Source organism: Momordica charantia, unplaced genomic scaffold (genome assembly GCF_013281855.1).
Source record: "Momordica charantia cultivar OHB3-1 unplaced genomic scaffold, Mcharantia_2.0 BLBB01000034.1, whole genome shotgun sequence".
Taxonomy (NCBI): Eukaryota; Viridiplantae; Streptophyta; class Magnoliopsida; order Cucurbitales; family Cucurbitaceae; genus Momordica; species Momordica charantia.
Window position 1 is genome coordinate 1 of NW_028275190.1, and position 54033 is coordinate 54033.

General features: G+C 34.0%; 6 protein-coding genes, 1 long non-coding RNA gene and 2 pseudogenes across 8 annotated transcripts; 4 read left to right on the forward strand and 5 right to left on the reverse strand.

Annotated features, from left to right (window-relative positions):
• Positions 1–1515: 1515 nt before the first annotated feature.
• On the reverse strand, positions 1516–2454 carry LOC148207890 (uncharacterized). The gene has a single exon (XM_088118219.1). The coding sequence runs from the start codon at positions 2425–2427 to the stop codon at positions 1516–1518; it is 912 nt and encodes a 303-aa protein (XP_087974345.1). The 5' UTR covers positions 2428–2454.
• A 3274-nt stretch (positions 2455–5728) lies between these two features.
• Positions 5729–9947, forward strand: LOC148207891 (uracil phosphoribosyltransferase-like). 2 transcript variants are annotated; one of them, XM_088118216.1, is made up of 12 exons: positions 5729–5930; positions 6020–6160; positions 6300–6378; positions 6727–6785; positions 7392–7469; positions 7690–7771; positions 8020–8068; positions 8332–8393; positions 8920–8987; positions 9326–9381; positions 9465–9512; positions 9600–9947. In XM_088118216.1, exons 1-12 carry the CDS (start codon positions 5793–5795, stop codon positions 9649–9651), a joined length of 912 nt encoding a protein of 303 aa, XP_087974342.1. In that variant the 5' UTR covers positions 5729–5792; the 3' UTR covers positions 9652–9947. The 2 variants fall into 2 exon arrangements, with proteins under 2 accessions (XP_087974342.1, XP_087974343.1); XM_088118217.1 differs by having other exon boundaries at positions 5731–5930; positions 6020–6112.
• Positions 9948–10400: 453 nt separating this feature from the next.
• On the forward strand, positions 10401–13208 carry LOC111019433 (uncharacterized; annotated as a pseudogene).
• Positions 13209–20185: 6977 nt separating this feature from the next.
• On the forward strand, positions 20186–22780 carry LOC148207892 (protein NRT1/ PTR FAMILY 2.8 pseudogene; annotated as a pseudogene).
• A 2542-nt stretch (positions 22781–25322) lies between these two features.
• LOC148207893 (protein MIZU-KUSSEI 1-like) lies at positions 25323–26947 on the forward strand. Its single transcript, XM_088118220.1, has one exon. It carries the CDS (start codon positions 25423–25425, stop codon positions 26176–26178), a length of 756 nt encoding a protein of 251 aa, XP_087974346.1. The 5' UTR covers positions 25323–25422; the 3' UTR covers positions 26179–26947.
• A 1510-nt stretch (positions 26948–28457) lies between these two features.
• LOC148207894 (uncharacterized) lies at positions 28458–30416 on the reverse strand. The gene is made up of 2 exons (XR_015787600.1): positions 30121–30416; positions 28458–29198 (listed from the first exon to the last, which is right to left on the reverse strand). It is a non-coding gene; the product is annotated as an uncharacterized LOC148207894 (long non-coding RNA).
• A 1373-nt stretch (positions 30417–31789) lies between these two features.
• On the reverse strand, positions 31790–34687 carry LOC111019453 (proteasome subunit alpha type-4). Its single transcript, XM_022295847.2, has 2 exons — positions 34530–34687; positions 31790–32786 (listed from the first exon to the last, which is right to left on the reverse strand). Exon 2 carries the CDS (start codon positions 32773–32775, stop codon positions 32023–32025), a length of 753 nt encoding a protein of 250 aa, XP_022151539.1. The 5' UTR covers positions 32776–32786; positions 34530–34687; the 3' UTR covers positions 31790–32022.
• Positions 34688–35753: 1066 nt separating this feature from the next.
• LOC111019495 (uncharacterized) lies at positions 35754–38412 on the reverse strand. Its single transcript, XM_022295903.2, has 7 exons — positions 37991–38412; positions 37497–37673; positions 37245–37391; positions 36912–37013; positions 36752–36822; positions 36573–36640; positions 35754–36336 (listed from the first exon to the last, which is right to left on the reverse strand). Exons 1-7 carry the CDS (start codon positions 38231–38233, stop codon positions 36095–36097), a joined length of 1050 nt encoding a protein of 349 aa, XP_022151595.1. The 5' UTR covers positions 38234–38412; the 3' UTR covers positions 35754–36094.
• Positions 38413–43669: 5257 nt separating this feature from the next.
• Positions 43670–47558, reverse strand: LOC148207895 (BEL1-like homeodomain protein 9; the record flags this gene model as incomplete). Its single annotated transcript, XM_088118218.1, is given in 6 exon segments — positions 43670–44452; positions 45016–45076; positions 45260–45323; positions 45326–45587; positions 47302–47373; positions 47376–47558. Coding segments are annotated over 6 exon segments (1089 nt in total), but the record flags the coding sequence as incomplete, so codon positions are not given.
• Positions 47559–54033: the final 6475 nt, after the last annotated feature.

The following is a 54033-nucleotide window of genomic DNA, read 5'->3' on the forward strand; positions in this document are numbered from 1 at the left end:
ATGTTTAATTTCTATGTCCATATACTTTTGAAACCTAAATTTTTATTAGTCCGTCTCTGATTTTTTATTCTTAATATAATTGTGTTAAAATGTGATCGATAGTTGACATAAGGAAAAATTATTAGTATTACGGAAGTATATATGGACATTCTTTCTTTACGTGGACTGTCACGCTTTATTAAAAATAGTGTTGGTATTTATAAAGATAGGATGACTGTGTGAAACTTTACTACTAAAGTTTTTCCTACTCCTGTATGAGTTTGGCATTGAGCTGGTGGTTCTATGTATGGTTAGATTTAATAGTTTATTTTAAAAATATGGAATACTTTGTGAAACATTCTGAAATGTAATGTTGTTTGTTGAATACATAATTTCAGTTTTGTATGTATATTTTTTCAATGTAATCCTTTTCTTAATCCATGCCTTAATTACTTAATTAATTCTTTTTATTTCAATGCAATCCTTTGTAAATAATTTAGCTTGTATCTGGATGACGTCATTTTTAACGCTTATTAGTGTTTTTTTTTTATAATGCTATTAGTGTTGAACAAATGGATTATAATTTCTTTTAAAGAAAGTGATTTATTTCTTTTTGGCTATGCTGGCATGTACGTTGAACAAACGATTTTAATTATTTATTTGTATACTCATCTATTTGAAAGTGCATCCATATTCATATTCCTTGTAACTAAATATATATATATAATAGGTGATACTACATGACTCCATGTATTTTCCATTACGTTATTCTCAATAGACTTGTAACTCATAATATTATTATTAGAATCTACTAAATATATATATCATAAATTTTGTCTTATTATTTTGGATTTAATTATTTTTATTTAGGTCATCTTTTTTACATGGTAAGTGAGGAAGTTACAAGATCCAAACGGATAACTTAAATAGCTTGGACCTCAAAGAATATTCTTGAAGTCTTGAATTCAAGCCACATGGAACCCAATTAAAAATATAACCCCGGGTGGAGGGGCAATAACCTGAGGTTTTTACCAATAAAAAAAATAAGATAGATTTTGAACATTATATTAGTATCTACATGCATGTAAAATAGAACACGGTTTTTTTTTTTTCTTTTTTTTTTTATTCAAACAACAAGTGAGGTTGCAATATTTAAACTTCCATCTTTTAGTCGAAAGAGATATTAAAAAAAAAAAATTAGTTGAGCAGAACTTTATAATGGTACATATCAAATAAAATTTTTTAGTATATTAAGTATTCCAAAGTTGTGGTAAATTTTATCTAGAATGTGATGAGTCGCTTTCACAATTTATGGCAGGAATTATATACGAACTAATAATTAACAAAAGCTAAAATAAATTAGAACCATATTCTTCTATTTGCGGAAAGAGAGAAAGAGAAGGAAATTTGAATTATGGGTGCTTTTGGTCATTAATGAACACAATGAGAAGGAACTGAGGAAATTAAAAGAAAGAACAACAGTAAGCAGGCATGGGAAATTTCAATAATTTAAACACATAAAAGCCATGATAAGGATTAAAGATGATTAATCGGACCCGAATAGAACTCAGTAATAGCACCTGCCGCTAAATTCTCCACCAGAGAAAACATGGAGCTCCCAAACATTAATCCCCCAATGGACAGCGGTGTATGGCCATGGCCACCATGATGTGGTTGATGAGTACTTGGAACATGTCCATAATAAATCGGCGATGGAGGAGGAGCGAAATGGTAATAATATGGAAATCCCCAAGGAGAAGCATGGGCGTGAGGAGAATAGCCGCCGCCTCCATATCCAAAACCAAAACCATTCAGATTCATAGAATTAGGATCATAATTACCATAACCATACGGCCCAAAAAACCCACCGGGAAAATGAGGTGGCGGCGCATGTTTTATCCCGCGTGAGCCGGCCGGCGGGACGGGTAACGTGTCACTCCGGTACGGCTTCAGAAGGCATTGTGGATGGATATTGGTGTTGACTACACAAACGTCGCAGCCGTAGACCCAGAGAGAAGAGCAATCGAGTCCGCAAACAGCGCAATTTCCAGACGGCACTTTCTTGAGCTTCAGCTTATGGGTGTGGTCTATGACGTGGCGGACCTCCTCGGGGAGCTGGGTGCAGAGTGGGTGCACGTCGAAGCCGCAGTCCTGGCACCGGTACAGCATGCCGCCGATGGGTCCGCGGCAGACGTCGCAGATCCGACGCTCCGTACTAGGCGCCAGAGTCAGGGGGTGGCTGTGGAGGAATGATGAGATCAATTCGTCCGGGCAATTGGCGCAGTACACGTGGATGTCGACGGGGCAGGCGTGGCACTGAAATCGGGCGCCGAAACCCGAGGTGTTACAGGCGTGGCAGGTGTAATCCCGGCCGTCGGAGTGATGCGTCAGTGGGTGGTTTGGATGGGCTTGGGAGAAATGGGGCGAGAGTAGAGTTGACGGTGCCATGGTTATGAGTATGAGTTATTTGATTAGTGGGTTCCTTGAGATTTTAAAGGCTAAATCTCGTTGACTTGGTAAAGACCAAGACTTTGGTCTTTTATTTTACTTTCATTTATTGATAGAGCACAAGCCTTAAGGCAAGTACTTGTCATTCTTTTAGTATTGATAGCAAGGGCTGCTAAACCCTAGACGCGTCTTTTACTAGCTTGGTCTTCTTTCCATGACTCATAAGCGGAGTTATGTCGGGTCTAGATAAGGATGACTTCTCCATCCCCATCTCCCGTTTCATTAGTTATTTTTGAGAAATCTTGCACAAAATTTTGTGGGGAGCGGGATATAGATTTTTCATTGGAAACTCGGGAGGATCGGTTCTGTGTGGGAAATGTTTCTCGTTTATTTTCTTGAGGATCGGTTCAGTGTGGGATAAGGAATTTCAAATTGAAAGTTATTAATTAAAGGTAAATCTCCTTTGAAAAAGAAAATTGTTATTTCCTAACGTTTCATAATTCATAATACAAATTTTTTTATTTTTGATTTTTTGAAAATGATACCGCTTCGTATTGAGAAGTATGTGAGAAATATTAAAAAAAAACTAAATAAAAGTGCTTCAAGAAATGGTGGTAATTACAAAAGAGAGGAGATTTTTATGTCCAAGAAGAGGCTAAATTATAGAATCATCCCAAAGATGAGTGTAAAATTGCAATGTATTATATTAGAGAAAATGTAGTTGTTACACTCCAACCAAACACTCCAAAGAAGAGCTTCCATGACATTGCTTCAAATCATTCATAATACAAATTATCAAAAAATCATAATACAACAAATCAATTCACAATTTAAAATTGTCATAAGTCTCAAATGTAATTAACACACTAGCAATATCTTGTAAACAAAAAATAATTCTAGAATAGCAGCCTCGTTAGGGTTTTTTTTAGTATGGGCGGGAACAGGGATGAATAATGTATATTTGTCATCTCCATCTTTCTTAGGTGATATAGACAAAATATCCTCCAATCTGTCATGCGATGAGTCTATTCCTTACTTGATTTAGAACATATCATACGATAAAAGATAACATTCTATAAATAAGTTGCCAACATGAATATATAGTTTAGAGGTAATTGATATGTGCTCCTTCTCTTGCGAGGTTCAATCATCCATATCAATAATATATATATATATATATATATATATATAATTTGGTTAATTTTTTTATTCATAAAATTAAAAAATTCTCAATCACTCACGGGCTGGTGTGCTTTCTCCATTGATTTTCTTCGATACTCTATTCTATTCTCTTATCTTGAGTTCTTTATTTTTAGATAAAAAAAATAATTGTGACATTTATTGGTCACATGTGGACCCAAGATAATTGTGACATTTATTTTAAAGAAGTGTGACTAAATCTATATTATATATCTTGGGCAATAAGTTTTTCTGACCTGGTTGGGTTCTGGAAATTACGATAGTAGGTCTCAATTAATTGATGGAGACGAGACAATGTAATTATAACAAAATTGTAAAGTGGAAATTGAGCCGTGTCCCACTACAATTAGTACTTTCTTGTCAATTCGCCATTTTTTCCTTTTTTTTTTTAACTTGAGAAATTGTCAATTCTCCTTGATTGTTCTCTCATTGAATTATAACCAACATGTTAAATGTCGATGTCCATAGAAATGTCGAGGTATTATTTTCATAAAAATATGGATAAAATGTTGATGTCGATGAATATTTCTATAAAAGTTAGAAAAATTAAAAAATCGTAAAAAATATTTAAATTAACAAATAAACATTTTCTCATTTCTAAATGAGTTATAAATAACTAATATTAATATTATGTATATATTAGTGACATTTTGTTGATATTTTTCATATTTTGTCGATTTTCTTGTACTATGATGGAAATGTTCATTTATCCCTCATGTCGATGTCGAACCCATGAAAACATGGATATGTCAATAGAAATGCGGTGGGTATTCTTAATTTTTTTTGTAGCAGAAAGTTTTCAATATGTAGGAGGTGGTCGAATCTCGTCTTATATCTTATTGTATTTAGCTTATGTATTCATTTTTTTATTATTAATTTACTTTGTTTTTTTCTAACAGCATTTACCAATTTCTCATTTTTTATATATCTCCATCGTTTATAGTCGAAAAGAATAGTCACAAAAGAGGTTTTTCAATAGAAATGTCGACGTGTTGAAACCTCTCCACACCAAGAAATTTTATTTTCTCCTGATCATGAAGATTAAAAAAAAAGAGAGAGAGAAACAAATCAGTTGGAGACTTAAATTTCAGTGTCTGGCTAACGAGGAGAAATTTATGTTCACCCCCACTTCTATGTAAGCTTTTGAAAAATTAAAAATTTACCTCGAAAATTTTAAGAGCTACACAAGAGGTTAATAAACCTCCATCACTCTCCTCTTATCTAGAGTTACATTCGTTTTCTCCCTCAAATGTCAATTCACATACTTACCTATGAGGTATTTTCTATTCACCACAACTCACTCTGTTTCTACTAGAACAAAGAATAAGAAGAAAATAGAAAAATAAAATAAAATAAAATCTCGACCATGGGTCAATATACCGACTGAAATCCAGAATCAAAAGAAGAAATAACATTTTTAAAAAAATGGTGAATTAACTCTTTTTACGATTGTTGATAATAGAAGACTTATAAATTAACTTAACTTTCCATATTCAAACTCTTAACTGCACATACATTTATTAGTGCATTTAAATTTCCATTCATCCCTAACTAAATTTCCACCCATTGCCCTTTAAATTTATACTTAAAATGTCCATAAAATGTTGATGTCGATGAATATTTTTATAAAAGATTATAAAAATAAAAAAATTCATAAGAAATATTTAAATTAACCAATAAAAATTTTACACTTTTTAGGTAAGTTAACAATTATTAATATTATATCTAGTGATATTTATAGATATTTTTTCATATTTCGTCGATTTTTTTGCAATAATATGAAAAGGTAGATTTACAGGTCAAACACATAGACATACGAAAATATAGATGGAAATGTCGAGATACTGACAAATATGGTTGAAAGTAAAAGAAATAATTGATAGGAGATTTATGTCAATTATCTTCCGCTATATTTGTAATATTAAAATTTAAAACAAGTGATTTACTATACCAAAAAGAAAATCCGAAATTTTTCCGAACGACAGGCCCGAGGCATGTGGTAAATAATTGGGCCTTAGAATCATTTTCGGCCCAACGAAAAAGTATTGGGTCCAGCCCACGACTGTAACTGTTACAACGAAGCAAATTATTATTCCTAAAAGCGGAGCGAAGAATCTGAGTGAGTGTGTCTCTCCGCTAAGATCGCGCGAATCTTTACTCCACGAATGGGTTCGTGCCGCATAAATCTTCCTCACCGGTGTTCTCCCGGAACACCGCGCTTTGGCCCCACTTCTCCCCTCCAAAACCCTAATTCTCCTCAATTACTCCCTCTCTTTCCATCTTCTGCCTTCAATTCCTATAAGGTATTCGTAATCTCTCTCTTTCCTTTTTTGCTCCCGCCGCTTCTCCCAATCTTTTACTCATTTATGTCCAATGTTTGTTTTACCAATAGTTATCATATTCCAGAATCCGGCGCCGAAGCTTTGTTGCCATGAAAGCTCACATGGCCACCGAGCCGAAGCCAGTTTCAGACGATAGAATGCTTGTTAGTGCTTGCTCTTATCTTAATTTACGTTTTGGCGGTTTGCTCAATGTGAGGCTTTGTATGATGAAATGTATTGATCAAATTCTGCTGATTAGAATGCTGTAGAATGTGGCACTGATTGGATTTTAGGAGATCGGAACGATATACTTTTATTTGAATTGATTATGTGGAGTCGGTGGATTTACAGGTTTATGTTCCACCTCATCCGTTGATCAAGCACTGGGTTTCAGTTTTGAGGAATGAACAAACTCCTTGTCCCATTTTTAGTGAGTATTCCTGCAATTCTGGAAGATATCTTGTCGTATTGTTTAATGTATCTTAATAGCGAATGTGCCCCGGAGGTTGGATTTAATTTCCCTTCTTCTTAGAGCGTTTGTTTTAGTAAGGCTTAGTCATAATTGGGAGTAGTAAGCATCGGATTCCTTTCTCATTTATGAGGACAGCAATGAGAAAGCCTCCTCCTGAGGTGAAGTTTTCAATTGAAAAACTGTAGGATGATCAAGTTAGTTGAGTTGTGTATTGTGGACTATGAGGGCTATTTTATCTATTGAACCTTTTTTTTTGCCGATGCCATCAAGAATCTGTGTTGGAGATTTACGCTTTATTTATTGCAGAAAATGCTATGGCAGAGCTGGGGAGGTTACTTATTTATGAAGCTTCAAGGGACTGGTTGGTTAGTTCTGATACTACTTCGACTATTGTATTCAAGCTTCTGTTTATCAAGTGAAATCATGAACTAAATGCTTAGACAAATGCAAATAATTGACTTACGATTGTTTACTAAAATCTGAGAGTTCACTTTTGGCATGTCTTTAATAAGAAAGTTGAATCACATCAATGTTTTAACATGAATTAAGATAATTGTGCAGGAACGTTCAAGAGGAGAGCATCTTTTACCTTAAAATATAGTATAAACTAGAAGTAAAAAAAGAAACATGCTTTACACCTAGAAGGTACAAGCTTCAGAATTTGTAAATTGTAATATGATGTTTCTTCATGCCAATTTCTTCTATCTGAGAACTATCCTTTGCTCCATCATGTGTCTTGTTGACCCCGGAAGCTGATTTTTCCCTCCTTTGGATGCATCCTTACTTGTGATGTTCCTGAAAATTGTAATGAACACCAACTCTTCAGCAATTTGTATAATTTGCTGTGAAATATTTCTACTGTTTTCAGTTTGATATTATGGTTGTATGTGTCTTATTGAATAAATATGTCATTCGGTTGTTTAGTTTTTATTTGTAATCCATTTACACATCTGTGTTTCTATCTATATCAGCCTACTGTAACAGGGGAGATACAGTCACCCATGGGTGTTGCCTCAGTTGAGTTTATTGATCCAAGAGAGCCTGTGGCGGTTAGATTCTTTTACCCATTCTTCTCCTGGCTTCGGACATTTTTATTAATGTCTTTCAGTTTGTTGCTGTTTCAAACCACCTCAAAAAATATAATAGAATAATTACAAGGATAACAACACTATTAAGAAATAAATAAAAGATACAGTTTTGCTATTTTATTTTGGTGGGAATGTCTTAAATAATAAGCTAGAAAGTTCATTTTACTTTTATCTTTTTCAGGTAATTCCTATCCTCAGAGCTGGTCTAGCTCTTGCAGAACACGCATCATCTGTGTTGCCTGCAACAAAACTGTACCATCTTGGTAAGGGAAGTTACACGCATTGAAGTTCTCTACAGTAAACTGTACCATCTGTGTACGTTGATTCTAAATATTAACGAAAGCTGATTTCTTATGTGTTATATATATATATGTAAAATTTTGGATATGGTCAAGGATTTACTAGCATTCACGTTGTTGGACTAATTCATAGCACAATCAATACATACGCTTTTTTTCCCTAAAAACTTATGTTGTAACTTTGTTTAACTATCTTCTTCTTTCAAATTCAGGGATAAGCAGGGATGAGGAGACTCTTCAACCAACTATATATCTTAATAAGTAAGATTTCTTAGTCACATAACATATAACTTTCTTATTGGCACTTATTTTTTCTGGGGTTTCCATGCTTTTCTTCATGTATAGTCAAGATTTTACTTCTTTCTGTCATCTCTGTTTTATAACCGTGATGCAAAGCTTTTTCAACTTTCCCCCGTTGTTTCACTAATAAAATTCTGGATGAATAATGAAGATTTTCATTTCATACGAGTAGTTAATACTTAATATTTAACTCTTCACGAATTCATGTTCTGTGGCTTTGGCAGGTTACCTGAAAATTTTGCAGAAGGTTCTCGAATCTTTGTGGTCGATCCTATGCTTGCAACAGGTTTAGTATTCTACTATTTAATGGAAATCCTTTTGTTTCCTTTCAATAACCATAGGTGCCTAGGCTAATTTATGCATTCCATTAATCTCACTCGATAATTTCTTGAGCCTAACAATTGACGTTGAAATTTTCATAGGATATTTAATGTTATATATGAGTGGCAGAGTTAAAATTCATGGCAATGTGGATCGGCTTATCCCATTTTACTATTGGGCCAATTCATGTTGTTTCCTTTTTGTATTGTTTGGCATTTGGCAGTGGTTTGATTGATCAAAAACTAATATTAGGTTCTGTATAATAATTGAACGTTTTATTTTTTGCCGTTCAGTTGTCCTAGTATTAATTGTTCCGCTTTCTTTACTTCTTGGTCATACCTGTGATGTCAATCTCATCTAGGAACCATACTGTTTGAGAATGTTATCGCATCCACAGAAATCTCACGTGCGTACAGTTAATTTTGCGCCAACGAATGGCCATGTTCTTTTATCTTCTTTAATATGTTTTTCTTGCCGACATCAAATTTCAGGTGGCACAGTAGTGGCAGCTCTCGACCTCCTAAAGGAACGTGGAATTGGCAACAAGCAAATAAAAGTGGTATGGGAATTAGCCGATCTCTTGTTTTTTCTTTTATCGTGTTTTTATAGTAATAGTTGTATTTGTATATGTGATTGTGTGCCCAAAAAATTCAATGCATCATGGCTTGCACAGTTGCACTGCAGCAGCAGTCAGGAAGGAATATTGTGCAACCTTGTTGATGTTTATGTAAATAACTCTCACAATCATATTCAGTTTAACTTGTTCTTTGTGATACGGTGGTGATAATTCATTCGTCATTTCGCATCCCTCTTCCGACTTTTTTCATGTGTAGTATAAAAATACGAGATGCAAACTCTAGTTTTGTTATCTGAAATCATTTAATTGCCATATCGCAGATATCTGCCGTGGCTGCCCCTCCTGCCCTTCAAAAGCTGAGTGAGAAGTTTCCAGGGTAACCACTATACTATTTGATTCAATTTTTAACACAAAACCAAAGTCTTTCACTAATCTTTTGAGGGGTTTGTGATCTTACAGGCTACAAGTATACACCGGAATCATTGACCCGACGGTTAATGACAAAGGGTTCGTTATTATTACCATATATGCTTGAATCTTGAGGCAAATGTTACACACGGTGTTAATGTTGATTAATTCGATGGATGCTTGCAGGTTCATAATTCCTGGACTCGGAGACGCTGGTGATCGCAGCTTTGGCACATGAAATGGTTTCACCCAGCTTTAGAAATTCTCATCTCTTATTGCTTGGTAACGATATAGCTGATTGTTGGGCGATTGTAAAATTGCTTTATAATCACTATTGATTATTGATGAAAGTTAGGGCAATGAAGCCGGTAGAATAGAATTAGGAGGGAGTTATTCCCTGGATTTTTTTTTTTTTTAATTTTGTATACTCAATTGTTCGATCTTATAATCTGCAAGGAAATATGAGTTTTATTAATATGATATGTTCAAATTGAGTTCAAATATAAAATCAAGTTTCACACTTGAATTGACCCATTGTGAAGTTCATTCTAAAAGGTACTTGCTATGATTGCGAAGACTTGAGCAATTGGAGGGCAATTCAAAATGCAAATAACTTTTCGTTCAATTTTCAAGAAGTTTGATTTGGTTTTATACTTGGAGTTTTTCACTTTGTAAGACTCTTACCTCTTAGTCATGCTACAAACTTTTGTAGCTAGATTGGCGTATTGCCCTTTTGATTTTCTTTGAATGCCAAAGGGAAGATAGCACATCTTCATACATATATATTATTACTCCACAACACATTACTAAAGTATGAAAATAAATATGTACACACAAATAATAAATAAATTAAACTTTATAATCATAGCTGTAATGTATCTTACTTTCAAAAACTTATTTTGTTAAATCATTTCCAACTTACAACATTGAATTATCACAATTTATGCTACAACCAACAAAGTGAATGATTAGAATTGAGGTCTCACCAAAAAGATGATCCTCCACCCCCTCCACCTCCACCGTGATCATAACTTACTGCGCCACCTCCACCGCCACCTCCACCACCACTTCCACCTCCTCCGTGATCATGACTTGCTCCACCACCACCTCCATCGTGATTCTGACTCATTCTTTCGTGATCATAACTCGCTTCTCCACCTGCACCACCACCTCCACCTCCATCGTGATCAAGATTCGTTTTGTCATGATCATAACTTGCTTCTCCATCTCCACCTCCACCACCAGGGTGGTCAGAAAACCCTCCGCCTCCACCTCCGTCATGAGAACTCGCTCCACCACCTCCGCCTCCAATGTCACCTGTTCCTCCACTAAGACCACCATTTCCTCCTCCACCATTATCATTGCCTCCATCACCTCCACCGCCACCTCCGACATCACAGCCTCCTCCTCCGTCGTTGCAGGTATCTCCTGCACCACTAAAAGTCCAATCCCAACCCCAACCACTATACCCATCTCCATTACCACCCGAAAACGTGCTGCTTGTTCCCATATTGCTGATGATCCCATCATCCACAACTATCCCAATTCGATTTCTATCTTCAACATAACTTCGACTTCGACTCGTAGCTTTTTCCTTAGAAACTTTCCTCCCGCAAACCAAACACAATAGAAATATCACAAAAGAAATAATAAAAACCCCAAGAATGGGCGACACGATGTACGCTGCTCGAACCATCTCTATGAAAATTAGGTGCAGCGCCGCCTGCGTTATATAGGTAAGTTTGAAGTAAGCCCAAATAGTTCAGTCTTTGAAAGTTTTGAAAGTTTTGGTTTTCCTTTGTACACAATTTTTGACCTTCTGTTTTAGTTCTGACCTGACATTTTTCGTGCAAAACGCAATGGGAATAGGGGTTTGTTCAATGGTTAGAGGCTCGTACATGAACATAGTCTACTTGAGAAAAAAACGGGTGTGTATAAAGTTTATCAATTTTATAAAGTGCTAGATGGCAGAATTTTAATGGGGAAATTTCTACAGAGCAGTATCAGTTCGATCGGTTGGTCCTTTCGAAATTAACTCATAAAATAATATATATATATATACATTTTAAAAATATTCTACATAATTATCTTATCCAATTTGGTTGACATTGACAATATTAAGGTTGATGGATTTGGGGAATGTGAGAAATGCAAAATCAATCATGGGTCAGCCGCGGCCCATAGTCTTTCAAATAGTTGTGTTTTTTTGGTGTTCTAAAGTTTTTTTCTTTTACTTTCATTTTTCTCCCTTTTAAAAATTATATAAAAAAAACAATTGAATCTAAAAAATTTTATAATTTGTAAAGAAAAAGAAATCGATACAATAATTTATAGAAAAAAAAATGACCTATATATAATGGCAACTTATATCTTTTCTTTTTTTAAAAAAAAATTAACATATTTATATAAAGAATTTTTTACTATGAATAAAAATAATATATATACATATATTGTAAAAATTCACATATTTATATTTATATAAAATGAAATTTATTTTTATCTATTTTTAAATGAATAAAAATAATTATATTTTTTGAATAATATTTATATATGGGAGAAAATATACTTTTGATTCCTAAAGTATCAAAATGAACACTTTTAATCTCTAAAGTTTAAGAAATGATTATAAATGGTCCTTGAAACCCTTTGATCGTTGACCTAACAGAATGTTTATGTGTCAGTTAAATATTTACGCGAGTATGATTATGTGATAATTTTAAATTAGATGGTAAAAATATATTAATTTTACATTATGTTAGGTTGATTTGACCGTTTGGCAAAAATACATTTTATATTATCTTCTCCGTTCTCCTTTTTTTTTCTCTCTTCCCTCCTTCCTCCTTCTTCTCCGGCAGACCTTGCACTTATCAGGTGCAAAACCAAAATGTTTGCACTTTTCAATCCCCACCAAACCAAAAACCCCACCTTTCATCCTTCACTTTCTGCTCTGTTTTTTCTGCTTCCTCGAGCAAAATCCCCTCTCTTCCCTCCCACCAAACCAATTCAATTCCTTCAAATTATCATTCTTATTAGATTCCGTTCTCCTCTCCCTCCGATGGCTCAAAAACAAAATCAAAACCAATCATGAAGAAGCTCCTCCCCATTCCCTCCTTTCTGGCCTTCCTCTGTTCCTTTGTTTCTGCTCTGTCGACTCAACCGCCGGGCCCCGCCGGTCCGACCAACATCACGGTCATCCTCGTAAAGGCCGACCAGTTCACAACCTTCAATAAACTCCTCAAAAGCGTACAACAGAGCGACCAAATCAATAATCAGCTCAACAATTCCAACCAAGGGCAGGGCCTCACTCTGTTTACTCCTCCAGACAACGCCTTCGCCAATCTGAAACCTGGAACTCTCAATTCCCTCTCCGACCAGTAGAAAGTTGAGCTGGTTCAGTTCCATGTCCTCCCAAATTTCGTTTCCATGTCCCAATTTCATTCCGTCAGCAACCCTCTTCGTACCCAGGCCGGAAACAGCAACGCCCGCCAGTTTCCCCTGAATGTCACCACTTCTGGGTCTCAGGTCAATTTTACCACCAGCGTCGTCGACGCCGTCGTCGCCAACACCAATTACACCGACGGCCAACTTGTCGTTTACCACGTCACCAGCTAAACGTTCGTTCCATATTTGACTTCGAAGCTTTCAGATCTGGAGCAAACTCCATATCTGAAACGGTCTGTCGGTGGATGTTGATAGCAGTTGGTGGCAGCATCGACAAAGCGAGAGTCGTCGGACGGTATTGGCAAGGTCCGCCGGAGAAGAAGGAAGGAGTACAGAGAGAAGAAGGAGAAGAGAGAAGATAATTTAATCCCATTTCAACCGTCGAATCAATCCAATATAATATAAAATTAACATATTTTTACCATCTAATTTAAAATTACCACGTAATCATAGTCCAATAAATATTTAACTATCAGAGCTCTTTCAAGTATTATTTAAAATTATTTCTTAAACTTTGGAGATTAAAAGTATAAAAATATATTTTTCCTATATATGATAACTAGAAATTTTTAAACAAAAATAATTGCAAGAATCCACGCGGACACCCTTAATCTGTTGTGCTAATGCATATTTTTTAAATTTTAAAACTTTGAATCTATTGTTTAGTAATAATTCTAAATGTCTCGAAATACTGTAAACTATCCGTGGATCCAACCCTGTTTTTCAGTCTCATTTTTTATAATAAATAAATAAATAAAACTTCTGGTGAGATCAGTTGACTTGGGAAATTTGAGAGGTAGAAACTTGTAAGTTAAGGTAATTTGTTGACCAATCAAATATTGGTTTTACTTGGTCATAAACTAAGGAACAAAATGTTTGTTCTTTGAGGAAAAATATAGTATTAAGATTATTTTTGAGAATATTGATATATTCAACAGTTTGACTTTGACTTTATAGGGTTTACTTCGTGGAAATGAGGAAACATGGAATATATATATATATATATATATATATATATGACATGCATGGAGAATAAGATTGTTGTGATATATGAGTGATGGATTTTGAGAATCAATGGAAATATATTGTTAAGAAATATTTAGAAAATTTGATTATCTATATAAATAAGGTATACCTTCTTCTTCGATGACTTGATCATAAAAACTAATTTAAAATTAACCGTGCTCGACTTAGAGCAATCCTAGGTCGGATAAAACCCATAGAATATTTTCCTAAGAAACAAGAGAGAATGAACACAAAACATATTGAAAGGATATATATTGTCTTCACTCTCAAAAGTATAACTTAAGTTAAGTTTGTATTATTAATATTCATGAGGTTCCATCTTATAACCAATTGGCAATGAGAAGAGTAGTTCATGTGACTTTTCTTTTCAATGTGGGATCCTTAACATGCCGCCTCAAGATCATAGCTTTTTTTGGCTCATCAATCTTGGTCAGATCCCATTTTTTGATCGGTTGCTCATTTGAGCATTTTGGGTTCTGATACTATGAAAATGAACCTTACAATGGTTTATAATAGATATGAGCTACTTCTCTCATTGTCAATTGGCTTTAAGATGAACATTCATGAATATTAATAGATATAACACGGCCATGTCATACAGGAAATATCATGACCACTCTAGGTGCCTAATTTAGATTCCAAATCTTGATCCGAAGATGTGAGACTTTACAATTGTTGGGAACAAGATAATAGAGAGTACAAAATTCGAGTACGTGAAAACTAAAAAATATGTTAATCTCATATAATATATTAGATACATTCTTTATCCTTGTATATAGGTGAATTATATTGATTATTAATTCTTACTCAATAAAGGTAATACCTGAACATGAAAAATATATTTATATATGTATGTATCCTTTGAATCTTGGATCAAAATCTCTCAAATCAAAATTTCAGTCATGAAACATTTCAATATTTAAATGTTGATCGCATAGGTTTAAGTAAGTAATTTTCAACCTGAGAAGGTGATGGCTAGAAAGTTGAATGCATAGCTAGCTAGTTAGACATGAACATGAAATATAATTCTATTGGTTTGAGGTATAATAATCTTACTTGATTTTTCAAAAAAAGAAAAAATAATAATAATCTTATTTAAGGTTCACAAGTTTATTATCCAATTTATTTGAATTTTTTAAAACGAAGTTCGGAACATGTGTAATTAATTTTCCGCGTGGAATTTTGCTGCGTTTTAAGAAATTTTCAAATCTACCTTATTTTTAAAATTTTTTATTTTATTCACGTTATATTTAAACTTTACTCTTTTAGATCAACCACTTTTAGTATACCTTTTTCACCGTATAAATAAAAATCGGACGTGCGACTCTTGATTCAAAGTTAGACAATATATAAATAAATATTTAACATCTTATCATTTACTTTTTTTTTTATTATACAATAATTTGAATAAGTAACCCGAATGACCCAAAATAACTCAATCAAAATATTTCATGATTTGGTTAAGTTGGGTTGGATTTCTCATTTAATAAGGGTTGTTTGGGTTGAATAAATTTACAACTCGAACAATTGGATTGGGTCAAAAAAGTATTTGAACCTAATCCAATCCAACTCATGAACACTCCATAACTCCTCATTCCTCAGAACAAGATTGAAAAAGGAAAGTTCCATCATTTTCTTTTAAGAAAAGTCTTTGTTTTTTTATTTTTTCTCTTAGTTGTCAAACATTTAATGATAAGTCAAGATTGGTCATGCCGGGTGAGGAGATTTTCAGGAGCTAAACATTTCTCTTTTATCTTTAATTAGTATATGATTACTTTTAGTACAGCAACATTTATTTATTAATACAATAACACGTGGGGTGGGGATTCGAATCCACGATATTTTGATGGTTGATCTATTTATTATATCTTAACAAGTTAAACTATGCTTAAATGGGATTAATAATATCTACTCCTTTTTATCTTGCAATCAAAAGTTCAATACAATATATTGGTTTCAAACAAAGGACGAAAAGAAGATTTCTCCTAACCTTGTTTAAAATCCTAAAAAAATGTCATAATCGTTCTCTTTGTCACCATAGTGAAGAAATAAAGACAAGCACCATTCAGATTTTTTATTGAAAATAATAAATAATAGGATAAGATACACTTTTAGGCCCTAAGTTTTAATGTAGATTTCAATTTGGTCCCTGTGTTTCAAAAAGTGACAATTTGGTCATTAACCTTTGAAAAATAGTTCTTAAAGGTCCCTAAATTTAAATTTTCGTTAGTGTAAACTAACGGAATGCTGACGTGGTATGGTAAATTATATATTTATTATTTTTAAACTATATGATAATTTTTTTTTATATTTTTTATATTTTTATCTCATTTTCTCTCTCTTCCTCTTGTTTCCCCTCTCTCTTCTCTCTCCTTTTCCAGTCGTGACCCTTATTTCCTCCCCCCCTCTCTCTCTCTTCCCTCTACGGTAGTGGTGGTGGTTGTAATGGCGGCACTGTGGTGATAGTGTACTTTATACACCACATTTAATGATATTCGGGTGGAAATTATTTAATAATTTTCGGTCATTTATAACTTATTTACATGCATAACTGATGTTTTTATAGGATCAAATTATTAGAAAGAGTTGGAGCATAAGCAATCAATTGAGGGAAAACTAGAGCGAAAAAGAGGAGTTTAATTAAGCCACATCAGTGCCGCAGCACCATCATGTAGCACCATGGCGCCTGCACGTCAGAATTTGTAGCAAAATCCCGAAGAAGCAATGCCACGACGTTAGTATACAACGCCATGGCACCCTATAGACGAAGCCTAAGCCTTTTTTCGCGATGACAGCGTCGCAACGCTCTATTGCAGCACCATGGCGCTACGAACTTGCACGTCTGTCACAAATCTGGGACAGCGCCATGGTGCTCACTAATGGCGCCATGACGCTATAGCGATGCCCTAACTTAAGAGAAATATGAGTGCGCCGTTTTGGGGGACTTGGGGGGGGGTGTCTCACATGGGAGAATTGGAATTTGGAGAGGATTGGCTCGAGATTTGAGGCAAGAAGGGTGAGGAGACGATTTTCGAAGGCTCGTGATCGTGGAGATTGAGTCGGGGACGGTCAATCGACACTACAACTTTACTTTCTCTCCTTTCTCTTATCTTTTCTAGATTTATTATGAAACTCTTCGTGAGATTTTATTACATTTTCGTGAACATGAGTAGCTAATCTTCTTGTTCTAGGGTTTGACATAGCCGTTGGATTTATGAGTTGGATTTATTAACATTTGTCTTGATTGATTTGTTTTTAATCTATTTGTGCATTTATTTGCTTAATGTTTTTAATCTCTCTTGATCACGGATTAATTGTTGCTAAATCTGAATCTTACGCTCGAGAGAGGTGGTTTAGATTGGAACCTGAATGCATTACTGAGGTAGTTCTAAGATCGAGAGATTTAGAATTATCTTAGAGGTTGTTAAAAAGACTTAGACTTAAGCCACTGATTGTTAATGAAACGCGATAAGGATATTGGTTTCTTGATAAGTGGGAGAATTAATTGTGCTCGAGAGAGACAGTTATGATTTTTGATTTCTTGACTTGTAGATTAATTGCATATTCAATCTTGACATGTTTGATTTGTCCGCTTGTAGGTTCAATGGGTGAAATCACTTCCCTTGGACTCGTTCTCCATAAGAGCTTTCTTTAGAGTTTCTTATTCGCTTTGTTATTTTATTTTTGTGTGTCAAAAGAAATTCCTAATTGTTTCTCTAGATAAAATTGGACATTAATATCCGTAGTACTTGAGTGACTAGAAACCCAATCCAGTGGACGATATCGGTAATTACTTACCACTTTTATTAAAACTTGACCTGTACACTTGCGGTAAGCATTTTTTGCTGCCCAATGCACCATGGTGAGAGTGCAGTTGGAGTGTGAATTACCTGTCGGCGAGATTGATGGGCGTGTTCCAAGATTTGGAGTTTCACATTCGTAATGTTGGCATTACGAATGTAAATGATTTTATGCTTTGAGATCTTCTGATCAGGAATGACTACAAAGAAAACTCTGTTTTTTCTAGATTAAAGTAGTGGAAAAACAAAATGAAAATGAGAGGGAAGAGAGGGGGAAAGAAGAGGAAGAGAGAGAAAATGAGATAAAAATAGAAAAAAATTATCATATAATTTTAAAATAATAAATATATAATTTACCATGTCACGTCAGCAATTCCGTTAGTTGTATAACTAACGAAAATTTAATTCTATGGACCTTTTAAAACTATTTGAACTAAAAATGTATTTTACCTTAATAATAATAAGATAACACACAAATTCAACAAATTTAAAAGAATTACCTACGCAAAATTAATTACTAATTTTCTCCACTTGTACAGGAGAGATTGATTCCTAATAATATACATGCCGCTACCACTGCAAGGGCGGTCATCAACAGGCAGAGCCCCCACCGCCACCGCCGCCACATGCGCCACCGCCACCAACGTGTCCTCCAGCTCTGAAATGATGGCCTCCTCCTACGTGGTGGCCGGCGGCGCCACCAAAATGAGCGCCGCCTCCGCCGGATCTGCCACCAGCTCTGCCCCCACCGCAAAGCAAACTCAAAACAAGGGCAACGATCAAAACGCAACCAAAAACCACTGGGATTATAATAAACGGTGCATCAACCATATTTTTGATATGAAATGAATAAAAAATTGAAAGATTTCGTTGAAATTGGTTTGTAAATTTTCCAAAAAATTGCTATCAACTTCAAGCTTCCACTGCAATATGGATTTCCTTTCCTTTTATAATGAACGCCACCCACACACACACACATTTGATTGGGTAACGTGTGTGTGCTTAAAAATTGAAAGTTCCAAATATTTGCATTCCACACGTTAATTAACAACGGCATTTATTATTATTTGGAGGATGCGTGTTCAACTTCTCAAAATATATTCCTCCAAGTTTTCGCACAAAAAATTACAAGGGAAAAAAAAAAAATTTGACTGGAAACTTCCAGTTCCAGCGCAGACTAAGCGCGTGCCACGTGGCAACTAATTACACCACCGAGACGCCGTTCTAATTCTCAAGCCTTTTTTTTTTCCTCTCTCTCTTTCTTTTAAAGAAAAAATTATATAGGAAAAACAACTCAGCTTTTATCATAGACCAATCCATTCTCATCTAAACTTAACCTTAGATTTAAATAAATATCGCAATTTTAATACATTTGTTCACTTTCTGTAAATTCATTAATTATACAAAAGACAATGTAAAAACTTTTCAAAACTTTATTAATTTTTAATAAAAATCAAGTTTTGTACCGAATTAAATTGGATCAGAACTCACAAATTATTTTTTTTTTAAATGTATTGTCTGAGCCTGTGCTCAGACCGCAGACCTCTAGTGTGTGAGACTAGTGTGACAACCAACTGCACCACCCGAACATATGTAACAAAATCTTGCAATAATATTTTTGTTTCTGTGACTTGAATTAATAGTATTAGGACCCTTTATGCTACAATTGTATATATTCTTTGAATTTGATTGTTTAAATTTTGAATGGTTTACTCTACGACTTTGCAACCTCACTTGATGATCTATTTGGTAATGTTTTTTTCTTTCTTTCTTGTTTCCTATTTTTATAGGGAAAAAATTAGATTATGTTGAGTCATTATTTTTTTATTTATTATTCTTTCTTTTGTTATCAAAACAAATTAAAGACAAAATTTTTACATTAAAAATTATTTTTTGAATAAAATATTGAAAATTTAATGTTATATTTATTTTTTTAGATAATTTTAAAATATTTATTAAACAATATAGAAGTAAAATAAAAAATAATATTTTTATTTTATATTTTGAAAAACTGAAATGTTAATAAGAAAACAAGAAACTAATTTTATAAATTTATAATTTTGAGAGCGTTCCTAAAAAGAGAAACATAAATAATTTATTTTATACGTTGAATAATCCTCATGGATTTTGGGTTGAAATTTTTCTCTCTTTGTTTTCATTTTGTCCCTGAAACAATGGTTTTAAAGGGGCAAAATTTTCAAAGATCTTGCGGTGGCGACTTTGTCTCTCGTGTACTGGATGATTCCTATTATTAGAAGTCCCTTCATCTACAATCATATATGTTTTCTCGATCATTTTGTAAAATAGGGAAATTAATTATGTAAAATTTGAGTCGTTTACTACTTGGCAGCCTGAGAGATCCTGTCGAGAGAGACCCTAAAAATAGGAACCCACCTGCAGCTAAGCGAGTGTTGAAATCGAAGGAAGAAACAACATTGCAAAGTTTCAGACAAGAAAAAAAAAAAAAAAGATATGAGAGATAGAGGGAAAAGAGGGGAAACATATATGGAGAATGACGCCATTGATCATTCTTCCTTGGATCCTCCACCCGTTGCTCCTTCAAAAGCAGCCGTCGGAGGATGGAGAGCCGTGAGATTCATACTTGGTAAATTAATTAATACATAAATTTAATTAAATTTGTTGTGTTTTGTTTTTGTTCGGTTTGTGATTTGGTTTTTGGTTTATTATTGTATAATAGCAAATGAGACGTTTGAGAAATTGGCGTCGATGAGTTTGGTGGCGAATTTGATATTGTATTTGCACACGATGTACAATTTGGACAACGTGGCTTCGGCTAATGTGATCAACATCTGGGGTGGCACCACCAATTTCGCTCCCATCGCCGGAGCTTTTCTTGCCGATGCTTACTTGGGAAGGTTTTACACTCTCCTCTTCGGCTCCATCGCATCCTTCTTCGTACGTTCCCATCTTCACAAATTTTTAACAAGTCTTACCGTTTCTAGTAAATCATCAAACTTTCTCCAGGTTCTTAACCCTATCCATTTAATATCAAATTATAAGTTTATAATAGTTAAATTTTTATACTTTTATAAGCTTTTAATTATTATTTAAAGATTACGTGTTGGGTTAATTTGGAGTAGAAGTAGAAGTACAAAGTGGAGAGAGTTGGAATGAGTAAATGGGAAATGTGAAAAAAGCAAAGGGGTTTTGTGTACTCCAAAGAAAAAAAAAAGGAAAACCGTGTCTTTGACATTCGCATCGTGTTGTTGTAATGTTATGGTCGGACAAAATTTATGGAATTAGAGAATACCATATTTTGTCGACCATTTCATTCATTGCTTGTGACATTATCATCGTATTAAAAATGACGTGGGATCAATTTGTTTTTGTTTATTATATAAATAAAAAGGAGTATAATGTTCCGATAATAATGAACTTTTTCCACGTGGTTTTGAATATTCCAATATGTTAATAATAGGGCATGGGAGTGTTGACCCTAGGCGCTGGTCTTCCTGAGCTAAGGCCTCCCAGCTGCAGCCACAGCCAAGCTAAGTGCCCACAGCCGCAGCCTTGGCAACTCGCCTTCCTCTACCTCGGCCTTGGATTACTAGTGATCGGAGCCGGCGGAATAAGACCCTGCAACATCTCTTTCGGTGCCGACCAGTTCGACACCACGACCTACAAGGGCCGAGCCAAGCTCGAAAGCTTCTTAAACTGGTGGTACTTCCTCTTCTCCATCGCGCTCATCGTGGCCCTAACCGTGGTCGTCTACATCCAAACCAACATCAGCTGGGTCACCGGCTTCGCCATTCCCACTGCCTGCTTCGTCCTCTCTATTTTGATCTTCCTCCTCGGTCGCGGCACTTACATCCGAAAGACCCCACAAGGGAGCGTCTTTGCTGATATGGCGAAAGTAATCATCGCCACGTGTCGCAAGTCCAAACTCTCCAAACCCAATAACCAAAATAACTTACACGACCCACCTCCCACAATTCCGGATTCCACCAAGCTTCCTCACACGAACAGGTTCTTAGTGTTTGATAAGGCAGCCACCGTCGTTGATCCCGTCGCCGAATTGGACGAGCACGGGAATTCCGTCAGCCACTGGAGATTGTGCAGCGTCCAACAAGTGGAGCAGCTCAAATGCGTTATAGGGATCGTCCCCGTTTGGGTGGCCGGAATTTCGTGTTTCATCGCAATGCAGCAAATGGGGTCGTTTGGGGTTTTGCAAGCCATTCAAATGGACAGATTTCTAGGGCGGCATTTCGAAATCCCGCCGGCATGGATGAACCTCACGCCCATGATTGCGCTCTCCATCTGGATTTTTGTCTACGAGAAGTATGTGGCAATGATGAAACGGAAGACCGGACAGAACAAGAGAATCTCAATGCAGCGGAGGATCGAGATCGGGATCGTCATGTCAGTTGTTTGCATGGTCGTGTCCGGCATTACCGAGAAGCTCCGCCGCGACTTGGCGGTTGGCAATGGCTCATTTGTTGCGCGGCTGCATGTTACGGCGCTCATACCGGAATTCGCCTTGTCGGGCCTGACGGAAGCCTTTGCTGCCATTGCTGTGATGGAGCTTCTCACGACACACTTGCCGGAGAGCCTGAGGACGGTGGCCGGAGCTATATTTTTCTTGAGCTTGTCGTTGGCCAGCTATCTCAGCTCGGTTCTTGTGGGAATCATCAGCAAAATAAGCACTACAATTGACGGGAAAAAAACTGCATGGATCGGTGGTAATGATCTTAATCACAACCGGCTTGAATACTTCTTCTACGTGGTTGCTGTGATTGGGACCTTGAATTTCTTCTATTTTCGTTTCTTTGCCGCGGGTTTCTTACCCAAAAGTAATGTTGATGATCATGATCAGACACACGAGAGGCAGTTAGAAGATGAGGAAACGGGTCGTAGATGATAGAATATTTATAATCGTTATTGCAAATTTGTTGTGACACAGTAGTTGATTCTTGTCAATTGTTTTGATTAGTCTTTATTCAGGGATTTTTGTTGTTGTTGTTGTGTTGTTTGTTCGGTGTGTGCAGTTTTTTCCTAGTGTGTTGGATGTATTGTTCTTTTACAGTTGATTCAGATTGGGAAGAATAAGCATAGTTTTGGAAATGTATTTTAGAATTAGGAAGAGCGACTTTTATATGACTTAAATTGTGTCTTCGATTATTCTTCATATATTTTGGTGACCTCACTATTCAGACTAATAAATTAATATATATACTGTGTGATGTAAATTATATTTTGCATTTGGATGGACAAAAAAAACCTTTAGCAGGACTCTAGTTTTATTGTTGAATTGTCACATGGGTGAAAGGGAAGGCTTTTCCCTCATTCCCTTTCTACTTTCATTATATTGCGTGTTTTGAATTTTAATAAATTTACAGAATCGTTTAGCTTTTAAAATAGGGGTTAAACAGAATCTTTAAGCCAATTTTAGAGGTGATTAAGAAAGGAAAATTTACCTAATAAATTTCAGCAATGAACAATATCAAAATAAAGAATAAAGACACAAAATTTACACTAGTTCAATCTATAAAATACCTATATCCACTTGTAAGATTAACACATCTGCGAGAGAGATTGATATAGACAATAGACATACAACAAAATCAACACAAATCATAATCAGAATGACAATAATCCTAGAGCCAAGATTTCTGTTCAATGGTATTTCAACTCTAATTTTGTAAGAACAAAAGGAGCTTCCAATCTTGAACAATAATCGGTACTGTCCGAGAGAGATTCGAAATTATAAGAGTTAAGAGAATGACAACCGATTGATACGCCATTCTACACCGAACCCAAACCCAAATCGAAAGGAGGATCACCAAACAACCCTTCTAGGATGCTAAACCCTTCAGCGGCGACGGCGTTCCACAGATCTAGCGATGGCGGCACGACATACAGTAGTGGCGTCAACGGCTTGCAGCAACGACCATGTTCGATAACAGCAGCGTGCGATGTTAACAGCGTGCGTCAGTGGTAGAACGAACAACCCTCTCATCACTTTTCATGCGTAAGTGATTTCACATCGTACCAAAATCACCTCCCTTCTCATTAATCTTATTTGACAAATTAAAATTTTGATTTTAAAAAAATTTAATATCGCTTTTAATCGATTTTTAAATATCCATGGACGGTGATTTTTAAGTGGGATAAAAATGGGTTTAGACTAAAATTGGGATTTTTTTTTTAATATTGTTATAAATGAAACTTGTTTTAAAAATATAGTTGTTTAATTAAAAATATTAAAAATTTTGTAAATTTTGAAACTTATTTTAAAAATATTGTAGTTTTAAAAAACGTTGGTCGTCTCTGAGACGACCATTTAGACGTGGCGCCACGTAAATTTTTTTTTAAAATTTGAACGTTAGTCGTCTCTTCAAGAAACGACCACCCGATCGGTTTATTTCTGAAAAAAAAAGTATAATGTTTTATATTATATATTATTTAGTAGCTTTAACTCAAAAGATTCGTGAGTGGTGTAGTGGATGTATTGCCTCTCTATATCTCTTCCGTCCTCGGTTCGAGCCATATATATATAGTGTTAACAACTTAGGCAAATTACATCATTTGATGAGTGGTCAATTATAATTAAGGAACAAAAAAACTTGTTTATATTTTGCGTTTTTCTTTTTCTCTTACTATAAATGACACGTAGGATTCATCATTTTATTGATTATATATATTATTATAAGTGGATGTTGATTTTTTCAATTATAAAATAACTTTTTAATCATTATTATTTTTCATATAAAAAAAACATATAACTTTATGGAAGCAACAAACTCATGGATTGCATCATGAATTTTTTACGAAAATAATTTTAATTACTGTTCTACTTTCAATTTTAAAACAGGATTTAAGGGAGTGGAAAAGTAGAGGATCTGTCATTGGATAAAATAAATGTTTTAATGATTAATGAATAACCATGATAACATAATGTTGACAACTGTGAATTTATTAAATAAAAACATTTATGATCAGTGAAAAAAATTTTAGAAGTCGGATAATTATCTTTTGACCAAGAGATCGTGAATTCGAATCTCTCAACTTACCTGTTTTCTAATCTTAAAAAAGAATATATATATATATATATATATATATATATATATATATATCACAAAATCAGCAAATTTAAAAGATAAAAAATAAAAGTCCAATTTAAATTCCATTTTGACCTCTAAATTTTATGTTTATTTCATCTCCTAAATAAGTTTATAATATAAAATATTATATTTATCAAAACTTTTATATTTTCAAATATATTTATGCATTTTAAAATTTCAAATTGAAAATTTGTAAATCTAAAAACAGTTTTAAGAAATAAATGTAATCCACCCCCTCCAATAAATTTGAAAACAAAAATAACAAACAGTATTCAAAGTTGAATTAGTATCAAAATATAATATAACACATATCTTTTTTTTTTTGACATATAATATAACACATATGAAAATCGAATATACCAATAGTATAATCAGATTCAAACCATACTAAAAAAAAATCAGATTTAAACCTAACAAATCTAGCACACTGGCAATGGCGACGTGGACCATTCAGGAGTTAACAAGTGTTGCTATCTAGCAAGTAAAATTTAATCCCAACGGCTATTTCAGTTCCCGCGTCAGATATATATATATATATATATTTTCTACACTGTACTCCTTTTTTCCCAAAAAAAAAAAAGTTATTTCCGATCAGAGCCTTATATAAAACTCCCAGATCCTCTCTCTTCTGCCAAAAGGGAAAAAAAAAGGAGAAAAATTATGGCCAAAATCGACGCCCTACGTCGGTTCCTTCTTCCTTGTTTCTTTCCCCCCGCCGCCGGCGCAACCGCCACCGCCACCTCCGCCGCCCCCAAGAAAAGACTAAGCACCTCCCTTCGCGACGACATCGAAACCACCGCCGCCACCAAATGCGATCCAACCCAAGACCAAGATTCCCCCCAAGGATCTCCGGCCACCACTCCCGACAGCGCCACGCCGAAGTTCGCCGCCGCCGCCGTCATGGCCGCACCGCGCCCGTCGAAATCCATGGTCATCGGAACAATCTTCGGCAACCGGCGCGGGCACGTGTGGTTCTGCGTCCAACACGACCGCCTCCGGACCAAGCCGTTTCTTCTACTCGAGTTCCCGATTCTGACGCACCAACTCGTCAACGAAATGCGATTCGGACTCGTCCGAATCGCCCTGGAGTGCAGCCGGGTCGAGCTCGGGTTGTGCCCGCTCCGTTCGATACCCGTCTGGGGAATGTCCTGCAACGGCCGGAAACTCGGGTTCGCGGCGAGGAAAAAGGCCGGGGATCGGGTCCGATTCATGCTCAAGACTATGCAATCGACGACGGTCGGGGCGGGCGTTATTCCATCCGGATTCGGGTCGGGTTCGGAGGAGGTGATGTATATGAGAGCTAATTATGAGCACGTGGTGGGGAGTTCTGACTCGGAATCGTTTCATCTTATAAACCCGGACGAGTGCCCAGGTCAAGAACTCAGTATTTTCTTGCTCAGATCTCGAAATGGGTAATTAAATTTCCAAATGGATAGCTTTATTTACAAATTTCCTGTACATTTTCGAAAAAAAAAAATTCTCTCTTTGGTTTTGGGTAATTTTAGGATAGAAAAAAGGGGTTCGTGAAAACTCTGCGTTTTCTTGTTTGGATTGTGGAAAGATTTTTCATTTTTATCAGGAAAAAAAGAAATCTTTATTTTTCTGATTTTATCTCTTTATTTTTTTATTTTTTCTTGATTCATGTTGATGGATAAAATTTATTTATGGGGTTGATGAGGATCTTTAATGCAGTCATTTAATTTTGCAACCTTTGTGGATCTGTTCCTCCCAAGTCCAATGGAATTTTAGTCACTTATCCCAATAAACTCTTTCTTGTGCAGATATTCATTTCTAGATTGTACTGTAATTTTAATTTCGAACTGTCCAATGGAACTTGCTGTATATGATTTGTTAATTGATGATGTGTACCAGTATCTTAACAATCAAATCAATTAAAACTGACTAGATTCCTCGTAGACCAACCTGTTTTCTTTTTAATTTATAACTTTAAAATATAACCTTATGAATGTAGAGATATAAATTTAAAGACCAAAACAGTCTATAAGCTATCCTTATACTTTTTGTCTTGTGAGTTGTGGTAGGCAAATATGGTTTCATGAGTAGTCTATTTTTGCTGTTTTATGTTGCAACGACTAAGCCTTGGGAAGCACTGATGAATCAACTTCTGTAAATATTAACTTATTATTTTTCGAATAAACACCGAATGTATATAATATATAATAAATAAACCATTTAAGTTCAACTGACTAAACCAAAAATCTTTAATTAAAATATTGAAGGTTCAGATCCCCACTTGAAATGTCGTTGAATTAAAAAAAATATTTATCTTAAGTTTGGAGCTCAAAATTAAACAAAATTTTAAATAACATAGTCACGGCTGTTATTACCAGCAAAGCATTCAAATGTTACCAAATAAATGTAGGTACGCCAAAAGAAGAATAAGAGCTTTGAATGTTTCCCAATTGTGCATTTTTTAAATTTAAAAAGAAACTAGAGAAATAATAAAAGGTAGTCTATTAGTAACTTGTGACTTTCATCATGGGTCATCTTTATCTATTTTAGAATTTTTTTTCGCAACGACATGTGAGGTAGGAATTTGAACTTACGATTTTTTTTATTGATAATATTGTTGGGTTAGTAAGAGGAATGCAAACAAAAAAGTTTCACATTGGTTAGGGAAGAGTATAATCGACAATTATCTCCATTAGTATAAAGCTTTTGGGATGAAACTAAAAGCAAAGTCGTAAAGACGATGCCTAAGGCAAACAATTTCATATCATTATCTATTCAAGTTAGGCCTATCTAATTCATGTCATTGTGAATTAAATCCATTCAAGCAATTAAATTTAATTGACTTTTGTACGTAATGTTGGGCATAAATTTCAATATGACGATATTTCCCATAACCTATCTAATTTTCAATTACTTTTTTATTTCATCTCATTTGAATGATTAATACAAAAAACTGCCACATTAGTTTGATCTCTTCAATAATGTACCTAGATTATAATATTCGACATTAAAACATTGCATATGATTCAAGAAAATTAATAATTAAAAAAATCAATAACCAACACCATATCTTTGTTTATAACATTATTATTATAAGAAAAAGGAATCCAAGTTGTAATTAGAAGATATAGAAGAATAAAGTATATATTCAAATGTGGATCAAAGCCAACACTAATGTTGGTTTACAGGAACGTCAGTTACTTTCTGGAATGATTTGGTCTCCAATTTCCTTTAAAAGACTAAAAAAATAATTTAGTCCAATTGGGGATATACTTTCCACCAAAGATAAAGATCAACTTTTGCTCTAAATAATGACACTAAAAAAAGACATTTTGATCTGCACATTAGATTTATATATGAAAAAGAAAATCTAATCCAAACTCTACATTAAAGTTTAATGATAATACTGGGTTATTATACATGTCAAAATAATTTAAATATCAATCGTTTGATAGCTTGTAAAAAAATTAAGTTGTTTAAGGGGTTCAACTGATACTATAGAGTGATGTGTGCTAAAGCAACTATCTAACCATGGTTAATTAGGTGAAGTAGCTCGATATATTGGTAAAGAAGAGGGTCTTCATTAATATGAAGGACACATATTCAAGTCTCAACGTGAATAAGTGATTGTGGCGTTTGAGCTTTTGGACTCTGATACCATATTAATATTCATCAGGTTCCGACAGAGTATGTAATCATGAACTTGTCAATCACAAGGTTGATTATAAATAAAAATTAAAATAATTCATAGAAGAATATGAGGAAGATTACATGTTATGGATTATATGATTTTGAGAGAGTAGTATGTTAATTGAGTGGCATGTGTGATGTCAATCTGAGCCTAATCAATCTGTTAAAGCATATATACTTATATTGAAATTGTTTATGCAAGGATATGCACCACAATGTATTTCAGATTGCAGCTCGAACTCGGCCTCCAGACCGATCTGAATACTTGGGCGGACCTGCACAAAAAGGTGAGCACTCCGACGATCAAGTCAGTATAGGTCGGATTCACAGTTTAGTTCGAGGTCAGAAATCATCGTACCTGATCGTGCAGTGAAGTCCTCTACTTATGGGTGGTAGTCCCGCTAATCTCGCGACGGTTACACCCGGTAATCTCGGGACCGTCGGTTACACCCGGTAATCTCGGGACCGTCGGTTATACCCGATAATCACGCCGCTGACAGTAGCTCACATCGGCCCCCACCGAGCTTCCCGGTAGGTCGGACCTCGGCCAGGTTCACCTCGGCCCTCATACTTAGCATCTGTCAACCCTAGTGGTGGTGATCTCGGCCGTCCGAGCTGGGCATGACTCATGAGTCATCTTGGAGCACCAATAGGGGTCCTCCACGTGTCCAGGGTATTCTCTTCCCCAAACAGAAATAATCAAGCTGCTCCACCTCGACATGATATGAAGATTTGAAGAGGTAATTTCCTCCTTCCAGTGGTAATCCGCTTATCTAAGAAGTGATGAAAAGGCTTAAATTCAATGCGAAGCGTGTAATATAATTTTAGAAAATTTGTTTTAGAAATGTCCATACCATATATATTTCATTATTTCAATTTCAATTAACAATTGTATACTTCATATTTGATTTAAATAATTTTGAGTCTTACCCTAATCAAAATGTATCTAAGGGCAAAGTTCTAGTAAAGTCACGAGAGTGACTAAAATTCTAGCTTGAGATAAAAATATACAAAGATAGCTGCTAAAAGAATTACACCGTAAAAGTTGAATATGAAAGTGGTAATGTTTTTGCTCTTATACTGTTTTTTAGTATAATAAGTGGAATAGGAAGATTCGAACTCATAACTTATTGATTAGAGACAAGTGTCAATCACCATTGAACTTAGTTCATCTTGGCTTTGATCCTGTGACGTTAAACTAAAAGAAATGATAATCTCTGTAATTATGTTAATTATATCATTTTGTTATGTATTGATACCATGATACCATAGCCAAAGCTGCCAAACATAGAAAAACACAACCAACTAAATCGACCTATTGAAACATTTTATTATAAGAAGTTAAGAAAAATGAAAAACCAACATAGAAATCAACTTTTGGAAAAACTAAACGCCAATGACTTAACTGAAAACCCACCAAACCAATGGAAATTAACAAAATTGATCAGCAAAACCAGACCAACGTAAACTAGCATATAGTCATGATCTCATTGAGGAAATAATATTTCAATGTTTCATAATAAATTTATCCATTCCATACCAACAAAAACAACCTTAATCATGATAAGATTGAGAGGTGGTTATGGGGCTGATTAACTTACCTCCGAAACATAGGTTAGTATAAAGAACTTATCCATAATTAAACTTTCCTGCCCTTCAAAAGTTATTAAATAATGACAAAGATCATAGAAGTACCTTGAGAAAAGTTGCATAAATTAAGGAATTGAAGGAGACAACAAAAGACAAATTGATCAAACCAACTCCTGAATTGTCAATCAGGAAGAGATAATCTGCATCCCAAGGACTAGGGAAGATGTAAGCATGCGATCAATATATGACCAAAACAAAATCACTCAAACTGATTAATGAACTCCCTAAACCTCAGGATGCAGATTACCCGATCCTAACTCAAACATTATAGAACTCCAGAGAAAGCAAAGAATGATGACAAATGGAAAGCAAGTGATTGAAATAGAGGAGAGAAAAGTATGAAGGCCTTCTATGCATTATGATGAGAATTTATAAGGGTTTTTGAGGCCATTGATCCCCAAGAATCTTTCTAGTTTAATATTGCAATGTATTGAGTGGGAAACCCATTGATAAGGTGCTGCTTTGAAACAGAATGATGATTGTTTTTTGTTCTTTGCTACCCAATTGAATGATCATGTGGGCCATTCTTAATTTTCTTACACAATCATTGTTCTTCCCTTGACTGCTTTTTCATCTTCTTTTTCCCTAGTTGTCTCCAAGAAGAATCCCCCTAATGTTTTGTTCCTTTTCCTTTCTTAGCTTTGCCAATTTTGAAAAGGTAAAAATTGTAAATTTTTCAATCATATTGGTTCGAGTCGAGCAAGTTTCGGTAAAAGTGATGAAATCAACCGTTTCAAATAGTTGAGATATTTGAATAAGGTAAAAATATTTTACTATAATTAGACAAGACTGACGAGGTTATCGTTACATCTCTATTTAATTAAAGATATTTAATTAAAGACGTATATATGAGTGATTCGCTGTTCTAGAAAAAGCAAAAGGAGTGATATAGAAGCTTATTAATTTATTTGGAGAACCCAAAAAGGGGCTTAAATTAAGGTGTCTAATGATATGGGATTCTTATACTTTTTCCACCTGGAAATCCCAAAATGATTAAATCAAAGCGAAGGAATTGGTGACGCAATTATATCGTAAGGATAGATATAGATGGTCACCATCAGCTTTTGATTACACAGTACAAAAGGCTCTTTCATTATTCTATTCTTATGCTCATTGAAAAAGAAAGGCACCAAATTTGCCTCCTCTTTATCTGATTGCTTGCTTGCTGTGTGTTGTCTGTGACTCTGGTTGCCATCATTGCTCAGATGCCAAAACACAGCCTTTGTCCCATCGTCAATATCACCAACCATGCATAAACAAGAACTCGGCCTTACCAAAACATAATAGCTTCTAAATATTGTGATCGGATGATTTATAAACATTAAAGACGCTGTAGAACTAGAGATATTTACTCGGGTTGCAAATTATCCTAACTTAAACCATACGAGTTGATCGAATTTGATGCCACGGAGAGCCAGGTACAGGTCACTTCAAAGGATCAGATCCTCTTCAGTTCCGCTGCTAAAATAGTATCCAATTCAAGAAAAATGCTTCATGATCATGACAAGTTTCCAGAATATCTCTAATTAAAGCAAGTTTTGGATAACTTCCTTATTCCAACAGACGTAAATGGAAAAGTATTGCCATTTACACAAGTATTTTCCTTTCTTCTGTCTCTTTCTCCATGCCTAGGAGGGGCAGCTTCTTCCTCTCATATTCGTTTATCACAAAGGAAGCTTCTCCCTACAGTGCTCATCAAGCAACAGGGCAGAGATAACACAATAAAATAACTCGATAATTGTGCATTGTAGAGACAATGACCAGTGTTCCTAACACGGTTACACAAAAGACAGGAGAAAACTTTTAAAATGATAAAGATAATCTGTCAATCCAAAAACATAACATACCACCGCTGTTCAGTTCAAGTAATATGAAGGACCATGAGACATGCCAGGCCAAGCACAAGTGCAACATCGAAAAGGAGGTGTTACGTCCAAAATAAAGTGTCTAGGAAGCCTCAGCAGCTGGTTGAGTCAAACCAGACTTCACCAACAACTTGCTTAGGGACTCTGGTGAGCAAACTTGATACTTGACATTTCCAGCAGGTGAGAGGAAAACCTCAGCTAATTCAAGCTTGTCAGAAGTAAGACTTGTGCTGTCCATGGTTTTGCTAAGCACCTTAAGTGCTAGCTGGATGGCCTCTTCCCTAGTGATATCATCCTTGTAATCCTGTTTAAGCATTGACTGTGCTGCCTGGTTGTTGGCACCAATTGCAGCAGCCTTCCAACCACCATAGTTTCCACTCGGGTCACTCATGTAAAGTTGGAAGCCATAATTCTTATCCCATCCTGCAAAAAGAAAAGAAACACCAAAGGGGCGTAGACCACCAAATTGCGTGTAGCCTTGCTTCGTATCACAGAGAGATTGAACCAGTTGCTCAACAGGCATTGGCTCTTGGTAAGCATAAGTGTAGCGTTGGGCTTGAACCCTTGCGGTGTTGATCAATATGTTGGCGTCGGACATAATTCCAGCCACAGCACATGCAACATGATCATCAATTTTGTACATCTTCTCAGTGGAAGTTGAGGTCTGCAGGAGTTTGGATGTAACCTTCTTTTCACCTACCAAGACAACCCCATCTTTAGATAATATCCCAATTGCAGAACCGGCATTTCCAATTGCCTCCATTGCATATTCAACTTGGTAAAGACGGCCTTCTGGAGAGAAGATCGTTGTTCGGCTATCATACCTTCGAGACATTATTTGTTATCCTGTTTGTGCAGAGGTGGAAGAGGAACAGAGAATTAAGGATAGATAATCTGGCAAGGGATGATGGTCCCAATCTGAGTGGCATGGATAAGAAGATGGGAGGCAAACATGGCATGGGACAAATAAGTTGACACTATATGAGTATTCTCAAAAAATTAGGAAAATTTTCAAAAACCACTCCTGATCTATAAGACAAGTTACATTTGCACCCTCAGATTTTTTGTTTGAGCAATTACACCTCAAAAGTTGCATAAGTGAATAATTTGGCCCCCTTCCATTATTACTGCTAGTGTGTCTGTTTAAAACTATCTCATGTGAGAAGACAAATGTACCAATGAGTCTCCATCTTCCTAAAATGATAGGATCTCGCACTTTTTATATGATTACACGAAGAGGGAGCACTAGATGAGGAGGCCAAAATGTGGGTGTAGGGAGGCCAAAATCTCTTATGGAGAAAAACTGTGGTAGAGAGATTGAAATAGATAGAGATGGAGAGGCCAAGAAAGAGAGATTCATAGACAGAGATAGAGAGATAAAAAAGAAACTGTGTTAGCGAGTAAGGGAATCAGAAAGAACAAAAAAAATGCTAGACATAGACTCAGAATTAAAGGTTAAAAGAGAGTAACTTCCAGAGAGCGAGAAATTATTAGAGAGACAATTTCTCTTTTTATCTCTCAATCTCTATCCCAGTCAATATATTAATATATATGTGTGTGTGTATATACTTCAATCTTCTACCACAGTTTCTCTCTCCATCTCCCCTTCACTTCTCTTAATGCATTTTCTCTTTTATCTTCATAAATCTAACTAACATAGTGTCTCTTTTATTTCTATATGTCCCTACCGCTCTCTACCTTTACCTCTCCCTATCCATCTCTCTTCTCTCTGTTTCTATATCTATACCGCATTTTCTCTCTCCCTATCTCTATTTCATTTCCACCTCCCTACACCGACATTTCAGCCTCCTCATTTTAACTTCCCATGTTCTTTGCAAAGGGTGACACCTAACATTTTTTGGAAGGAGACGAATCAGCCCACGTGTATGCTCACAAGTGGAACCTTTAAACAAATTACAGTTGAAACAAAAGGGGCCAATTTCTTCGCCAAAGCAACTTAAAAGGTATAATTGCTCAAATTGAAAATTCATTGGTACAATTGTGACAAGCCCTATACTGTTGGGGTGGTTTGTTCATCAAAAACATATTTCCCAAGATTTGTATCTTACTTTTGGTTCCCTTCCCCCATCCCCAATGAGATGCAATGCTGCCAACACTCTCTTTTTCTCTCCCCCCGGCCTATCTTCTACATCTGTTCAGTTACTTTTTACAAAAGATTTAGCTGAACAAATGACGATCAGTAGTTTCTTCCCCTAATTCTACCTCGGAATAAACTTACCCAGAGTAAGCGTACAGTTTTTTTGTTCGAAAAAAAAAAAATATATATATATATATATAAGCATACAGGGCGAGAAAATGATGGATGACCAAATTAGAGGATAAAAAAGGATAGACCCAGACCAAATGCACCATTACCAACAATCTAAAACTTTTCACTGATTCAGTAGGACTATAGCGCGTTTGGATTGGGCATGATGGAAAGGGATGAATGTGAATTTTCATTTCCAGAAATCAAAATTTGTGGCCCTAAAGTGTAAAGACGGCTCAGAATCGAAAAGAATCCATAGATTTTTCAGTAGATAGTCCATCGTAAAACAGTCAGTGGAATTAGCGATGAGAAATACATACCTGACGGAGAAAATAAGAAAGAAAAGGTATGCGTCGTCACTCGTTTCGCCGAAATGGTTTGAAGCAGAGAAAGCAAGAATCGAAGGTGCTTTAAGGGATCATTTACAGAATAGGTTTCCTTTTTCTCCAAGCCAACTTTCCTTTCCGATAGCTAAAGAAGTCGATTAACGAAAATAGTTGGATTTTTTTCTTTCTTTTTTTTTTCTTTTTTTGTAATTTTCAATTTGTTTTCTGAAAATAGTTTCCAAAAATTTCTAAACAAAATTATGTGTAAGACTTTTTTTTTTTTTTTTTTTGATAAAACGGTAAACATTCTTACGTATTCTTACAGTTGTATTAACAAATTATTTTATAATTAAGTTAGACTGTACTTTTAAATGTATTGTCTAATAGTTCTGAAATTTTTAATTTTTGTGTCTAATATACCTAAAGTTTAAAAATGTCTCATCTAAACCTTCAATTTTTTTCCTACTTCTAATCTCCGAGATGCAAGAACACATAAATCAACAACGAATATCAGTTTAATTAATTGGCATATATCTTTAACCAAAATATCATGTGAATGCTCCACCCCACTTGTTATACTGAAAATAGAAAAAGAAAAGAAAACTTATTATACAATGTTATGCGATTCCAAAATTATAGAGGTATAAGGCTGTACAACTAAAAAATATACAAGAATTTGGTTAATTATAGAGGTATAAGGCTATACAACTAAAAAATATACAAGAATTTGGTTGGTACCATTTGTATTAACCAATTATGAGATAAGTGACTTCCAAATATTTTCTTTTTTTGCCTCTGGAAGTGTACTGAAAAAACATGTGCTGATTTGTTAAAAGCCTTAACTCTTGCAAATAATTCGCTAACTAGATCGACATGTTCGAGTCACAACGGAGGCATGAAAACATGGCGATCAAGTGTTGGATTCAAATACTGATTAGATTCTGGACATAGATGATGATATTCGGACATAGATGATGATATTCAGACAGCATATTAAAGAGAATGAGAGAAATTGAACCACTTCCGATACACCAAAAAAGTTCCTCAGCAAATCATAGTTAAATCATTATATACAAATGATCGTATGATACTAACAAGTTTATGTTCTCAAACGATAGAATTTAGCAGAGCCAGGAGATCAGTGAACCTCTTTTTTTTCTTTTGAGCATCATTCAGTGAACAATTTAAACGCATGAATAAGCAGACACAAGACAACTCTTAACGAAGAATGATAATCAGTATAATAAAGGCAATGTAGCTCTTTGAGATAATGAATACAATGTCAACCTTTAATGGTATCAGAACTGGCAACTCTTTGGGTTAACTCTTCCTGTACAAGATAAAAATATTAATCGTCTCCTGGCAGTAAAAAGCAAAAATTTACTGCAACAAAATTCCTCAAAAAAATAATAAAAATTGACCACTCTAAAGTATTATCCTATTGACCAGTAACCTATTTCTATGGATCTCAGTTTGTTCTTCGTTGAATACTACAAGCTGGAAATAATACAGTGACTCAAATAAGCACTCAAATCGAAGAATTGGGCATTTGAAAGCAACTATGAACTGGGGGGCATTCGTGATAGAAATGTTTTCAGAGTCTCGTATGTCATGAAGACGATTCCTACACTTGGTACAACCTTGTAGTACTCTGGCAGAATCCCTCGGTACAAACCTTTAAGACCTTCTGTCTTCACAATGTGTTTAAATGTTCCATGTAAACCAGTGTTATAAACACGGGCCCGACCACCAGCACCTTCCAATTGCATCCTTCTTCTCACGAGATCCAAAGGGAATGTTGCTAAAATAATCATGAGATTAAATTAAAGCAGGCATAAAGACAAACTAGTTCACTAGTAATGCAGGTAAACTAAAATAGCTACTGTATTACGCATATCAGTTAAAAGTGTGCATTGTATAGACTGTACTATTGCAGCAAGAACATTTTTTCAGATTGATTCAATGCAAAATTATCTCAAAATTCTATATCAAGTCAAGTGAGTAGGTATAAGAAAAAATTTAAGAAACCACACTTACCTGTTGATGATGCTATGCCGGAAAGACTACCACAAGCAAGACTGACCATTATAGTGGAGTCATGAGGCCTGGTGTCAAATCAAATGATAATTATGCCAAAACATAAAAGTATAGAACCAAAATGTACATGACTTCTAAATATAGTATGACCAAACATAACCTAAGCACAAAGTCTTTACCTTCGAGATTGCCAGAATGATCTCAAGCTCTCGTAAACTGAAAAGCTGATGGCTATACTTGGTCCAACACCCTGCACCACATAGTTTAAAGTTGTCGTTTAAGTCAAATGAACAAAGCAAATATATGTAGGTATACATGTATAACTAGAAAATTGCATACCAACAAGGTAGCTCCAAGTCCTTTATACAAGCCAAAGAAACCTTCTTCTCTGCAAATTGTATGGAATGCATGCCCGATGCCTCTGTAATAAATGGTATCTCTCTGTAAAGTTCAAATACAGAAAAGGGTTATTACAAAGAAACAAAATAAAGATAACACAAGGATTGGATGCTACAACTAGCTAATTTCAATAAAACACACACACAGAGAAAACAATGAGATGGAGGAGAAAAAATGTGAATCATGAATATCCAATAATAAAAAATCTTTGTAAAGAATAATCATAATTGCAACAATGCACTACCGGCGACATCAACAATAACAGAAATTAACCTGTGCAGCAAGTCTGGTCCTAACAAGGTCCAGTGGGTACGTAACAGAGGCAGCTGTTATTCCAGCCAAACCACCACCAACAAAATGCACAAAAAGATCTGCGCTGGTATTACCCTGATATCTTTCCCTAACAATTGACTGCAGAAACTGCAAAGAGGAGGGAAAAGACAAGTGACGATTATAAAAATATTGAAATGCTCCGACACCAATTAGCACAAAGCGAAAAAAAAATTAATAGAACCCATGGCTCACCTTCTTGTATCGTTCATAAGCATAGAAATTGACTGAAGAATAGGGTAGGCGATGAGCAATTGTGACCAAATTGCCCTTCCAAAATGCTCGGAATCCCTCTTCATTGATAATTCGCGAAGCTTCATGCCATATGCTGGCTTTCTTCAATGCTGCAACATCAGAGTGCATACCTTGCACCTGGTGAAGTTAGATCATGCAAGAACGTCAACAAACTAGATTGATTCAGGACAGAGCAAGAGATAAAATAGAAGTACAAGAAGACTGGTGTATCAAGTTAATCCCAGTATCCACACAATGGCTAGTTTCTCGTGTCAAGTAAAGCCAAGTCCTAAGAACAATTTAATACCAAATTTTTCCTCACCAACAACCCTTAATTAAAGAAATCGGACGCAACATACAAAATTAGAAAAAACCCTGGTCAACCCATAAACAAGGAGTACATAAAGAAATCTTCTTGAAAATAACTACGAAAACCGATAAAGAAATGAGCAAACCTGAAAGAGGATAGTGAGGCGAGCAAGAGGCGCCGTACATGTCTTGCTAAAGGCACCGGCGATACCACCAGCAAGAAGCTGCTGCACCGTGCCAATCTGCGACTGCTGGTTCAAAGACGGCTTGTTCTGGGTATGTTGCTGTAAGTATTTCCTGGCGCCGCCGTCGACGACGGCGCCGGGAGCAGAATTAAGAGCCTTCTGGCCTCCTTCGACCACCACACTAACTCGAGCCTCCATATTCATTTCCCGTCTCAAGCCGTCCTCGAAGATGGCAGAAGAATGGGTGATCTTGATCTCACATCCGTCTTTAAAGACAAGGAAATCAAGAATTTGGGAGAAAAGTTTGGCGTTGAACAGAGAAAAACCCTAGAGAAGAAGAAAACGAATAAGCCCTAAAGAGGAACAGAGTTGTGGACTACGAAATTTGACCTGACGGGTTTTATTGGTGGTTTTACAAAATACGACACACGTGAAAATTTTCTGCCGACTGTGTCCCCACGCCTCTAACCCAATAATATAATGAAATAAAATATCATTTGAATATGCTACTAATTTAATATTTTTACAAAAAAAATAACATGGTAGCACTACATTTTTTAAATTTTTAAAATAACAAGATATTCGCCTTAACATTAAGCTCGAAAATAGATATTTTAAATTAAATACAGTACAAATAATTGACGGAATTATCGATTAAAATATTAGGACCCTATGTGGGTGAAGAGTAAATATTTATGGCTTATTTATTGTTTTTTATTTTAAGTATTTTTTGAAAAATGTAAAGGCAAAACTAGAATAAGTGAATTTTCCTTTTTTTTTTTGCATATTTGTTTTGTGCGATTCAAATGGTGTAAATTTTGAAAATAACTTTTTTAAATGTTTTTAAATCCTGAATTTGAAACTTGTTAAAACTTAAAAAAAAAAAAAAATATATATATATATATATATAATATTGTGACATAATAATTCTACTAATTTTATGACATATATATTAATAAATCAATAAATATTATTTTATATTTAACCAAATATTTAGTTGGCAATGATAATTTAGTTTTCAAATATAGTACTAAACCTGTTGAATAAATTTTCAAATTGAAATTCAATTTCTAAATTTACTATCAAACATAAATTTGAAAACTATGAAAATAACTATATTTCTGAAAACATAAATTTGAAAACAACTGATTTAATAAAAAATATAGTTATTTTCATAGTTTTCAAATTTATGTTTTCACATCACCCAATCAAATGTATCTCATCTTTTTATTTTTAAGAAATGTTTTTAAAATTGTGTAAACAAAAGTTTCTTATTTCTTATTTATTGTTCCTATTTTTTATTTTGTTCAAAATATAAATAAAAATATTGTTTTATCATTTTTGACATATAAAATGCATAATAAATATTTAAAGTAAATATAAGATAAAAAATTTTGATTATTTAATTTTAAAATTTAATTTTTATTTAAATTGGTAGGGAATGGGAAACAAAAAATAGTTACAATACCTATTTTTATTTCTTTTTTTAATTAAAATGACATAAATAAAAAATAATAATTACCAGTTCTATTTCTATCCATTAAAAAAGAGAAAATGAACAAAAAGATGAGAAACTAGGAAAAAAAAACATTATCAAACTTGTCTTTAAGGCCTAACGAGATTTGGATCCTAATATATTAATTATTTCCTTAAAGAACTAAAAAGTTGATTATTAATTCAAATTCAAACAAATTTAATAAATTTAAAAAATATCTATTTTCTCAGTAAAAAGGTAATTTTGACTTAGAAATATTTTGTCAAGTCTTCTTTCAAAAATATAGATATGAATATGGAGTATTATTTGAATTTGTTAGGAAAACTTTGAAAGTTTGGATGAGAATTGAATTCCCATTTGAATGAGTATCAAATTTCACCTCACTCTTGGTTGTATCTTAAATAAACCAAATATTTCTTTGACAATTATTTTTTAATATCTTTTTTATTTTTAAAGGGGAAAAAACCCTACATGAATGGCTTTTCTTTTGGTTCTTCTTTTTAAAAGCTTCTTCTTTTTTTTTCATCAATTCATAACTATTCTACTATCTCGTCTTTTTATACTTTTAAGAAACGTTTTTAAGGTTGTATAAAAAAATTGTAAACAATAAACTTTTTCTTGTTTTTTATTTATTGTTCTTATTCTTTTATTTTGTTCAAAATATAAATAAAAACATTATTTTATCATTTTTGACATATAAAATACAAAATAAATATAAGATAAAATTTCTAATTAGTTAATTTTAAAAATTAATTTTTATATAAAATTACTTTTTATTTAGAATGGTAGAAAATGAGAAACGAAAAATAGTTACCATACATATTTTTATGTACTTTTTAATTGGAAATGACATAAACAAAAACTAATGATTAGTACTATTTATTAAAAAGAGAAACTAGAAAAAATAACGTTACCAAACATATCTTTAGAACTCAAATGGAATTTGAATCATAATAGATTAATTAAAAGTTAATTATATTTTAAAAAAATTTAAAAGTTGATTATTAATTCAAATTCAAAACAAATTTAATAAATTTAAAAATATATATATATATATTCTCTCAGTAAAAAAGTAATTTTGACTTAGAAATATGGAGTCAACTCTTCTTTCCAAAATATGGATATGAATGTGGAGTGATATTTAAATTTCCCAGGGAAACTTTGGAAGTTTGGATGAGAATTGATTTCCCATTTGAATGAGTCCCAAATTGAATTCCACCTCATTATTAGTTGTATCTTAAATAAACCAAATATTTATTTGACAATGATTTTTTAATATCTTTTTATTTTCCTACATGAATCATGCCTCTTCTTTTATAAATGCTTATTTCTTTGCAATTCGGTTCTTTTTGTTACTTTGTTTTTTCGTTAATTGAAAGGGTGCAATGGGACTTATTGAATTAATTGATTGCTTTGGACATGGAAGGTTTTGATTTATAATTTATTAAATTTTAAAGTAAGTTGACTAATTAGGATTTTTTTATAATCATTTTATTTTAATTAATATTTTACATTTTAAAAGAAGTTTCTTTTCCTTTTTCTTTTTTTTTCCAACTAAAAAATAGTTTTCAAATATTTGTTATTGTTTATGTGCTCATAATTTGGTTAATTACTCGGTTGTATTTTTAGGTTGTTGAGCTTAATCATCAAATAAGCTAAATTCAAGTTCAAAAGTTCATAAGAAAACTTATTCTTAATGCGACAAGAATTTCTTTTTTAAAGTAGGAGTATGAAGACGTAGGGACTAAAGTTGAAAATATATTGACTAAAATGAACATTTTGAAAGTAAATAAATCAAAATTAACCAACGTTAAAATTACAGGTTCCACTGTTTGATTTCATTCATACAATTTGGTAAACATTATCAAAGTAATGAAAAAAAATTGATTCTCATTTCTTGTTGGGATTGGTGGAGCCAAAACGACGTCGGAACGAGCAAGAGATGAGTCGGGATCAAAGCGGGATGAAAACAAGAGAAAGCGGAGTGCTGCAGGCCACAAGGGCCAAGGAGGCAGCACCGCGGCGCCGTCCTATTCTGTGCTCCCGGACTCTTTAGGGTCCGTAGCACCATGGTACAGTTTCGGAGTTTAGGGTTTTCTAGGTTGAAATTGGAGCCGTTTCAGTCAATTTTCAGATGGTTTTCATGGTAGTTTCAAGGGGGAGGCTCAGGGTATTAGCAGAGGCATTGGGGTTGATCAAGATCGACATTATCAGGGTAATATCTTTTTCTAAATTTCTTTTGTTGGAAAATTTAAAGGATAACATTTTACCTATGCATTTTTCATGCATTTACTTAAGATATGTTTAGGGTAATTCTGACATGGCTATAATCACTTTTAATCATAATCACTTCCATTTTAAAATAAAATATTTATCAAAGATTGTGATTTTTGATAAGTGATTCCGGATTAATCACTTGGAGTGTGATTCCTAAAGTGATTTTTTGACAAAAAAATTAATAGAAAATTAGTTTTTTAAAATGGTTATTGTTTTCTATGCACCTTATTTTTCACTCTAACTTTATTTGTCTCTAATTTTTTCTTTAAAATGTTTGTAGTCTCTCTAAATTTGTAGTTCACATTTTTTTCAAAATTTATTTTTCCATCTCAAATTTTTATCTCTCACACTCTAAATTTTCTCTCTCTAAATTTTTCTGTCAAATTCTCTCTTTAAACTTTAAATATTAACCATTCAAAATCATTTTTAATTATATAAAAACCACTTTAAAAAGTGTGTAACCAAACGTTAAAATAAGTATACGAAAACTACTTTCACAAAATTAATTATCATTAGGGTCTGTTTCAAAATGATTTTATAATAATTTAGAAATATATGACAATTACCGTTGACTTATGCACACTTTGACGAGATTGAATGAACAATTTAATTCTCCTCAATAGTTTAGAAGAACCACATGTTACATGTGCCTTCTTTTTAAAATAAAAAAGGGCAGGCCAAAACTGTCATTTCCAAGCTTTAGAACAATTAATTAAAAGATAGGTTTTAAAATTTAGTCAAATCTACATTTTCTCCTTATTGATGTTATTCAGAAATATTACGTGTATAAAGTCAAATGCTTTACCTAATGCGACAAGGACACGTAAATTTACTTACAATAAAACCTAATGTTCTTTAAAGATTTTCTTTACAATAATTAGTTAACAACAAAATAAAATATTAAATGTCAGATTTTTTTAATAACTCGATAATTTATTAAATTTTTGTCCCAATTAATAATCATTAAGTGCTATACATATTTGAAAACAAATTTTTGTAGCTACTGTAGCCATTATATATTTGAATTATGTCTGATATTTCTTTTAGTTCAAATAAATATGGGTGGGAGTTTAAATCTTGACCAAAGGTGGTCATTAGATTGTAGTTAACTCTCTCGCTAGCTATCAAATATATGTCCACATGAGCATAATTTAATGGTAAATGTTATCTGCTCATTTTTTCAAGGTCAAAGTAATGATGGATCTAGACTTTTCGTTTAAAGGAACTTCACTTAAAATTTAATAGGATAACAATCTCAAAATTCATAATTGTCATCTACAAGTTTTCATATTATGAAATCACTACATAATAACTTCAATTAGTGACAAAGATTATAATATTATATATTAATTATTAGATACTTAATCTCCAAATCGTTGAAGCTTTTAAACTTTACAAAATTCGAATAAAAAATTATAAAATAAGAAGAATTTAATATCGAAAATTTGATTATTTATCTAAAAAGAAAAAGAAAATATAAGACATTAAATCTTAATTAGGTGCTCACCCTACCATTTGAATTCATTCTCCTACAATCACTCAACCACGTTGACATTATATATTGATAACATACCCCTGAACAAAGCTTTACAGCAACAAAAGAAAACACAAGGCACCAATCTCCAAACCCTCTTTACTTCGCTATATAAAAGCTTTCAAATTCAACATCACAAAATACGCAACCAAATGATCACAAATTCAGAAGTCTATCTAACATATTTAACTTTAGACTACAGCTATAGACTATCATAGTGAACATAAGGCAAGGCTTAAACAACCGTCATCTTCTCCTCGAGCCCGAGTTCGAAGATAGGAGATGTCTCTTGAGCGAACAAGACAAAGAACAAACCCAGCAGTGATCACACTCATCATCAAACTGATTATCTATCACTCCTTGAATGCCAATAACACTAATTTCTTGTGTAAATTTTTTCCCCCAAGGTACAAAGTTTGCAACTTCAGAAAGTTTACATATTGAATACTTTATGCTATATATATATTGCTTGTAGGCGCAGCCTTGTCAGAAAGAGTAATTCAACAATAATATTACAGGTCAGGGACAACAAATTTGGCTAACCCTCCAATCCAATATCAGCTGGATTATAAAATTCTTACATGTAGCTCAAAATTTGTCAGTATACTGTCTGGGAATTAACAGCTAGCTGTCCAATGATCCAAAACGAACATCTTCAGCCAACATAAATTCAAAACCACTCGTTTACAAACCCTTCACCGTTGGCCTCTAACCCAAGGTTAAAATGCTGAGCTGTATTGATCGGGAACGGCTCCGAGAGGGCGATGCCGCTGTGGCCATGATTCTGGTGGAGGCCGAGAGTTAAGGAAACGGTGCCGCCGCCACCACCAAGGGTGGCAGCTCCGGCAGCCGCGTGGGGGTGGTGGGATGGAAAGATATTTGGGTTGGACAAGTCCAGTACTGGGTGGTGGTCGTCGTCGTGGTTTGAAGAAGATGCATTAGCATTATTGTTGTTGTGGTCTTGTTTCAAGGATTCGTTTGTGGTATCGTTGTTTAAGGCATTGCCATTGGGTTCTCTCTGCTGAGATTTCTGAGCTTGCCTTGTTTCAAGCATGTGGATTTCTTCCACCATTGGCTTCCAAAGCCTCACTCTTGCATTGATAAACCAGTTCGATACCTGGACAAAAAACTTCAATCATAATTTAATCAACCCACAAATTAAATTTTAAATTAATTTTAAAGAAATAACTAGTTTAATTGAAAGTCTTTCGAAATGTCTAATTTTAGTTCACAACTCTAAAAAATAATCATTTTGATTTTTACCTCTATGTTAGCTTGTCAAAATAATATATATCGGAAGTCAAATTATTTGTTTCAAAATCACTTATTCTACCATCATTCCTAATCACACTCTTAGCATTTAGGTCCACATGTGATATTTTGTTATCATATTTTTTATATATATCATCATAATGTTTGGGGTCGATTTCTCTCCTAGATTGGATAAATTATGCGAGTTCATTGCAACGATGTGGTTGAGTTTTACATTTCAAATTTGTATCCCGTTGTCAACCAAGAGCACATGCAAATTTTATAATATGCATTCAACAGTTATGGTAATTAGTTGCCTCCTTCAACAGTTTTTTCTTAAGTTGATATCAAAAACCTCCCACGAACATATGAAAAATATATTAAATATGGATATGGCAGTAGAAATTTAATACCCTACTTCAAACACACCTGACTCCGCGACAAACCTGTCTGATTGGCTAGCATGAGCTTGTCGGTGTCCGTAGGATAACTGTTACACAGAAACAACTGAACAATTAATCAATCATTGTATTAGATTGTCGCTCAACTCCAAAAATTTAAGCTAGTAGATTATAATAAATCTGATAATTTTATTCATATTCTTAATTAACACACGTTGTATGTTGTATGTTGTTTCGAGTTTAAGAGTTGAGTTGGGTTTGAGTGTTCTTACGGATGGAGGAAGTGTTCGAAGAGCCACGCCCGGAGGACGGTGACAGCGCTCTCGGGGAGGCCCGCTGCGGCCGCCACACGGGTTGGTGGTCGAGGAATGCGGCATTGTTGTGAATGGATCTTTGGCAATATGGGCTGTACGGCTGCTGCTGCTGCTTGTTGAACTGGAGCTGGTCGGCAATGGCGTTCTTTAAGAACCTGAAGTGCTTGAACATGGATTTTACGGCTAAGTTCACGTAGGGAGCTGCGTTCCCAAGCCCTGCAACGTATTCAAATGTTGTAACCACGGCTTGCATCTGCTGGTAGTATTGCTTATATCTTCTGTAAACCTGAGGAAGAAATTAAAAAAAAATAATAATAAGCTTGCTAGGCTTTAGAATCTAGGGCTCTTTTTTATGGAGTTTCAAATCCCTAGGATGAGTCAATTTTGGAACTATGTAGATGGAAATATTGATGTTGTAAAATTTTTTGGAGTTATAAGACTTGTTTGATCCAAATTTCTGTCTATTTAAATTTTTAGCCGAATTTTATTTTAAAAATGACATCTGCGACTTGCAAGTATTAGCTTTGACTGATACTTCTATCGACTAAAATTTCAGTACTTAGAAAAGAGTGAAAAATAATGTTTTTATATTGAAATTCATGTTCATCATCAAAGTTAGAAATCACCAATAACTTATCATAACTTACTTCTTCAAAGGAATACTTCCACTTAAAAAAAAGAAAAAAAAAATCATCTACTCAAATTAATCCATTATTGCTAATTTTAATTCTTTTCAAATGGACAACATTTCATCCAGAATGCAAACAAATGGCCAACAAATTTCTTTAATATGACCTTCTTACAAGTTCCATCCATTCCAAAAAGGGAAATCAAAACAAAGCAGAGAGAAAGAACTTAACTAGTTTTCCATATATAATTCTTAAACTTCTGTTTGATCTACTCCTATATAGCTTCTCTAAACCAAGCATGGCCTTATCGATCCAAAAGGGTAATAACAAGAAAGACACCAATTTCCAATTTGCACAAATCCCAATAAGGAAAAACAAAATTCTGCTGAATTTAAAATTTCCCATAAAAATTTAAACAAAAACAACCGCGAACGAGTCATTTACCAAAGGCATGCAGATATATATTTTGTATAACTTATGATCAATTGTAGGGCTTTTCTTATATCTCTCTCCGTAGAACTATCATCACAAAAACATTGATAATCGCTTTCAAATTGGTACCCTTTTCAACCACTTTAAGCAACAAATAGAATTAACACTTAAAACTTGTTTTAAGAATTATTCAACCCTATTGGGTGGTGGATCAGACACCTTAAACAAGAAACAATGGATGTTTGTGCATATATTCCCTTTTGTTAACTTTTTCAAGAAAGACAGATTTTGTTTGTCACCAAAGACCACCCATTTCTCAGCTCCCTCAGTACAAAGAATCTAATGCACATAAAATAAGGAGAGATTATTATTATAATAATAATAATAAAAAAATCCCCCATTAAATTAATAGCCAAACAAAGCACAAAGCCATGAGAATATATAACATACTTCATGTCGGTTTAACCAATGGCCAACATCAAAAACTATACTGTGATTATAAAAAACTAAAACTTTTGACTAGTTAAGATCAGTCAATCATGGATCCCATTTACAATTCTTTTATTTTAAAAAATGTAATTGAACACACATTGACGCTTTGACAGAATTGTTGGGATTATTTAATCTAATTTGTTAGTCCAATCAAAATCCGTCACGTCAATCGGTGAAAGTTCTTTGTAATAAGTAAAATCTTCTGTTTGTCATGGAAATGATTAACAAAAATAAATAAATAAAGAAACTGATAATGAACATAATCAAGAGTTTCTTTTGTGGGGGGTTGCAGAAGAACAATTAATCCGGATGAAAGATCCACCATCATAACAAAGAAACAAATTTTCTTTTTTTTTTAAAAAAACCCCACATCGAAAAACTAAAACTTGAATTAGCTAACGAAAGAGAAATTAAAAGAAAAAAATGTTGTGGGGTAATTAATGTTACCTCGTCGAGCATGGAAATAAGGCGCGATTTCTTCCTCCGGCCTTCCGTGGCATCATCACAGCTGATGGGATCATGATCGGCGGCGGTGCGGCGGCAACATCTCCGCCGAGGGTTTCGAGAAGAGGGTCGACGAGGATGGCGGAATCCGGCGGCAACTTAGCGTTAACGTTAGCCCCGGCGGCGTAGTCGAAGAGGTCCTCGAGAAGCTGCTGGGCGGGCCTCAAGAATCTAGAGGCCTTCAAAATGGAGGCGTACCAGCAAGAGGAATAGAAGAATCATGAATGGGAGTAGGAGAGAAAATCGGAGGCACCGCGGCGCCGTAGCGCTGCTGCTGGAGGTTGAGCTCGAGGGACAAGGGCTGGTGGTGGTCGGGAAGGAGCGCCGCCGGCCGGGTAAGAGGACGGAAAAGGAGGAAGAAGTGGGTTGCTGTTGTTGTGGAAATCTTGGGGAAGCAAATCGGAGAAAGAAGAGGGATCATGATGATATAAAGGAAGTAAAAATTTCCAGTGGCAGTGGCGGCGATGTGGAAATTATTGGTGTTATTATGAGCATGAGGATGAGCAGTGGCCCTCCCACTCTGAGCTTCTCTCTCCTGCTTTGCTGTGGGACATGGTAGACCTCAAAACCCTCCGCCATAGCCAACAAAAACAAAAAGAAAAGAAAACAGAAATTTTGAATCAAGATAGATCAGAGAAATTGGAGATGGAATTGGAATTGGGATGGGATTGTTAGTTATTATTATTAGAGAGGAGTGAGGAGTAGGAGGAATATTTTAATTGTATAATTTTTTTATTTTTTATTTTTTCTATGGCAGGAGAAGGAAGTGATTGGGGATTGGAGGCATGGGATTCTCTCTCTCAGACTCAGGACTCAGTTGTTAAACTTACACACGGACTTTCACAACAAAAATATAAAATAAAAATTACATCTTTTGTTTTTTCTGGTGTTTCTGGTGACTGCGTCGTGTGGTCTGGGCCGGGCTGGGGAGCGGAGGCGTAGGGTAGGGGTTGGGGTGAGGGAGAGCGACGCCACCGGCTGTATCCGGTAAACATTGAACTGTGACTGACTCAGAGTGTGAGCCCAGGGAAGAGGACAGCAGATATTTTGTGTCAGCTTTTTTTTTTTTGGGTTGGATTTGTGTCGTATTATTAATTATTAATTTTGGGGGTTTGAAATTTGTGATGACGCACGTGAGGAGGGCGTGCCTGAAATTTTCCTCTACCTCAAAACGATTCCTCCTATCATCCTTTTGTTTTCCCGTACTGAGAGAATCTAATTCACTTCGAAACTTCACAACCTTTCTATTTATATTTCCTCTTCTTTTTTTTTTTTGTTTAAATTATCTTTGAATTAGGATGATGTGTTTTTTTCCATTGACTCTTTTTTCTTCCTTTTAGATTTGAAATTGGGTCTTCTTGAAGACAATGGTAGGTCATGTTTAGTTGTGCCTTGAGATTTGTTGTGCTTGTCTTCTAGGTTTCTCTGATTTTTGAGTCTTGTTTTAACTCTTTAGATTCATATTATTCTGATTTGATACTAGAAGAGAAGGAATTTAATTTTATCATACATTTTTTTAGTATGCTTTCTTACGACGTGGGTTGTTTTTCTTTACTATGATATTGGCCTCCTTCCCATAAAAAATCTACGTTGTATTTATTTATTGTGTGGTTTTATGAAATTACCTTCTTGAACGGTCAGAATTTCGTATTTGATGTTAAAATATTATACAGATGATTAATTTACCCAACTTATCAACTCCAATTTTTGGATTGATGGGTGATTTAAAATGGTACTAGGAGTGTGTCCAATTTTTGGGTTGATTAGTGATTTAAAATGGTACTAGACGTGATGGCAAAATGAGTAATTTTGAAAAAAGAAATTTGAGTAGAATTAATTTTTTTAAATCAAATTTCTAATTTGCATTTTGACAATTGTAAAAGACTCCAAGAAGTTTAGTGTTTAAACTACTCATTTTGACCTGTTTAATTATTTTCATATAAAATCATACATATTTTAACTTTAATATATATATAGTTGGATAAGCCCAAGCATATACTTGGTACAAAGAATAAAACAACATTTTTTTTATTATTAAAAGAGAAAGATAGGTGGGTGACAGCATATATCTAAGATTTTCAAAGTTTCAATTAGTCTTTAATTAATTTATTGAATTTAAAAGGGGATTTAAATTTCATTGATCAAAACCCATGATTCAAAAATGACCCTCTCTCTCCTTTAAAAAAAAAATAAATAAATAAAAAGACCTCTCAACGTCGTACTAATTGAGACACATTAAAAAAAATTTTGGCCCCATGTTGTCTATGCCATCCTTGCAACAACAGAGCATCGTACCACACTGTTATATTTTTTATCCCATTAGTTTCCCTTTTCTCTTTTTGGACCCATGCTGTCAAAATTATCCTCCCAAAATCATTTAAACAATATAATAAGTGCACCAATTCAAATTTTGTATTACTTAGAACTTAATTGGTAAAGTTTGATTGTTTCAAACTTCCCAAATCTTCTAACTTAACAACATTAAAATCTTAATGTACAAATTTAATATTGCATAAATAAAGGTAAAAATTGTGGCAGATTGATTCTTTCATAGCTAAACCAATCCTAAAACTTTTTATAATTTAGAAATCTTAAAACTTGTGTAAAGCTTAAATAAATTTTAAAAGTTGAGATTAAGATATAAGATTTAAAGGCTCCATTATAACACATAATTAAATGATTGTAATATGATATTTTGAGGAGAAGAGAGATTGGTTGAAAGTGAAAGGGATTGTATAGTCAATGTCCAAAACTGACTGCTTTTAAAAGATCCCAGAGTGGTAAGTTAGACAAAATATCAACAATTTCCAAAAATGTCAGTCCTTTTTCCAAAGTTTGAAGATTAGATTTGATGGATTTCAGCTGGTCCTTTTTTCTTTAAAATTTTTCCTTTTTTTGTCAATTTTATCCAAGAATGTGATCCATTTCTCCCCCCTCAAAAAAATGAAAAAATAATAAAAAAATAAAAAATATACAATTTGCTATTACCCAAAAAAAACAGAAAACAAAAACAAACAACCTTCGTACCATAACTTTTAATGGGTGAAGTAGACATTACACGATAGCTTTGTCTACTCAGAGAATTGTTAACCTTTTCGTTAGAGAACAAATAGAAAGAAATTTACTTTTCAAATACCATTTCGAAAGACTCCAAATTGAACAACAAGATTCCCCCTCCCTCCCATTTCCACTTGCACCACACATCCAAATCCATTATTTCTCGTGTAACCCCCCATTAATTTTGTGTCCACACATCCAAATTTTCATCAATAATTCCATCAATGGAAGAATTCAACAATAGTACAGGGAAAAGGTCCTGCCTTATTCTACGAATCAATCCACGTGGAAAAAGATAGGAAACCTAATAAAAGTTCATAAATAATTGAGTTAATTCTCTTTTTGTCAATTATTTTTTAAATGAAACATCTTGAATATTAATATAGTATCGAAGTCTCAAAATACTAAACGAACATTCGGTCAAAAAATCGAATTCGACCAAGATCGATGATTCAAAAGAGTCACGATCTTAAGATGGTTTATATATAAGTGGACTACTCTTTCATTTCTAATTGATTTAAGATGAAACTCTATAAATATAGACATCTATTAGTTTCAGTTTTCGAGTGTTGAGTTGTAAAAATAGTACAAACAAAGTCTCATATTGATTAGGAAAGAGAATGATCATAGACAATTATCTCCGTCGGTTCGAGGATTATACGAACGAAGGTGATATAGATGAAGTTTGAAATTAGGTTTTGGGTACTGTTGAGGGAGCTGGCGGGTGTCTCAGGTGACGTCGTCATCTGTTTGTGTAAAACACAAATCTTTTGCTTGAGATGCGAGTGCTCGAAATTGGCGTCTTTTGTTTTGACGGAACGCTGTTTTCAGTTTTTACAGCCTTTTTGTTTTGTCACACCACTCATCATTTATCCCCTACTCCCTACCCCTTCTGCTTTTTCCAACCCCTAATTTTATGAACCTTTGCCTTTTCCTCCCTCAGAAGATTAATTAATTTGGATAAATTAAATTTGGTGTCCAAACTTTTGAAAATTATATCCATTTCTGTATCATGTGCTTCCCAAAAGTTTTTAGTTGCGCTTCTAAATACTCATAACTTATTCAAATTTAGCTCATGACAAGTAAATTTGAAATCAATGGAGTTAATATTGAATATAAATTAAAAATTTTGAGACCTATTAAATTATTTTAAATTGATAGAAATTTTTAAAAATATAGGTATTTTAATTAATAAGCACAGCCCTTACAAGTTTGGGATTATATTTATATTATATTTTGATGTTTTATTTTATTTTATGGGAAAATATCAATTTTAACCAAACTTAATGAGGTGTATTTGCAACTTGAGCATAATTATATTTAACTAGTTAAGATAAGACACTTATTTTCAATTAAAATGTCTTGTATTCGAATTTCCATCCCCAACATGTCGTATAAAAAAAAGTTGATTGATTTTACTCTAAATTTTTAATGTCAACAAATTGTACATTAAACCTTTTCTGCAATCTTTAACTTTAAATTAAAATGCGTTGCATTTTTTTTTACCGTTTCATAGGTTTCCAGTTGAAAAAGTGTTGAAAAAAAATTATTTTTATATGTGTCAAATGAATTATAAAAACATAATATTGTTATGAAATTAACAGTATTCCTACAAAAAACCTATTATAACTGATTTTTTTGTCGAATTTTTTAGCGGAGTTATAATATTGGTCATACTTGATTTTCATTCAATTAGTGATTTTTTGAGTTCATTTTTTTATTATTAAAATAAGTAGGTGGATTAGTGGGAATTGAATAGATGATAAAAATTGCAACACTGGTATAAATTTATGTTTCAATTTTGATGAAATTTGAAGTTTATGGTAAAAATTTATACAATCAACCAAGTTTAGGGGTAAATAAAAACATGATTTTTTTCCTAATATTTTGAAATTTGAAATATTCTATTTTAATTAATGAATTTCGTATTTGAAAAAATTCATTTTAGTTCTACACTTTTTTTTTAAATAATTTATATACATGATTTTTGTCTATTTATTTGATAAAAAGATGTTCATGCGTATAAAATGCTTGAAGTTATATTATATTCCAGTAGGGTGGTCAGTATTGATTTTCTAAACTAACTTAGAACTTTGTTAGATGATTAATTAAAAATAGTATCCTAATAGACTAAAATACTTTTATGCAAAAATTTTAGGAATTAAATCAAAAGCTTCAATGGTTTGAGCATGAACATTAAAAAATAATAATAAATTCCAAAATAAAATAACCACAAAACATAAGGACTAAGTCTTTCTTCACCACTCCAAATTTCCTGTTGTTCAACCAAATCACTCTATTTTTTATTTTTTATTTTAATTTTTTAGAAAGACAAAACCACTCTATTTTTAACTTCTTTAGTGCTTTAACATAATTTACAATTAACAACATTCGAAATAAAGCAAAACCAAGCATAGATCAAGTGGTTTAAAGCATCTCTTTCTAATCAAAAGGTCATGAATTTGAATCCCCACCCACCGTATTGTACTCGAAATAAGATCTCACATATATTGGTCACCCAACATTAAAGACTTAAAAAGATCATCTTGTCACATCTTTATTCTCTTATTCAAACTTTAATCATACACAACTCCCTTTATAAAATAACAAATAAGTGAGATTACTAAAAGTATAGTCACACATGCAGAACGAATTGCTCATTCTAATCCCAAGACAAGCACATTGGAGAATGGAGGGTCTTGTAAATTATGAACCCTAATAAAAGAGAATTATTTTTATCACATGTACATTTCTCACATTTATTATTATTCATTTTTAAAATAATAATAGAATAGAAATGGAATAAGTAATGATGGGGAGAACATGGGAAAATGGAATAGAAAAAAGGAAATTACTGTGAGGTGAAAAAGGAAAGTACTGGGGCGACGTCATGCTTGGTGAAAAGATGGGGAGTAAAACTTAGGTGAATCAGCATGGGAAAGTTTGACAACTTTACCCAATTAATAAGCCAAGGGGAGGGCAGCGTGGTTAATAATCATCCTTAACCGTCCGATGTTCCTCGAATCGCGGATTCAGACCGTGGGATTGCACGTAGTTAAGTCACACTCACTGTTGGCGGCTCCTAAATCTACGCTAATCCGACGTCGCTTTGCCCATCTTTGGGTAAATGGCTCTGGTAAATTCTCGTTTTTGCGTGGGACAATTTGGTAAATGTGTGAAGGACTAATTGCTGACTGCTCTGCTACTTTATTCTTTATTATTTTTGGAATTTGCAATGAATGGATGGGTATATTCTTTCTTTCTTTCTATCTACCAATTTAAATAGATTAAGGGCTATATTCATACTGTAATCTTTGGATTTTAAAATTTTAAATTTAGTCTATTTCCATTTTATTCGCTAGGTACTTTTAACTTATTTTCGGTTGGTCTTTGTATTCACAATTTATATATTATTATTATTATTATTTGAAAGAAACTGTATTCACGAAATGTTAGAAGAGTGTGATGATATTGGACTAAAAATTAGTCAATTTTACGATAGTTATTAGTTTATCAACTTTTTAATAGGCCAAACTTTTATAACAATTTTCAGGTTTTCTTTTTTCCATTTTTAGGTTAGGTAAGTTACCTTATGCTTGCACATCGGACATAATTCAA

Excerpts from the sequence above, each read along its gene's own strand:
- LOC148207893 (XM_088118220.1), top strand. The coding sequence starts at position 25,423 with ATGGCCAAAATCGACGCCCTACGTCGGTTCCTTCTTCCTTGTTTCTTT.
- LOC111019453 (XM_022295847.2), bottom strand. The coding sequence starts at position 32,775 with ATGTCTCGAAGGTATGATAGCCGAACAACGATCTTCTCTCCAGAAGGC.
- LOC148207890 (XM_088118219.1), bottom strand. The coding sequence starts at position 2,427 with ATGGCACCGTCAACTCTACTCTCGCCCCATTTCTCCCAAGCCCATCCA.
- LOC111019495 (XM_022295903.2), bottom strand. The coding sequence starts at position 38,233 with ATGAATATGGAGGCTCGAGTTAGTGTGGTGGTCGAAGGAGGCCAGAAG. Across the intron at positions 36,641-36,751 it reads TCATTCTGGCAATCTCGAAG|GCCTCATGACTCCACTATAA; the intron begins GTAAAGACTTTG and ends ATTTGACACCAG. Across the intron at positions 36,337-36,572 it reads CGGCATAGCATCATCAACAG|CAACATTCCCTTTGGATCTC; the intron begins GTAAGTGTGGTT and ends TGATTATTTTAG.
- LOC148207891 (XM_088118216.1), top strand. The coding sequence starts at position 5,793 with ATGGGTTCGTGCCGCATAAATCTTCCTCACCGGTGTTCTCCCGGAACA. Across the intron at positions 5,931-6,019 it reads CTGCCTTCAATTCCTATAAG|TTATCATATTCCAGAATCCG; the intron begins GTATTCGTAATC and ends TTTTACCAATAG. Across the intron at positions 7,470-7,689 it reads ATCCAAGAGAGCCTGTGGCG|GTAATTCCTATCCTCAGAGC; the intron begins GTTAGATTCTTT and ends TATCTTTTTCAG.